This window comes from Engystomops pustulosus, chromosome 4 (genome assembly GCF_040894005.1).
Source record: "Engystomops pustulosus chromosome 4, aEngPut4.maternal, whole genome shotgun sequence".
Taxonomy (NCBI): domain Eukaryota; kingdom Metazoa; phylum Chordata; class Amphibia; order Anura; family Leptodactylidae; genus Engystomops; species Engystomops pustulosus.
Window position 1 is genome coordinate 129,364,035 of NC_092414.1, and position 72,089 is coordinate 129,436,123.

The window sequence follows — 72,089 nt, forward strand, 5'->3', positions numbered from 1 at the left end:
CCCCACCCAGCTGGGCGCAGCCAGCTGTCCCCCCCCCCCCTCCCCTCCAGTCCGGTGCCTTTCCCACCCTCGTCTAGCCGCCAACAAATATTTGGCCAATATCTAGGTCATATATGATGATATTCCGAATATCATTAGATACTTAAGAAGCCCTACTATTCGCTAATATATACGTTAATCCTTGTCTAATAGACAGTAATGCTCCTGACGGTAGGCCCGGATGATCTAACCATTGCCCCCAAATGCTTTCAAATATTTTTATTGCCTTTCGTTTCAGATAAACCCCATACTCCAAGCGGATAATATTGTTCATTCTATTCTTATATTCCCTGAGGGTGGGTGGTGTGCGCCTGATCCAGTGGAACAATATCTCCTTGCGTGCCTGATATAATGCTCTTTGTACCCCTATCGTTGCAGAAGTGTCCTGCAGCTGTTCAGGTAATATGCCCAGGAGACACAGTTTAGGGTCAGGCGCTAATTGAATTTGGAACACCTGATGTAGCAATTCTAAAACCCCTTTCCAATAGTCCTCCAGTTCTCCACATTCCCACAACATATGTAACAGATGCGCCTCAGGCTGTTCACACCTTGGGCATTTAGAGTCAGCTCTTACCCCATATCTATGCAAAATGAACGGAGTTCTGTATACCCTGTAGATCATATATATTTGGGAAATGCGTTGTCCCTCACTGGGAGACAGCAGAGGGACCACTTCCAAAGCGTTTCTCCATTCGTCATCCCCTATGGGGCCCACATCAACCTCCCATTTACCACGCGAGTCATACGGGAATCGGTCCAAATATTTTCCCACCAGCCAGGAATATACAAATGAGATCATACCAGCTGTATCCTCCCTCTCTAGTATATGTGTCATCAGTATGCTAGAACGGATAGGAATTTCTTCATCCCCAAATTGCGCATTCAGCGCATGGCGTAACTGCAAGTATTGGTAGAAATGCCTATTTGCAATGCCAAAATCCTCACTTATTTGCTCAAAGGACTTAAGTTTTCCCTCCTGCAATACTTGTGACAGCAGTACTATCCCTTGTCTTTCCCATGGGGAGAAGCCCTCTAAGCGGAATGTTTCCGGCAGATTAGGATTGCGCCATAACGGACTGTGTTTTGTCGACCCACTAAGTTTGGAAGGATCTTTCTGTGTGGCCGAAGCAACAGATGAGACCACCTTTTCCTCAATAAAGGACGTCTTCTCTTCACACATAAAGTTCTCTATACATGACCTGCATATAGGTTTCTTATACGAGTCCGGCATGGAATGAATTTTCTAGCAGTGGTCCTACTCTTCTCAGATCTGTCAGACTTGCTAGATTTCCCCTTAGACCCTTGATCTTTCTCCTAAGAGTGGGAGGTAAGGAAGATACTAACTTGGAGTTCTAATAAAGTGAAATAAATTAGAACATGCCAAACAGCACCACTTACATGAACAGGCGGGAGGAGTAGGCCCAAGTCTGCCTCATCAGCCATAATATTTCTTGGATAGCAAGGAATGTACTCAGCGTGCACACCTATAGACCTCAGATGAGCAAGACTACCGCTATATGGTATTAAATACCTTATCGGGGAGCCGATCCCCCATGCAGGTGGCCGCCATTAACACTCAGCAGCGCTTCCGTGGGAGTTTGTCATCACTTCTGGAAGTTGTCACAGAGCGCAAAGGACACCTGGGAACGGAACCCAGCGGGAGTCACGCATCCTCGCATAGGCCACAACCCGCTGGAGAGGACGAAGACCGGATGGACGGTGGAACACAGAAGGACAAGCCGACCAAGCACCCGATACGGAGGTGAATTACGACCTGCGGAGGCCGGCATAACCCCAGGTAAGCCTGCAACGTCCACCCCCCACTTCGGAGGAGAGAGACACTCTCTTGACCTGACCCCTGTAGGGACAAGAAGAACACTGGCAGAGGTCAAGGGGCATCCTCCAAGTGGGACATCATGGAAAGCATGTTATTACATAACCATAGGAGCACCAAAGAACACCTTTAAGGGGTGTTATAACCATATTATTTTGGAAGAAAGCTAGGTAGTCTGAGAAAGCTAGTATAGAGCTTGCAATGAGAGGTCATTTTGTCTATATGCCATAAGGTCCAATGTGCACCAACAGTCCCATATTTTCCCACATTTACAAGGGCATTTCCTATTTTTGTATACAATTTTTCCATAGGGAATAATAGCATTAACCAATCTCTTCCACGTCTAAAGAGAAGGGTGTCTGAGGTTTATCAGTCTGAGTACTATGGATTTGCTAGCCATGAAGAGAGTTTCAGTAGGAAACATGTATTGAGGCCAGTCTTCCTCATCTAGGAAATCAAAAAGGCATATTGCAGGAGACAATTTTGAAATTTGTGTAATATACTTCACAATTTAAGGGGGAAATAATAAATCTACTTAGGAAAGCAAGAGCTTTTATTTGGGAAACAAAACATCAATGGTTTTAGAGAAAACCAGAGACATCCATTTAATGTCTATTTTACACGAACATGAGCAACCCCTGTAAATGTGCCGTATGGTGGCACGATCCTACGGGCTGCACACAGAGCAGAGGATGGGAGTCCCTGCATTATATAGAAATGCATTAGCATTATTTATAATGCTAAAATAAATGAATAGATTCTTGTTCTGGGCTTTTAGCATATTCTTGTGCGTGGTTCACCTTACAGTGAAAATAATATATGTATTCAATGGGCAACAACTATTACGACAACTTTTTATCTTGTCCCTAAGATTCACAAGTCCCTGGAATCACCACCAGGTAGGCCCATAGTGGCAGGCATAGGGGGACTGTGTGAGAGAATGTGCATTTATTTGGACTTTTTCTTGCAGCCCATCGTCACCAATCTAGATTCTTACGTCAGAGACTCCATGCACCTCATTGAGCAGTTGGAACATTTGGAAGTCAATCCAGGTCTTCTCCTGGTAACTATGGACGTAGAGTCTCTTTATACTGTCATAGCACATGACATTGGCCTAACAGCGGAGGCATACTTTTTAGACAGACAATCTAATTCAAACCGACTCCATGACTCCTTCATCCTAGAACTCCTGAATTTTGCCTTGGGTCACAACTATTTTCTCTTTGATAAGGTATATTACAGGCAAATATCCGGAACGGCCATGGGCGCGCGTTGTGCCCCCTCCTACGCAAACCTTTTTTTAGGTTAGTGGGAGGAGACACACGTGCGCCTCATGCCCCGTTTTCGCATGCATGTCATCAAATGGTATCGCTATATAGACAATATTGTGTTCCTTTGGCAGGGTACGGAACAGGAATGTATGGAGTTCATTTCAGAACTAAATGACAACAACTTGAATATCAAATTAATTCCACACATTTCTGAAAATACAGTAGAATTTTTGGACATAAGACTCAACATGGATGAAAACAAAATCAAAACATCTCTATACCGAAAACCAACGGCCACAAACAGTGTCCTACATTATGATAGTTTCCATCCCAGACATCTCAAGATGGCAATACCGTATGGTCAATTTTTAAGATTGAAAAGAAATTGTAGCGACAACCGTGATTTTAGGACACATGCAGCTGAACTCACAGCGCGACTTAAGGCACGAGGATACCCCAAAAAAGTCATTTCCAGAGCTTTTATGCGAGCCAAAAGGCAAAATCGAGAAGAAATTTTTGCTCCAAGGAGCAAAACAAAACCCGACAATCAGGTTAGAGTCATAACCACTTACAATAACCAATGGTCTGACCTGTATGGAGTTTTAAACAGAAACTGGAATATACTGTTAAGTGAGCCGAAATTGGAGAGACTTATAAAAAAATCGCCCCACACTGATAGCAAGGAGAGCAAAAAACCTCAAAGACCAACTCACCTCAAGTCACTTTGTACGGCCCAGCCTAGGAACTGGAGGACATTGTATCAAGGGCACATATTCCTGTGGAGAGTGTAATGTATGTCAATTTATGATTAACGAAGACACCTTTACTAATCCCTTGAACAATAAGCAGCACAAACTTAAAGAATACACTAATTGCAAAACTCAAAATGTGGTGTATGCCATCCGATGCCCCTGTTCTAAAGTATATGTTGGGCAAACTATTCAACAGTTAAAGAAGCACATTCAACAACATATATCTACAATCAGGACAGCACACCAACATTTCAAGCAAGATAAAACTTTATCGTCAGTGGCAATGCACTTTCTTCAACACCACGCTGGCAATCATAGAGGTCTTCGAGTAGCAGCTTTGGAAAAAGAGGGGGTGATATAGTACCCAAATTATTACAAAAAGAATCAAAATGGATTTTCGAATTACAGTCCATGTCTCCACAAGGGATTAACGAAGAATTACTATTTACCGGTTTCTATAGGAAGTTTTCAACCATAACTTAGTATAGTTCATTTTCCGTTAATTCCTTTTCTCCTATACCTATTTTACCTTCTATTTTCATTTAGTATACCAAAGGCATATTCTATACATATGATTCACCTTTTTGGGATTATTCACTTTTTTTTTTCCACAGGATTTCACGTCATTTGGACGTAATATCACGTATCACTTACCGTCTTAAGCAACACTTCAGGACAGACCATAGGAGTCCCAGCACTTATGTATCACAAGACACTCCGAAAGCACGGCCACTAAAGATAGATATTAAAAGTCCAAGCACGTCTTCACCCATTAGACAGGCAATTCCTGTCAGTCTCCAACACTCATGTCACAAGGAATATCAATGTCTAAACAAGAAGAATTATGCCCGGTTTATTTATTTGAACAAGCAATATGGTCATTGCGAAATTGGACCTGTAATTTTTTCAAACAAAGAATTCCCATTTGGCAGGTGCATGTAGTGATCTAAATATTTTTGACCATCATAAGTACCTTGAATATCCCCTGCTATAATGTTTATCATGTATCTTTTGTAACCTGTAGCATTTTTAGCAATCCATTCAATATTTTGCCTAATATTAAGCTTTGCACGAAAATGTATTTGCCATAGTTTCTCTGTCCCGTCTCTGATGCACGGCGCTAGTGTGGGGGCTGGGCGTGAGCCTGGCCGTGACGTTGCATGGCCGGCCCAAGTTGGAGGCAGGAGGATTTGGCCAGTCATGTGACTTCGCGGCGGGCGCCGACCTAATCTTGACTAGTTCCACACAGGTGAGCAAGCAGCACCTTTTTTGCATATAATAAGACCACATTTGGTCTAGAGCCACATACCCCTGAGGAAGCCACCAGGCTCGGTGGCGGAACGCTTGGGGAGCCAGCTCCCATCTACCCCACACTCGGTGATATTTTTTCATTGTCTTTGCCTTGCATATGCTTTATGTACTCATTTTGTGCCATATTTATATTGTTATATTATAGCTTTATCTTCATCTGCTAGGCATTGGTCACTTTGATTAGATATAAGGGTGGTTGGGACAGCAACCTTTCTGCTTAATTCTTGCATACGATTATATGGTTGCCTATAGCAACAAGTGCCTATCTTTTTGCACATTATATGTCTGCTGCTATATAGAGACCTATCACTGGATAGTGCTTTTTAACCCTTTCACGACCCGTGACGTAATAGCACGTCACGGGTCGGCCGCGGGTGCATGGAGAGGGCTCACGCGCTGAGCCCTCTCCATAGCCGGTAAGTCTTTGCTGCATATTGCAGCAAAGGCTTACCGGTAACACCCGCGATCGGTGCTAGCACCGATCGCGGGTGTTTTCACCTCGATCGCCGTGGGCGCCGCCATCTTTTCGAGGATCGCCGCTCCCCGTGACGTCATCGGGGAGCGGCGATCCGTCGCCATGGTAACCTCGGGTCTCGCGAAGACCCGAGGCTACTTCTGGTTAACCCATGCATTACAATGTGCTATCAGCACATTGTAATGTATGAGGAGTAAAATCCCCATATATGGCATATATCCCCCAGTATGGCAGTATATGATAGGATCGTGCAGACCCCCTAGGGTTAAAGTACCCTAGGGAGTCTGAAAAGTACTAAAAATAAAAAAAAGTAAAAAAAAAAAAAATTATAATAAAAAACCCTAAAAACTCAAATCACCCCCCTTTCCCTAGAACTGATATAAATATAAATAAACAGTAAAAATCATAAACACATTAGGTATCGCCGCGTCCGAAAATGCACGATCTATCAAAATATGATAACGGTTTTTCACTGCGTTTAATCCCGTAACGGAAAATCGCGCCCAAATTCGAAAATGGCACTTTTTTTGTCATTTAAAAAAATTAAAAAATTCTATAAAAAGTGATCACAAGGTCGTACAGTCCTAAAATTGATAACATTGTAAACGTCATCAAAATCCGCAAAAAACGACACCACCCACAGCTCAGTACACCAAAGTATAAAAAAGTTATTAGCGCCAGAAGATGGCAAAAGTTATGGATTTTTGATCATGGGGAGTAAAAAATGAAAATGAAAAAACAAAAAAGGGCCAGGTCCTGAAAGGGTTAATTGTTTTTACTGGTTTGGTATACACAACTGTTCTATGTAAATATTAATAAAGATATCTTATTGTCATTCAGTTTGTGTATAGTATTAGTACCTATAACACGTTTCTTTATCTCGGTATACACTCACCGGCCACTTTATTAGGTACACCTGTCCAACTGCTCGTTAACACTTCATTTCTAATCAGCCAATCACATGGCGGCAACTCAATGCATTTAGGCATGTAGACATGGTCTAGACAATCTCCTGCGGTTCAAACCGAGCATCAGTATGGGGAAGAAAGGTAATTTGAGTGCCTTTGAACGTGGCATGGTTGTTGGTGCCAGAAGGGCTGGTCTGAGTATTTCAGAAACTGCTGATCTACTGGGATTTTCACGCACAACCATCTCTAGGGTTTACAGAGAATGGTCCGAAAAAGAAAAAACATCCAGTGAGCGGCAGTTCTGTGGGCGGAAATGCCTTGTTGATGCCAGAGGTCAGAGGAGAATGGGCAGACTGGTTTGCGCTGATAGAAAGGCAACAGTGACTCAAATCGCCACCCGTTACAACCAAGGTAGGCAGAAGAGCATCTCTGAACGCACAGTACGTCGAACTTTGAGGCAGATGGGCTACAGCAGCAGAAGACCACACCGGGTGCCACTCCTTTCAGCTAAGATCAGGAAACTGAGGCTACAATTTGCACAAGCTCATCGAAATTGGACAGTAAATTGGAAAACCGTTGCCTGGTCTGATGAGTCTCGATTTCTTTTGCGACATTTGGATGGTAGGGTCAGAATTTGGCGTCAACAACATGAAAGCATGGATCCATCCTGCCTTGTATCAACGGTTCAGGCTGGTGGTGGCGATGTCATGGTGTGGGGAATATTTTCTTGGCACTCTTTGGGCCCCTTGGTACCAATTGAGCATTGTTGCAATGCCACAGCCTACCTGAGTATTGTTGCTGACCATGTCCATCCCTTTATGACCACAATGTACCCAACATCTGATGGCTACTTTCAGCAGGATAATGCGCCATGTCATAAAGCTGGAATCATCTCAGACTGGTTTCTTGAACATGACAATAAGTTCACTGTACTCAAATGGCCTCCACAGTCACCAGATCTCAATCCAATAGAGCATCTTTGGGATGTGGTGGAACGGGAGATTCGCATCATGGATGTGCAGCCGACAAATCTGCGGCAACTGTGTGATGCCATCATGTCAATATGGACCAAAATCTCTGAGGAATGCTTCCAGCACTTTGTTGAATCTATGCCACGAAGGCATTGAGGCAGTTCTGAAGGCAAAAGGGGGTCCAACCCGTTACTACCCCGTTTCCCCGAAAATAAGACCGTGTCTTATATTAATTTTTGCTCCTAAAGAGGCACTAGGTCTTATTTTCAGGGGATGTTTTCTTTTTCCATGAACAAGAATTTACATTTATTGTTGAACAAAAAATCAACTTCTCTAACATCCTCATAACTCTGCAAAATCTGAATTTCATGCTGTATTTCTTGTGACTCCATTTCTATTACAATCATTGGCCCCGATCTCTCATTATTAGTAAATGCACTTTCAATAAATGAACCCTTCTTATCCTGGTAGTTGCTGGTATCACATTTGCAGCACAGCAGCCAGTGATTTACTTCCATGAATTCTTCCCCATGTCACATCCTTCTAAAATATTTCCTAATACTAATGTATGGCGTGGGGGGAGCTGCTGCAATGACTGCCGCTAGGTCTTATTTTCAGGGGAGGCCTTATATTTCTAAGCCTGAACAAAATTGTACTAGGTCTTATTTTCGGGGGACGTCTTATTTTAGGGGAAACAGGGTAGCATGGTGTACCTAATAAAGTGGCCGGTGAGTGTATATGCTATGCTTTTTTTGAAGTGTGGTACTCCATCTGGCCTTCATCTTTCTTGTTAAAAACTATTACGTCTGACATATGCTCAGTAGGTTACAACCAGTACCTGCCTGGAGGCATCGTGTAAAGGTATCGGGTAGACCCGGGGCTCCCATGGACTGGATCAGATCCCACTGGTAAGCCTTCCGCTTGTAAGCCGATGGCAGAAACATAACATAATAGTACTGCGTGGGTTGGCAACTCGCTGCCGCCCATGCAATACCATGACGTCCAGTGTCGGGACGGGGTAAAAGGGGGTTGTCTAGGCGTTTAAGCGGCACCTGTCATCAGGAATGTAATTTTTAGGTGGTGTCACATACCAATAACCTATGTTATGTGAATTCCTTGGTCATTCTGAAAAATGTCAGTAGTTATATAGGTTAAATTCACATTACCTGGCAGCAGTGCGTGCAGAGCCCCAGGGAAGGGAAGGAGCAGCAGCAGACAGAGTCTCCTCGTGCATTCATCCTCTCATTCACACCATCCCCCTCCCTGGTCAATGCACATCACAGGAAGTGGGGAGGGAGCAGCATGAGTGTGGAGGAAAGGAGCCCAACACAGGAACCCAAAGGCTGCTGCAGCAGCCCCTGGGACTCACCAGCCAGATATTTTAAAATAAACTATTAGACGACTGAAATAATTAAGAATGCTGACAAAGGCATTTTTAAAATTAGCATAGCATAGGCTATTGGAACCCATCACCTGCTAAAAATTATATTCCTAGTGACAGGTTTGCTTTAAGAAATCAGCCTAACATCTACATAAATGTAGAATCCCTGGGCAGCTGTTAATGGATATTAATGTCTGGTTTCTCCAAAAATAAAACTTTGATAATAAATATGTATTGAAGGCAAACATAGGGAACTTTAACCTCTTAACGCTCAGCGTCCGATATATCGGACGCTGAGCTCAATGACTTAGCGCTCAGCGTCCGATATATCGGACGCTGAGCTGATGCCGGTTTGGCTCAAGATCTGAGCCGAACCGGCATCGGGAAACACGGGGTGCCGGCTGTGACTGATAGCCGGCACCCCAGTGTAACACCCGCGATCGGAGTTGACTCCGATCGCGGGTGCTTAACCCGTTAAATGCCGCGGTCAGCGCGACCGCGGCATCTAACATGTATCTGGGGGGTCTTTCCCCCACGATCGGCCCCCCCGAACCGTTTTCGGGGTGCGCCGATCGTTGCTATAGTAACTCTGGGGTCCGATCTGGACCCCAGAGTTACCTGCAAGAATTGCCAGTAAGATGGCGTCTGTGACGTCATCTTACTGGCACAGTGCCAGCCTATGCAAGTGTATAGGCTGACACTGATAATACTCTGCAATACATGAGTATTGCAGAATATTATCATGAAGAAGCAATCAGAAGATTGCTTCTTCATGTCCCATGGTATAAAAGTGAAAAAGTAAAAAAAAAAATGTTATTCAATAAAAAAATAAAGTAATAAATCACTAAAAATGCCCAAAACCCCCAAAACATATAAAGAGCCATATAACTAAAAAAAAAGTCTAAATCATAACACAAACCCCACATATATAGTATCACCGCGTCCGTAACAACCCGTAGAATAAAAGTAAATCATTATTGAACCCCCACGATAAACGCCGTAAAAAAAACTGCTATAAACCTTCCAAAAATTATGATTTTTAGCTATTCAATCCCACAAAAAATGCTATAAAATGCGATCAAAAAACCATGTGTACTCCGACATGATACTGGTGCAAAGTACAACATGTCCCGCAAAAAACAAGCCATCAACCAGCTCCGTAGCCAAAAAAGTAACAATGTTATGCCACTTGGAAGACGGCAATACATAAATGATAGATTTTTCCCCACATTAGGGTTTTGTTTGACAAATTTAGTAAAACGTAAGAAAATATATTCAAGTCTGGTATCCCCGTAATCGTATCAACCCATAGAATAAAGATAACATGATTATTAGTCTATACGGTGAACACCAAAAAAAAAAAAAGAGTAAAAAATCCAGTACAGAATTGATGCTTTTCTACTCCTGCCCTCAAAAAAAGTTCCTAAATTTTCAACAATAGGTGATACCAACCCCAAAATGGTAACAATGGAAAAAGCATCTCATCCCGCAAAAAAAATGGCATCACATGGCCCCAATAACGCAAAAGCGAAAATTTTATAGCCTTCAAAAGGGGCCAATGAGGAAACTAAAATCCTGGCAGCTGCAGGGCGCTCCTTCCCTTCTGCGTCTCGCTGTGCGCCCATAAAACAAGTAACGGCCACATGTGGGGGGTCTTTGTACTCAGGAGAAATTGCAGAACAAATTGTATGGTGGGTTTTCTCTTTTTATATTTTGGAAATGTGTAAATTTTAGTGCTAAATGAACGTATAAGGGAACAATTTGACCATTCTAAATTTCACCTCCATTTTGATTCAATTACTATGAAGATCTCAAGGGGTTAACAATCTTCGTAAAAGCGGTTTCTGATAGCTTGAGGGGTGCAGATTTGAAAATGGGTTGGTTATATAGGGGGTTTTGATGCTAAATATGTAAAATTTCATTCCAAACTGTATTTATCCCCAAAATAGTCAATTCTGAAAATCCGGAAAAGCGATATTCTTTTTGTAAGCCGCGTGACATCAAAATAAATTATCCAGACATATGAAAAATTATGAAAATGTAAAGTAGACAAATGGGAAATGTTATTCAGCAACTTATTTAGGTGGTAAATCTATCTGCCTGGAAACGCAATGATTTTGAATTTCGAAAATGGCAAATTTTTCAAAAAATGTATCATATTTTCTTTTTTTTTGTAAATAAACGCAAAACTTATCAGCCAAAATTTACCACTAAAATGAAGTACAACATGTGGGGAAAAAACAATCTCAGAATCGTTTTGATAAGTAACAGTGTTCAAAAGTTATAACCATATAAAGCGACGCAGGTCAGAATCCAAAAAATCGGGCTGAGCCTTAACCTGCAAAATGGCTGCGTCCTTAAGGGGTTAAAGGGGTTATCCGGGTTTAAAATTTTTTTTATGGCCGGGCTGGGGAGGGCTAGTTAAACATAATAAACATGGACTTACCTCCTCCGGCGCCGCGGTCACTTCGATCCGTGCCCCTGTAAACAAACAGGGGCACGGAAGCCACGCACAGGGAGCTTCCGGTCCACGTTGTGGACGGCTCCTCCCATCAGTCCCTATCTCTCAGCGTTGTAAGAGCTGGGAGATGGTGCGCATGGGAGCATCCGGCCGGCCGGAAGCTCCCTGTGCGCCCTTTTACTGAAACCGGCGCACGGAGAAGACGGGCCGCGGCACCGGAGGAGGTTAGTACATGTTTATTATGTTTAAATGGCCCTCCCCAGTCCGGCCATAAAAAAAATTTTAAACCCGGATAACCCCTTTAAGCATCAATATCCTTAGCAGGTAAACAGATGAAACTGATAAAACCTTCTAAAACACACTTTGGGGCTGGTCCATCAAAAACATCTTTAATTAAAGTCTTGGGGCTCTTTCACACTGCCGGCATTTTTAACGTCAGTAATTCGGTGATTTTCACAGATGCCTTACTGAGCCATTGTTTACAATTAGCGCTTTCACATTTCAGTTGTTTTCCTTTAATCAGCTGTGAAAAAAAAAAAAATTTAAACTTATCCCAATTTTAATTTTTTCTTTCAGTGTGTGCATCATTGAAGGCAACAAACGAGTCAGGTTTTTTCACCTATGAGACTGGGGTGTTAAAGAGTAACTGTAAAGGTTTTTTGTTTTACACAAATCAATAGCTCTTGGGATGTAAAACAACTTTGCCTATTATCTTTATTACCTATATTCAGTAGTTTCTTCCCAATCCCCTCAGATTATCTCAGTGCTGCAATGGCTGCTTCCTCTCCCTCTGCTGACAAGCCCTGGAATTCATGGTATAAACAAATCTACACGTTCTAAGGACTCCTGGGAGGGCAGGAGCTACTGCTCCCTGCTCACCAGAGAGGTCATGTGACATAGTCTAAGAAGCAGAGCTGGATGTGTTCAATACTGTGGATACAGATGTCTCCTGCACAGAATAGTGAGGTACAAGAAATCCCCTGTTCCCCCATCAGTCCCTCCGTCCCAGTCGGCGATTCTACAGAACTTTCTTTTTCTTTCTCTTCCTCATACTGCTCCCTTCCCCCACGTTGTCATTAGCAGTATTAGCTCTGAGCAGATAAGCTATTAACCCTTAGCGCTCCCACAGCACGGTCTTCTAGTCACCATATACAACCTGTATGTGTACTGTGCAGTGTTCAAGTGGATTTACTTGTGGGAAACTAAATGGATTTACTTTGAGAGAGAACACAAGGAATCATGGGATCTGTGGGCAAGCTAACTGGCCTCAGCTTGAGGGAATAGACTGACAGATTAGTCTCCGCACACTTCACCTCTAGTAAGAAAGATTTTTGTCAAACACTTTCAGAACAGAAAACGCCATAACTTTGGGGAAGGGGGGGAAAAAAAAAAAAAAAAGAATGAGCGGCACAATGTAAGCATCGTTATGTTTGTTTTTAAAGGTGGAATCAAATATAATAATTTGGTAAAATCATAACTTAACAGTTACGCTTTACACTGAAAAAAAAGGAAGCAAAACTGACATGCACGCCAATGTGAATGCTCGCTTAGACGACACTACAATTATCAAAGTGCCTGATAATGAATAATAAATGTGGTTTAGATCAAGACTGTGTAGTCCAACTTTCCACCTGAAAAACCAAGCCAACATTTTGGTGCAACTTAGGCAATATCCCTTTTTACAGAGAGTGGGTCCATTATGTTGTACCAGCCCAGAGTGTTTCTTAAATCTATAAAAAAAAAAAAAATATATAAAAAAAATAAAGTGAAATAAAGGCTTTTGGCACAAGCATAATTCAGTTGCATAGGGATAGATGGAAATGCACCATTGTTAGGGTTGATGGGAAATGTCCTGCAAAATTTTGACAAACAAAAAAGAATTGTACAAAGACAAGATTCATAAGGTTTTAAAAGGTTCTTTATACTATAAAAACAAGAGAAAAAAAAACCTCATCACAATAAACGTGATAAATTTACAACACATTTTTATAAAGAGACAATGAAACGTGGTCCATACCACATCAAAATACAGTTATAATTAATCTCCAAGGTCCAGAGTTCTGAATTTGTCTAGGTTGTAGAAGCACGCCTTCACTATTCGACCGCCAAAGTACCTTCCATTGAGGTCGACTACAGCTGCAGAACACAAGAAGTTTATTTGAAATATACATTTAGAATTACAGTAGACTGTATAACACATCTAACGATTATATCTGCCATATTTTGGAAACAGGTTAGATTACTACATCTTCTAGGTAAACCAGCAGTTTTACCCATAACAACACAGCAGCGAGTGATAGGTAGCAGCCATGAAGCTACGACTGACTATACCTCTGTGCATGTTTGCAAGAGCAGCAGGACTGTGAAAAATTGATTTATATTCCATGATTGTAGTTGGATTTTGTTCACTGCAATGCACTTATGTGCAAGATCTATTCACTGTACACAGCACAGGGCAGTGGTGCAGTGTAGTGCAAAGCAATCTCACAGCAGTTTGAGGAGACTCTTCCAGTGCTCAAAGGTCCAGCTACATTTCTTGGATACAAATCTTTTTCATAGTCTTTCTTTCCCTAACACACAGAAATGTAGTTACAAAGCTTTCAATGATCCAAAAACTGATGTGTTCTCTTCAAATAAAATAATATCCCCTTATAAATTTCTGAATTGGTTTTCTGTACACAACCATTTGCTTTTCCTTTCTTTACCAAGACCATCTGCCGGAAAATGGCATCTATAAGCTAGCGACAAGAAAACTCCAGCCAACTCACAGTCGCCATAGAAGTGCATTATGCAGTGTCCTAGCCATGCAGCCGTGCAGCAATAAATAGGGCAGGTCTTATTCCAGCCCAGATTTGGAGTGCATCTGCTCAATTCTCTATAAAGTACCGTATATGCCAGCGTATAAGACGACCCCCAACTTCTGCCCTAAAAATATAGAATTTGGTATATACTCACTGTATAAGACTACCCCTCTCCCAAATGAAAAAAAGTCTGCTTAAAACTTTGCAAAACAAACAAGAGAGCAAGTGCCTGGTGATCATAACTGTAAGCTGCGATATTAATGAAGATCCGACATGCTTCTGTAAGTGCCGCCTGTGACCCCCAGCTCTGTGACGCCGACCGCTGTGACAGGGCGGCTGCATTAGCATACAGCGCGCCGCCCCGTCAGCGCGTACTAAGCCTCTTCTAATGACTGTGAAAGGCGGACTGCCGCGCATGCACGGCGGTCCCAGGAAGCGACTCTCTGCGTGCTGACGGGGAAAAAAAAACACCTCACACAGTGCGGCCCCCGTATATCCGGCGTATAAGACGACCCCCCACTGTAGCCATTATTTTAAGGGGTTAAAAAGTAGTCTTATACGCCAGTATATAAAGTATGTGTTGGAGGGAGACATGTGAATGGATCTTTAGAACCAAATAAACAAACCACACACCATTTTGCAGACGCATCTTTGTAGACAGAAAGCTTCTTAGGTAAGCATTTAAACTGCTCCTGAGATGCCTTTTAATATTACAGTAATATAATATTTCTGTGACTCATAATGAATATAAACTCAGGACATTTGATATTAAAGTTTGGGAACCCACAAACTCATCTGTTGGAAAGATGATTTTCTGAGCCTGCAAACCTCAATAGCAATCTTCATTACAGGCAGAACATACTGGTATGAGGAGATAAATATAAAAACAATACGGGCACTTTACCTTTAATTGCTGACTCCACTCGCTCAAATTCTAAAAATATCCTTACTGCCTCATCATCTGGAGCACCCGGAATCTAAAAAAATTAAAAAAAGTGAAACATTACTAGCCAGTGCTATTAAATACATTTTCTATCTATAGGAGTGTTTTTTTATGAACAGAACTAAAAAAGTTCAACAGTTAAGAAGTAATGTAGAACTACCACAATCTGATATGATGCACAATATGATTTGGAGAGGCACTCTGTATCCACTTATCCTACAGTGGATAGAGTGGCCTCTGTAAAGGGACTGTCGTCGTTTAAAAGGGACTTGGTCTAAGTTGTTACAAAGACTGTTAGTTTTACCTCCTTTTAGTGCAGAAAAATCTATGTCTAATTAGTCTTAAAACTGATTTACTTGATACTTACCTCAAAAATTACACATTTTGCAACCTTTCCATATTTTTCACATTCTTCTTTTGTTTCACCTTCCAGGTCTTCATCAACTTCTCCAGCACCCACCATATTCTGTAAAAGAAATAAAATACAATACTTATCTGATGTGTATATCTGCTGAATCATGGTGGCAGAGTTAACAATCCTGTCTTCCAGTTACCATAGGATAGAGAGTAGTCAGTAATCTATTGCTCTCTCTCATAGGCTGTTTATCCTTCAGCTCTAGTCTAACTTTATACACCTACTATTTGACTTATTATCCAGTTCCCATAGATCTACAGTCATCAGGTTTTTTTTTTTAATCAAATCGGCATCTTTATGTGAGTTTCAGTAAGTAAAGGCAAATTTCTTACCCGTAATAACACTACTTTGGTAGGACACTTTAGTATTTCTGTCAGAGGGTTTGGATCATTTTTTTTAGATGCATCAACTGGAAAATAGAATAAAGCAAAAAGATTAGAAAACAACACATTCTGCTGAAGACTGGATTTTAACCCATATATACTTCCAATAATTTATCGTATGCGCGTAGAGTCAAAAGATTTTCACATTTTCGTTTACAGTAGTTGGTTACAGAGGCTTTACCTAAATGTGGCGGCATACCCCAGTATTAGCCGAGGCACCCAATTTTACCACAAAAACGTGGGAAAATGTATTGACTCGAGTATAAGCCTAGGGTGGGAAATGCACCCACTACTCTCTAATAAAATGTCCAGTAGTCTTCCCTCGTGAATGAAATGTCCACAGTAGCACCTCCAAAAAATAAAATGCCCAGCAGAGTTCCCCCATTAATGTAACGTCTAGCAGGCATTAAAAAAATTAAAAAGTTAATACAGGCAGTCCCCGGGTTACATACAAGATAGGTTCCATAGGTTTGATCTTAAGTTGAAATAGTATGTAGGTCGAAACTGTCCATTTTATAATTGTAGTTCCAGTGAAAAAGAATTTTTTGCCCCAGTGACAAATGTAGTTTCAAAAATTTTTCTGCTTTAATTAGACCAAGGATTATCAATAAAGCTTGATTACAGACACCTTACATCTGATCATTGCAGCCTGGGACTAAAGTAAAGCATCCAGAGAGCTTCACCAGAGGTTACAGTGGGTAGAGAGGTCTGTCTGTAACTAGGGGTCGTCTGCAAGTTGGGAGCCCTTAAGGAGGGGACCACCTGCGCTCGCCCTAAGGCGCCGTCTCTCAGCGACCACTTCTCCCTGAAGCATGTGTTCGGGTTCCCGGACGATCTGCAGACACACAGCAGGTGGCGACACTGACGCATCATAGTTTGTGTGCCGGCAGACATGCTGCAGGAAGAAGAGGACGCCAGAGGTCAGCGCCGGAGGGAGAGTACCATTTTATTTATATATCCAAGTATAAGCCGAGCAAGGCTTTTTCAGCAAAGAAATTGTGCTGAAAATCTCTGCTTAAACTTGAGTATATATGGTACATTTAAATTTCTACTAATGTGGCTGCTACAAAGCAGTCAGTAAGCTATTCCCATTACAATAATGGTCTCTTCACAGGCTCAAAATCTATGAGTATTGTCATTCACATAAAAATAAATATTATTTTGGCAGCATAGAAAATGATCATACATAAACATAGAGAAAGATGACGGCACTCACCGGTTCCAAAAGCAGGAAAAGCGTCCTTTATTGGTGGGGAAGCATGCAGGGGGGTAAACAGACAGGTTCCGGCAACGGGGCCGTTTCACGCACTGTGGCGCTTTCTCAAGCCGATGGCCACGCCCCTCCGCATCATCGCTAAAATACACATGATCGCGGGTGGGCGTGGCCAAACCTAGTGGGCGTGGCCATGCCTAGTGGGCGTGGCCATACCTAGTAACAAGCAATGCATTACAACACCTGTGACAATGAGACCGCAACAATAGTTCAGTGATGCACATGAATATCCTTATATAAACACACAAGGAGACAAAGTATATGTGACAACCAGGTGATAATTAAAACTATTCAGGTAAGTGGGAGGATGATAGATCGCCAGGCCCGGCATGGAGGTCCTTCCAAAACCCGGACCGGAGGTTCAATCCCACTGCTGAAGCTAAAAACAAGAAGACACTAAAGCTGCGACGATCTGATCGTCGATCCATGCTAAATGGCACTTATGTACAGCGAACTATTAATACCACCCTACAATTTGAAGAGGGTAAGGGGCGCAGGGCGCTATAAAGGGCGCAGGGTGCTATATGGTAAGGGGCGCAGGTCGCGGAATACTGTATGAGCATATGCTCCAAGTTATAGTAAAATGGTGGCTTGGGATTAGGTGGCCAAGGTAGCCTGACCAGTATGAAAGAAGAAAAAGGAAGAGATAGTAAATATCACAAGAATACATTGAGCTCGTTGCGGTCATTGAGTCCCAAAGGGCCCAAGGCCCCAAATTTACTAATGAGCCTGCTCTCACGCTGAAGGAGGAGTTTTGCACGGTCCCCTCCCACGCCCTTATGCTCAATCCTCTCAATGCCAGAGAACTTGAGAACATCTGGGTTGCCCCCGTGTACTCGTTGTACGTGTTCAATCAGACGGGGGCTTCCATTACCTTTAGTAATGGATCTTCGATGCTCCCTAAATCGGGTAAATAATTTCCTAATGGTTTTCCCAATGTAGAAACGACCACAGGGGCAGTAGACCACATACACCACGAAGTCCGACCGACAAGTTATCAGCGACTTCACTACCTGTCTCACCCCTCCAAACTCTGCCACCTTTAGTTGGCCATTTAGGTTGCAGTAGTTGCAGTGACCGCATCTGTGATTGCCAGTGGGTGAATCCCTAGATAACCATGTCCCTCCCATTGGTGGAAGTTTACTATGGACCAATCTGTCTCTAATAGTGGTGCTTCTCCTGAAAGCGACTAGCGGTCTAGCACCTGAAATACTGGCTAAATCTGGATCCTGAGTGAGGATATGCCAATTCCTTTGAATGGCCGATCGTATGGCCCTCTCACAGGGGGAGTATCTAAAGGAGAAGGAAAACCTGGGGGGATAGAGGGAACAGAGGAGAACAGGTTTTCCTTCTCCTTTAGATACTCCCCCTGTGAGAGGGCCATACGATCGGCCATTCAAAGGAATTGGCATATCCTCACTCAGGATCCAGATTTAGCCAGTATTTCAGGTGCTAGACCGCTAGTCGCTTTCAGGAGAAGCACCACTATTAGAGACAGATTGGTCCATAGTAAACTTCCACCAATGGGAGGGACATGGTTATCTAGGGATTCACCCACTGGCAATCACAGATGCGGTCACTGCAACTACTGCAACCTAAATGGCCAACTAAAGGTGGCAGAGTTTGGAGGGGTGAGACAGGTAGTGAAGTCGCTGATAACTTGTCGGTCGGACTTTGTGGTGTATGTGGTCTACTGCCCCTGTGGTCGTTTCTACATTGGGAAAACCATTAGGAAATTATTTACCCGATTTAGGGAGCATCGAAGATCCATTACTAAAGGTAATGGAAGCCCCCGTCTGATTGAACACGTACAACGAGTACACGGGGGCAACCCAGATGTTCTCAAGTTCTCTGGCATTGAGAGGATTGAGCATAAGGGCGTGGGAGGGGACCGTGCAAAACTCCTCCTTCAGCGTGAGAGCAGGCTCATTAGTAAATTTGGGGCCTTGGGCCCTTTGGGACTCAATGACCGCAACGAGCTCAATGTATTCTTGTGATATTTACTATCTCTTCCTTTTTCTTCTTTCATACTGGTCAGGCTACCTTGGCCACCTAATCCCAAGCCACCATTTTACTATAACTTGGAGCATATGCTCATACAGTATTCCGCGACCTGCGCCCCTTACCATATAGCACCCTGCGCCCTTTATAGCGCCCTGCGCCCCTTACCCTCTTCAAATTGTAGGGTGGTATTAATAGTTCGCTGTACATAAGTGCCATTTAGCATGGATCGACGATCAGATCGTCGCAGCTTTAGTGTCTTCTTGTTTTTAGCTTCAGCAGTGGGATTGAACCTCCGGTCCGGGTTTTGGAAGGACCTCCATGCCGGGCCTGGCGATCTATCATCCTCCCACTTACCTGAATAGTTTTAATTATCACCTGGTTGTCACATATACTTTGTCTCCTTGTGTGTTTATATAAGGATATTCATGTGCATCACTGAACTATTGTTGCGGTCTCATTGTCACAGGTGTTGTAATGCATTGCTTGTTACTAGGCATGGCCACGCCCACTAGGCATGGCCACGCCCACTAGGCATGGCCACGCCCACTAGGCATGGCCACGCCCACTAGGCATGGCCACGCCCACCCGCGATCATGTGTATTTTAGCGATGATGCGGAGGGGCGTGGCCATCGGCTTGAGAAAGCGCCACAGTGCGTGAAACGGCCCCGTTGCCGGAACCTGTCTGTTTACCCCCCTGCATGCTTCCCCACCAATAAAGGACGCTTTTCCTGCTTTTGGAACCGGTGAGTGCCATCATCTTTCTCTATGTTTATGTATGGATATCCTCTTTTATATATTGATTGAGCACCGCTGGAAAGTCCTGCCGTGATCACCCCTGCCCCTGGAGAGTCAGGCACGCGTTGGGCTGTCGGCGGTATCGTTGGGGCTGTGCCCGCCAGAGACTTTCTTCCATTTAATATTGTTAGCATAGAAAATGAGAAACAAAAAAAATAATAAAATAAATTCAATTATCCAAGTAAAGCACCTTTGTAAGCTCATACTATAAAACATAAATATGACCTGTCAGGAGGTTAAGTATTATCAAAAAAGTCATGATAAGAACGAAACAACATACCTTTATCCGCTAGATCACCAACAATGATTTTGCCTCCTCTCTTGCTGGTTTTTTCCACAGATAAGGCAGTACTAAGGCCTTGCTCATGTTTGCCCAAACCCTGTCCTTCCCGGAAACCGTACTTCTGCATGATTTTATGCGCCACAGTTCCCCTAGAAAGCAAGAAGTTAATAGGTGTCTAAATATAAAATGCACTGTAAGACAATTTCAGCAGTTCTAGAAATACACTATAAATATTGTATTTCAAGAGCTTTGCCCAAACGATCACAAACAGCTTGATTATACCATGTGAATGGATGGTGGTGCAGGTTCTCAGCCACAAATCCATTTACTGGCGGACCATGTAGTCGGAACCCAAATCTCAGACACTCATCCTCTATCCTGAGGGAAGGGGATCAGGGTTATTAATAGAAACCTAATAAAACTACCCTTCAAGTATATGAAGTAAACTGCACTCCAGATGGGGGTACAGTGGCGCTCTGCATTGTGTTTAGCCCCACCATACTCATCCTTAGTCTAGCGGTCAGCCTCCAAGGACACTACCAAACAATAGTGGTCCACCAGATAAGGAACAAAGACCACAAAGATTCTCTTACCCCATGTTTGCAAGAAATGAATTGCTAGGTCCCGACGGTGACCGTGGTCTTTCCGGCTCATCATATATAGGTGGTGGAATTGCTGCTTTAGGTATAGGAGGACGAGGCCTAGGTTCATCATCATAAGAAGGCACAATAGCTAAAATAATAATAATAATTTTATAGGCAATTATTTACAGTCTAGCAGATTAGATTTCTTACTTGAGATTGCAGTATAGATACTGTATGATATGGACAAGTTTAAATGACCAGCCTTTAGCCTTTTTATGGTTATAGGAGATGCATACTGAGCTTTTGGAAAAAGGATAACATTTGCTGACAAATGCAAAAATTATGAATCCCAATATGTACAAGTAAAACCACAGTAAAATACATGAGCAGCTTTATGTTCACAATAACATTAGAAATGCTACCAATGACCCCCATCTACTGGTAAAATGTAGTCATTACACAAAGATCATGGCAGAACTTACATTCCCGATCCTTCTCAACAAGTGACGTAGGTGGTGCAATAGCTGCTCCTCCAATTGCTGTCAAGATGAAAAACAAACACACATGACAAAAGACATAAAAAACATGGTATAGTTTTTAATAAAGAAGCAGTTTTTTTTACCATTTCAGTCAAAGCCTGCTTTTTTTCTGTTACAGTTGCTGTACAAGGCCAACGTAAAACTCTATTATTGCCCACCAGTTTATAGCCTGCAGCCCCTAACCCCCCAGAATATAGCCTGCAGCCCCTAACCTCCATCCCCCCCCCCCCCAGTCTGTCGCAGGCATCATGACTTCATCCGCTCACTGACATTCTAATGTTTGTGACAGACTGTGCAACGACACAGAAACAGAAGCCACACATCGCTTAAAAGGACCTGCCAGGAGGGCTTTGGAAGGAGAGTACTCATTTTGTTTTTTATAGACTCCAGTATAAGCCAAGTTAGGGGTTTTCAACACATATTTTGTGCTGAAAAACTCACCTTATACTAGAGTATATACGGTTCATGGATAAGATTTTCAAAAACAATCAATTCTGTAGAGCAATATAGGATTTCGAGGAAATTACAGCTCCTAAATGACCAAGAATCAGGCTTCATCTTATGTTGAATATTCTGGTAACAGATTTGTAAATTCAGTGTCTACTCTACATTCAACACACAAACATCTCTTAGTCCTGAACCTATTACAGTCCTTCAGCAATTGCTCATGACATTGACTCAATCGACTCCATTCTCAAGCATATAGCTGGAAGTATGAGAGTGCATGGCTTGTAAGAAGAATTGAGTCAATGATAGTTCTATGACAGTACAGATTATAAATCTTGTTTAATTATATGTATTTATTAGCACTTCGATTTACCTGTGAATTATGCTTAGCCTATACTCGTTTCTAACTATTTCTAAAAGTTCCCTGAATTACAAATAAGGCGAAACTTGCATTCAGCAGCTTTCATCATTTATAGCGGAAGAAAATTTTGCATCAACCTAGTCTACAAAAGACCTTCCCTTCACCCTGTGTATTTTGTTTCTGTCACACTAGCCGCTATATCAGTGATGGCCAAACTATGACACGCGTGTCAGCACTGACACACGTAGCCATTTTCAGTGACACACGGCTGCTGGAGAAAAATTGCTGTAGTGCAGTTGTCTGTTGTCTGGGGCCGGTCGGGCGGTTGGTTGGCGATGTGGTGTGCAGCGAGCGGCTGCATCTCAGTCAGAGAGATCGCAGCTGCTGCTCCTGTCCTGCTCTGCGGAGGCCGCCCAATGACGTGGAGCGTGGAGACAGAGCAGCCCCAGCTCGCAAAGACGCAACCTATGCTGTGCCTGCGCGGGAACATCTACACAGGAGCTGAAGCGGCCTGAAGAGGAGTAACAGAGGCTCGTGGTGTCGTTGGAGCCTGTGCCAGTTAGGCAAGTTAATTTATTGAGTTGAGCTCTGCCGTGCTGTGATGTACACTCTTTGGGGGGCACTTCTCAGGACACAAATGTCCTTAAAACTAGCTGTTGCTGGACTGCCACAGGTTTGCCATCACTGGAAGAATTCCCCCTCCCCCTCACTTATCTTAGTTCATGGCACCCCACACAAGTTAAATAACAGCAAGACCAACAAAAGAATCCAACTGACAGATTAACAAAGAAGTCACTAAGCAGGTAAGTTAAATAACTATACGCATTTGTTATTTAAACTCTAAATATCACAAAATTAGGTTTTTTTTCTCAAGGTGACACACCACCCAAGTTATGCTCGGTTTTTTGGAAAATTTTGACACACCAAGCTCAAAAGGTTGCCCATCACTGCGCTATATTGTTTCATCGAGTTAAACAACAAAATGGTGTTACTGTTACAGTTTACAGCTGTAACTCTGTGTCCTATACACATGTCTGTAAGTAGATGTATCACTTTGCTTTAGCCGCCTCTCCCAATCACAAGCAGCACCAGTAGGGTTAAGAACATTGACTTGGTATCACTATCGACTAGATACTGAAAGCCACATAAGGATAAATGAGCAGTGTAGTTAGTGATCTGTGCCAACAGCAAGGAAAGCTTGGAGGAGATATCTGTACCAATGCAAAGTACATAGGAATACTGAAGTTGCATTAGTGGAGCCAAGATTGTGTTGTTATTTTCTAATAAAAGGGGGATCAAAATCCCCTAAAAAAAAATACATCCTAAAATCACCATATCCTGTGTATTGTTTTGTGCAGATCATGTGGGGCTTTTCTACAAAGTAGTACCGTATTTTTCGGACTATAAGGCGCACCATCAATAAATGCCTGCAAAAACGTCTAGGTTTATATATAAGGCGCACCTGATTATAAGGATGAATGACCAGCGGGTGGCAGACCTGTGCATAGTTCAAGGCAGCTGTTGTCCAAGTACGGTTCATATATAAGGCGCACTGGACTATAAGGCACACCTTTGATTTCTGAGAAAATCAAAGGTTTTTTGTGCACCTTATATTCCGAAAAATACGGTAATTACATGGTAATACATGCTCGGTATGGTTTTAGTATATCTTTACATTAATATCTTGTATGCAGGTTACGATACATCAGACTTTCTAGAAAGTTCTGCTATCTTACAACTACTCACTTCGTTTACGCCTCTCCCTGTCAAATTCTTCTTCTTCATCAGATTCAGGATCAGGTCTACGGGAAAACCCACTGGCTTCATGACGGTCCTTTCTCCGCCTGAAAAGCAAAACGCAACAAACTTTCAAAAAAATAATCTTTCTATAAAAAAAAGTTATGCTTTCCTCCTCTCTCTCTCCCCCGATGTCCCACGCCACAGCCGGTCAGGGCCGTGCCCCTTTTCGTTTACAGAGGCAGGCGCTCCCATTAGATTCAACCAGATGCATGGAAGTGGACAGATGGGCATGCCTCTAAACAAACAGTGGCACAGCACTGATGAGCAATGGACAACGGAGGAGGCAAAGTTAACTTTTCTTGTTTTTACAGCCCCTGAGGCAGGTTATATCGTTTAAAGCCTGGACAACCCATTTAAACCTTTATTTTCTCTAGGGACATGTCTTTGTGCTGCATGAAAATACAGGTTTACTGCTACCTTTGTGAGCAAGATAAAATTTACATAAACATATAGGGTGGATAAATTAAGATAATGACATACATCAACCAAATATTTTAAGTATTTTTTTTATTAAGCAACAGGTCCACTTTACATGAGAGGTGAAGGGTCCATTACAGATCCTACTATGACAGCCTTATTAAGGCTCGCAACTGTCACAGCAACAGATCACAGGTGGGGGTTGCAGTGTTGTTCAAAGTCTGACAGCCCTCGCCATACATCCTTAAAGGGGTATTCTCATCTGGGCATTCCCATTGAATTAATCTGCTATAATATAATTACATGTTATTAAATAAAGCCATGGTGTCCCTTGCAAACCAGATGGCCATCATTGGAAACTACCACATCTGCACTCTGGCATCTATTTATTTCTTTGTTCAATAATCATTCCAGCAGAGGTGGCTGTATCCAAGTACAGCCGTCCTTCATCTCTAAGAGATCATAGGACTATGTTCATAGGAAATGTGCTTAACACAGGTAAATTATTTTAATAACATGCAAATGAAAATGTAGGTACAGGCGGTCCCCTACTTAAGGACACCCGACTTACAGACAACCCATAGTTACAGACAGACCCCTCTGCCCACTGTGACCTCTGGTGAAGCTCTCTGGATGCTTTACTATAGTCCCAGACTGCAATGATCAGCTGTAAGATGTCTGTAATGAAGCTTTATTGATAATTCTTGGTCCAATTACACCAAAAATTTTGAAACTCCAATTGTCACTGGGGCAAAAGAAAAAAAATTGTCTAGAACTTCCATTATAAAATATACAGTTTCGACTTACATACAAATTCAACTTAAGAACAAACCTCCAGACCCTATTTTGTATGTAACCCGGGGACTGCCTGTATATGGTAGATGTATTACGTTAAATGTCAATGTCTAGATGGGAATACCCCTTGAACATTGCTGCACTGCACCATTCTGAAATGCAATATTAAGAAGCTGAAAGATGAAAGTTACCCTTACTGGTAATTGGATTTTCCGTAACCTCCAACAACGGCACTTGACAGGACAGGAGGCGAGGGATTCCCCGCCTCTCCAGGGACAGGAAACAACTTGGATTCTATTTAAAGGAGCCCTTCACCTTGTTCCTCAGTCATTTTGGAGGAGTTAAGATGCTTGACTTTATTAACACATATGCAAACTAACAATATTCACTAACAAGAATATAGAGGCTGGGAAAAGGCTACAGAAAATCAAATTACCAATAAGAGCAATTTTCATCTTTTACCAACACCTCCACAACAGCACCTGACAGGAGATATAACAAAGGAGTGCTAACTAGTGCGGGACAACTGCCGAGAGCACTTTCCTCCTGAAATAAATTGGATATTAGTTCCGATCTCTACAGACAAGAGAATGTCAAGGCATTCTTCCAAGTGGCTGTCTTGTAGATCTGTTCCACTGATGCAGAGGCTCTTTCTGCACTTGTTGAAAGATCTTGCAGGTTTTTAGGTGGTGATAATCCTTGGACAGTCTGAAATAGTATTTTTTTTTATCCATCTAGCGATAGCAACTTTACAGGCTGGACCCCAGCCATCTTTGCTGGCATCTGTTGTAATGACAACATGTGTCTAGGTTTCCAGGGGACGCCCCTTTGTAGGTTCTTTTTTCACAAAGCACCAATTTAGGGATTTCTTTACCTCCTGTGGTATCCGCATCTTCCAGACCCACGATGTCTTTGTTCCAGGCTGACAGAAGGAACGTGTGAAGGGGTCTTGCATGTGTCTGAGCCCCTAACACCGAAGTATCATGGATGTCAGAAGGCCATTTAGTGTCATCACATCCCTTGATCGAAGGCATATCTTTCTTTTTGAAAGCATAGATCTTCTGTGGGAGAGAGATTACCTTCTCTTGAAGCAGGAGAGACATTTGGCTGCAGGCGTCTAGTAGTACTCAGAGGAAGCACTTTTGTTGAGACAACCACATGTCCAATTTCTCTTGATTCACCAGCCAGTCCAAAGAAAAGGTGGTTTTTAGGGTGAAGTCCAGATTTTGGAGTAGGATCGATGGGGACTGTCAGGAGAAAGTCGTCAAGATAAGCCGTTCAGGTGCAGAAAAGCTGATACTTCCGCCATCACCTTGGTGAACAACCTTGGGGCTGCTGACAGGCAAAAGGGAAATACCCGGAACTGGAAGTGCTGTACTGTCCCCTCTATGAGAATTGCAAATCTTAGAAACTTCTGAGAATTCTCGTAGATTGGAATGTGATATGCCTCTCTGCCAGGAATGCAACTTTGTTTAGCAGACAAGTGACTTTAGAGTTTCTTGTAAAGTAGATATTGGTTCTGTTGCATTAAAATTGATTATAGATCTAAAAGTCCCATTTGGTTGTTTCCCTCAAGAACATTGAAGAGTAAAATCCCATCTTTTCTTGTGGAACTCTGGAAAACATTCTTGTTCAAGAAGGATGAGACTTTTTAACAGAAATTGATGTTCTAGCGAGTAAGAAATTTAAAATTCCACCGTGCTGCAGGAATTTATCGCCCAATACATCCCTGATCTGTAAGCAGTGTGCCTGTGGCAAGCCCCTACAGGAAGACCGTGGTCTGCCCACTCTGCCCTGGGGCAGCCCTCCAGACCTGGAGCCCAGGACTGGGACCAGGAAGGCTACCACGACGGCTTGCTCCTCCACATAGTTTGGGAACAGGTATTCCAAGTATCCCAGGGACAGGAAACAACCAAGTAACAAGGGGGAGGGACCCCTTTAAATAGATTCCAAGTGGTTTCCTGTCCCTCGAGAGGCAGGGTATCCCTCCCGTCCTGTCAAGTGCCATTGTGGAGGTGTTAGGAAAATTGCATTTAGTAAAATCAGAGCTGCAGAATAAATGTACAGTAATGCTATTTACACGTTTTGGCAGTGTAACATACTAGTGCAAATGACAAGTATAAACCAGTGGTGAGGTCCAGATATGAATTAAGATAATGAATAAAATGTATCATCTGCTTCGAGGATATTCAGAAACCAATAAGTCTAGTAGGAGTTTTATGAAACAAGTAAATAGAGACGCAAAAAGTTCATAGGAAAATTAGAAAAATATGGATAATGCTTAAATTGTAATCTCTAGGACACTAACTCTGCAGGTAGTCATCTGCATAGGATGGAAGCAAACCAAGTAAGAGATAAATGACCTGCCAGTGTATCCTGATGGCCACGTGTTCAGACTGCACATGCAGTGGAAAGATTAATAGTATTAAATCAAATCCGTTTCATCATTGAGAAGATTAGATGCTGTTTTATTAATAACTTACCAGTCTGAGCAGAAGCCAAATGCTCCACTGCCTTGATATTCCACATAATTAGAATAAATATTAAATGCAGCTGCATCATTGTTTTATGAGCAATAACTGTAGATTTTTACAGAAGAGGAGTGACACACTGCCATTGGAGTTAACATTGCCAAAAAATGCAGACTTCACTTACTTTTCTCGTTCCTCAATTTCCTTTTGCCTTTCCAGCTCACGCTGACGTTGCCTTTCCTCTCTCTGACGTTTAACCACTTTTTCATATTCATTAGGGTACATAGGATCGTACTCATCAGCTAATGGAACCAAGACATCTCCTGTAGAAAACCCTCCAGGAACAGGGTCCTATAGAAACAAAAGAGGAAAAGGTTGAAAGAATAGATAATAAAGCCAAACTCAAGTTGTAAGTTTTTGTTCAATATATGTCAGAGGAATGACTGTTATATAAACAATTTATTAAATTCATGAAGCTTTCTAGAATGTAAAATATATTTATACAGTTCATTATAAATATGATCTATAGATTAAAAACCTATAGTCATTAAAGGGAGACCGTAACAAGCGACACCCCCCACGAATCTCTGCTTTTAGAGACATGTTTATACATGTTCCACTGATGCCTCTATTCGTGGGACTAGAAAAACAATTCATCTAAAAAAGACTTATTGATGATTTCTGTTCCAGTCTTGGAGCTGCAGTGTACATTAAAGTTACCCTGTCTCCTCACCAAGTGGGCTAAAGAGAATTTGAGGGAGAAGTGTAGAGGAAGGTTGATTTGTCTTCGCACAGCCAGCGTCATTCTCAGCCCCCTCCTACCTGAGCCAGTGGTTAATGATGTAGCAGTGCCGAGTCCTATGGCCACTTTGCCTCTCCCCACCCCATCATCAGGAATTCAGAGAGGTCTCTCTTAATGTTCCAGCAAGGAACTGTGTAGCATTTTATATCCATCATAATAGCCCATGAATGGGGAAAGTAAACAGAGCTATATATGTCTGTATGTGAATATTAGCAGATGGTACCTTTTAGGGATAAGGGCAATACTCTATAATCATAGTTTTCAATGAAGTATTTATTTTAGGTTGCTATTCCAAGCAGTATCGATACATAAGTCCCCTTTCACAATGATGTGATGGATGTTTTTCATCTATATGTGCACGTATGCCACTATATTCATGAAAAATATGGTGGGCTGGCAAATGATGGCCTCCCACTGGTTCTAGTCTTCCTGGACAGTGCACCTATATATGGCAGTATACGATAAACAACTATATGCAGCATGTATTTTAAACATTCCCACAGACTTCTATGGTGCATACGGAACGGAAATACTGGAGAAAATAGGACATGCGCTATACTTTTTTTTATGTTTTGCCTAGGGAAAGATACAATATGGCCATGTAAATGAATGGCCGTAGCACCCATTAAAATGAATGTGACCATACGCCATTATATGTAAATGGTATGACACACATAGCATATGGCCATTTTTATACATTGGTGTAAAAGGTGCCTTAAGAAAATGAAGGTGGAGCAGCACAGCAATATAAGGGATAGTAAACCAAATGGGAGGGTGTAAGCCTCATGAGAAAGCAAATGCAATGAAAACAAATTAGGCAGCACTTCTGTTGAAAAAAAAAAAACAAAGAGGAGTTTATTCACCCAAGGTGCAGGTGCTGCCTCATTCGTTTTCATTTGATGTATATTTGTATATGTTTGTGTTAGGGAAAGATCAGATCAGATTACCCAAACAACGCAAAAATAATGTATTGGAGCAATGTAAGAGTACAGCAGATTCATCTGCATAGGTAAGTGGTAGTGATGAGTAGAAGGCTTTCCTTGATCCTCTCAGCAATGATTGAGAACTTGCTCGGGAACAATCACAGTGAGGATTTCTGTGAAGATGCTAGATTCTTTCATCCCTGCTATAAGACAACAGGTATACTAAAGTGACAGATCAGCTCTAATAGCTTACTTTCATTCCAGTAGCAGCATGAGGTGGGGTATCAATTATCTGTCGGTCATCTGTACTGCCTCGCTTAAGATCAATTACAGGAGCAAGTACTGTACTCTGTTTTGTCCTCTGGGTCTGTAACAAAACAAAATTAGATCAATAACCAATCACTAGACATGATTGACACATACTCTTGGGCACAAACTGCACCAGTTTGTGCTCTGAACTGGCAGTTTTCTGGTAGAGTCTTCTCTGGTTTTCCATTGAAGACTATATTAAAATCGGCAGGCTGGGTTTTCAAGCCCCTGCCCACATGCCAACTCCAAGTGGCATGTGGGGTGGGGGAGATTTTTGTGCCTTCTCTGCCAGAAAACTGCCAGTGTCAGCATTACTTATCACAGGGAAGGCCATCAACAGGTGGCACCCAGCAGAGGTTTTGTACTATTAATGGAGCCAGAACAAGATAACTCTATTCTTCGTGTAGTGATCATCCTGCAGGTGCCACTCAAATTCATCCCTACAAGAATTTGAGGAAAGGTCATTAAAGGGGCTGTACCAACCTTGAATGTTATCTGATATTGAGAGAATATGGGCTACCAATCCAATCAGTAACATTTCGAGAAAGTTGGACAGGTAATTGAAGTGGCAGGACTGGAATGTGTCCCGCCACTTCATATAACGCTATGGAGTCATGGCTATCTCCGACACTTCTATTGGCTGTCTACGAGAGTGCAGGAGATAGCAGCACAACGCATGCTCAACATGCCTTCTTATTCAATCAGTGACAGCGGGACCTTTGGAGACCGGTGGGGGTTTGACAACTGGAATCATGAGAATGGACCCCCACAGTTCACAAGAACAAGAGTTCTGTTGTCACTAACTCAATGAAGAAGCAGGTCAAGCATGTCTCCTGTCACTCCATTCAATACCATACAGGTGTTGGAAATTGCCGAGCACAGCGCTAAGTTATCTCTAGCACTCCCATTAAGAGTGAAGACTACAGCCACTGTGCTCTATTAAATTTGTGATAATGACCAGTGAGAGTCCCGGCAATCGGATAGAGGTAACAATCAAAGCTGGATATTCTTTATTTCCTAGTAACAGAAATTGCTAACAACTGTCCAACCAACAAACCCCATATGGTACCTTTGCTTGTGTTAGAGCTGCCTTTTTAACCTGTAGCTGTGATTGCAGAAGCTTGAAGTTTTTTGACCATCCTTCTGTTTTTGAGTCGCTTGTCTCCACTCCTAAATCATCATATAAAGACATTTTTCCTCACCTGCAAAATTAAAAAAAAAAAAAAAACATATATATTTCACATAAGTCACAGTTCTAGGAGAATATTTTAAAGGGTTATTGTTGGCAGGCTTGATAAAGAAAGGCAAAGTCATCTTAAAAAGTATAGCCGTCACTAGAGAATCACAGCAGAATGTCCTGGCAGAAACCAAGTAGAAAGAACTTTGACTCAATATTGGCCTGTGGCTCTAGTGGACATGGATTCTATAAGCACAGAGTATATAGTTATTTCTATCATGTGGATTAGTTTTGTATGATGTCACCAATTCACTTCACCCAGAAATAACTAACCAATGAATCCATAAAGGACATCTACCGTCAGCTTTATAAGTGGTAGACTGTCAGCAAAGCAATGCTTGTTAACTTGGGGTTAAGGACCAGAGTTTCTCCCATCTTCATGCAGGTCCACTACACCGAATAATGTACTCCTGGCTCCGTCCGATAATAAAACATGCACGCCCCCCGCATCATCATCATCATTATTATTGCACGAAGCCAGGAGGCACTCGGCTGTCGCAGCGCTGCAGGGCTATGTTCACATCAGGCTTTTGCATCCATTGTATATGTTTATAGGATTCCCAACTTAAACTTGCTAAGGAATGCTGCAAAGTATCCCACAGTATTACCATAAAGATACATTTTATAGTTCAGTCCTTCCACCTACGAAAGCAAAAAAAACGAACATGAACGGTCTTCAGCGAGTCTCCTTAGCGATGTAACAGCCGAATGATAGTCTAATGTGCCTTTTCATTATGTTTCCCACTGTATGACCATGTAAACTGATCAGACCAAAAGGAAGAGCTCAAAAAGAGGCCTCCATATGTAAATAGACACTTTCAGTTCCTCTTGACATGTGAAAACAGCCTTAAGACTCATCATAACCTCACAGGGAAGTGCAAAAAAGCAGCTTATAAATATAAGCTTTGCTTTCTATAATGTTTCTAAACATACTGTATGTTCAAAAAAAACCAAAAAAAACATTTAGATTAAGTTAGGATATGTAAGCAACATAAGAAAACTTAAAGGGATATTGTCGTCTGGGCATTCACATTCAGTTTCATTAATCTGTCATACATAAACATTTCTTCAATTAGATGTTATTACATTTTTTTTTTTACCTGTGTGAAGATAATTTCTCATAAAGGTATTCATATGGTCCCTTAGAAACGAGACTGTGTCCTTGGATACAACCACCTCTGCTCTGCTGGAGTGATTGCACAAAGAAACAAAAGGTTTTTGTATATGAAATGCCCGGAAGTTACTGTAGGTCTCACAGCCGTCCTGTAGTTATGAACACTGAAGCCAGGGGATCAGGCAGGGCTTAATAGTGCACGTCTGGCCACCACTGACAAAATGTAAGGTGGTCGTATCTGCGGAAGTTATCTTGTTTCTAAGGGACAACATGACTACATTTATGAGAAATTATCTTCATACAGGAACATTTTTTTCCATAACAGCCACTTGAAGAAATGTTTATATATGGAAAATGAATGAATGCCCAGATGGGAATACCCCTTTAAGGAATAACAGATGTCTAGGCTTTGTGCTCCATGTGACATTTATAAGCTCTCCAAAAATTCAGATTGTGTTGAGGCTTTGGTTGCTGGCATTTCCTCGACGACCACAGTGTGTGGAGCTGGATCTATGATGATAGAAGACGGTATTCCCAGGGGAGGCAGTGTCTGATATGGAAATATGAGTCCAGTACAGGACAGTACTCCTGCTGGGAGGAAGCAATGACAGTAGTATGGAGTGCCCTGCTTCCTTCAGTGTTTGCTCCAGGAAATACAGCTGGGACATAAATCGTTCTCAGACTGAACTAAATGTGTTCAACCTACCACACAAGGGTGTTCTGCAAATGTGTTCAGTATGAATTACCATCAAGAACCCCAAAAGAGAGTAGGGAATTGATTTCCCTGGTGGAATCAGGGGCTGTACACATAGGGCTTGGAGGGTATAAAACAACTAATATCATATAAACGCCAGGCACCTAGAGCAGCAGTTGTAGGCGTGTATCATTGCTGAGCCCAGCCATGGAGAAGCAGAGCACAAGCCTCATAGTGGTGAATGAGAGCTGTGTCCTCATTCCCTAGAAACCTTCCCTATGGAAGTGCTCAGAAATCCCAATGCGCTGTTCTGCTCTCAGTGATCCCCCAGGCAGAGCTGTCACCAGAGCAGAGCATTGTGTCTCCAGGCGCTAACACAGCACAGGCCGCCACATCGCCGGCTCCTCCATAGGGTTACAGAGAAGTGACATTACTAGAGAGGCCAATGCTGTGACAACATAGGGAGCGCAGGCTGCATTCTCTTCACTGCACAGCAAGGCAGACAGCGCGGCTCCATTGTACCGGAATCAGGCTGATGACCGAGAACCCTCTCACCCTCTGCGGGAAATAAACTCACCTACTCACCGCAGAAAACCTCCATAAACACCCGCTGCTGGTGGAAAGGGGCGGGGCATGCGTACGTATATCACATGCGACAATGCAGCGATCGGCCTGCCTTATAGGACTTCCGGTGACGCTACGAACATGTGACCACACTGCCTTGTGGGAGGAGTAAATCTTACCCGGAACTGTTATACCTGTATACATATCATTGTGCTGTGTTGATGGGCTTGCTTAGGGAGTGGGAAGTGTGAGAGCAGAATGGGAGGGAGAAACAGAGAATGAGGAATACATAGAAGTACCAGCTGTGCGAGAAGGAGCTGGATATGGGGTGCAAGCTGTGTGAGGAATAGGGAATGAGGGGTGTAGGCTGTGTGAGGAATAGGGAATGAGGGGTTCGGGCTGTGTGAGGAATAGGGAATGAGGGGTGTAGGCTGTGTGAGGAATAGGGAATGAGGGGTGCGGGCTGTGTGAGGAATAGGGAATGAGGGGTGTAGGCTGTGTGAGGAATAGGGAATGAGGGGTGTAGGCTGTGTGAGGAATAGGGAATGAGGGGTGCGGGCTGTGTGAGGAATAGGGAATGAGGGGTGTAGGCTGTGTGAGGAATAGGGAATGAGGGGTGCGGGCTGTATGAGGAATAGAGAATGAGGGGTACAGGCTGTGTGAGGAATAGGGAATGAGGGGTACAGGCTGTGTGAGGAACAGGGAATGAGGGGTACAGGCTGTATGAGGAATAGGGAATGAGGGGTGCAGGCTGTGTGAGGAATAGGGAATGAGGGGTACAGGCTGTGTGAGGAATAGGGAATGAGGGGTGCAGGCTGTGTGAGGAATAGGGAATGAGGGGTGTAGGCTGTGTGAGGAATAGGGAATGAGGGGTGCGGGCTGTGTGAGGAATAGGGAATGAGGGGTGTAGGCTGTGTGAGGAATAGGGAATGAGGGGTGCGGGCTGTGTGAGGAATAGGGAATGAGGGGTGTAGGCTGTGTGAGGAATAGGGAATGAGGGGTGCGGGCTGTATGAGGAATAGAGAATGAGGGGTGTAGGCTGTGTGAGGAATAGGGAATGAGGGGTACAGGCTGTGTGAGGAATAGGGAATGAGGGGTGCGGGCTGTGTGAGGAATAGGGAATGAGGGGTGTAGGCTGTGTGAGGAATAGGGAATGAGGGGTGCGGGCTGTATGAGGAATAGAGAATGAGGGGTGTGGGCTGTGTGAGGAATAGGGAATGAGGGGTGTAGGCTGTGTGAGGAATAGGGAATGAGGGGTGTAGGCTGTGTGAGGAATAGGGAATGAGGGGTGCGGGCTGTATGAGGAATAGAGAATGAGGGGTGTGGGCTGTGTGAGGAATAGGGAATGAGGGGTGTAGGCTGTGTGAGGAATAGGGAATGAGGGGTGCGGGCTGTGTGAGGAATAGGGAATGAGGGGTGTAGGCTGTGTGAGGAATAGGGAATGAGGGGTGCGGGCTGTATGAGGAATAGAGAATGAGGGGTGTGGGCTGTGTGAGGAATAGGGAATGAGGGGTGTAGGCTGTGTGAGGAATAGGGAATGAGGGGTGTAGGCTGTGTGAGGAATAGGGAATGAGGGGTGCGGGCTGTATGAGGAATAGAGAATGAGGGGTGTGGGCTGTGTGAGGAATAGGGAATGAGGGGTGTAGGCTGTGTGAGGAATAGGGAATGAGGGGTGCGGGCTGTGTGAGGAATAGGGAATGAGGGGTGTAGGCTGTGTGAGGAATAGGGAATGAGGGGTGCGGGCTGTATGAGGAATAGAGAATGAGGGGTGTAGGCTGTGTGAGGAATAGGGAATGAGGGGTACAGGCTGTGTGAGGAATAGGGAATGAGGGGTGCGGGCTGTGTGAGGAATAGGGAATGAGGGGTGCGGGCTGTGTGAGGAATAGGGAATGAGGGGTACAGGCTGTGTGAGGAATAGGGAATGAGGGGTGTAGGCTGTGTGAGGAATAGGGAATGAGGGGTGCGGGCTGTATGAGGAATAGAGAATGAGGGGTGTAAGCTGTGTGAGGAATAGGGAATGAGGGGTGTAGGCTGTGTGAGGAATAGGGAATGAGGGGTGCGGGCTGTGTGAGGAATAGGGAATGAGGGGTGTAGGCTGTGTGAGGAATAGGGAATGAGGGGTGCGGGCTGTGTGAGGAATAGGGAATGAGGGGTGTAGGCTGTGTGAGGAATAGGGAATGAGGGGTGCGGGCTGTATGAGGAATAGAGAATGAGGGGTGTAGGCTGTGTGAGGAATAGGGAATGAGGGGTACAGGCTGTGTGAGGAATAGGGAATGAGGGGTGCGGGCTGTGTGAGGAATAGGGAATGAGGGGTGTAGGCTGTGTGAGGAATAGGGAATGAGGGGTGCGGGCTGTATGAGGAATAGAGAATGAGGGGTGTGGGCTGTGTGAGGAATAGGGAATGAGGGGTGTAGGCTGTGTGAGGAATAGGGAATGAGGGGTGTAGGCTGTGTGAGGAATAGGGAATGAGGGGTGCGGGCTGTATGAGGAATAGAGAATGAGGGGTGTGGGCTGTGTGAGGAATAGGGAATGAGGGGTGTAGGCTGTGTGAGGAATAGGGAATGAGGGGTGCGGGCTGTGTGAGGAATAGGGAATGAGGGGTGTAGGCTGTGTGAGGAATAGGGAATGAGGGGTGCGGGCTGTATGAGGAATAGAGAATGAGGGGTGTGGGCTGTGTGAGGAATAGGGAATGAGGGGTGTAGGCTGTGTGAGGAATAGGGAATGAGGGGTGTAGGCTGTGTGAGGAATAGGGAATGAGGGGTGCGGGCTGTATGAGGAATAGAGAATGAGGGGTGTGGGCTGTGTGAGGAATAGGGAATGAGGGGTGTAGGCTGTGTGAGGAATAGGGAATGAGGGGTGCGGGCTGTGTGAGGAATAGGGAATGAGGGGTGTAGGCTGTGTGAGGAATAGGGAATGAGGGGTGCGGGCTGTATGAGGAATAGAGAATGAGGGGTGTGGGCTGTGTGAGGAATAGGGAATGAGGGGTACAGGCTGTGTGAGGAATAGGGAATGAGGGGTGCGGGCTGTGTGAGGAATAGGGAATGAGGGGTGCGGGCTGTGTGAGGAATAGGGAATGAGGGGTACAGGCTGTGTGAGGAATAGGGAATGAGGGGTGTAGGCTGTGTGAGGAATAGGGAATGAGGGGTGCGGGCTGTATGAGGAATAGAGAATGAGGGGTGTAAGCTGTGTGAGGAATAGGGAATGAGGGGTGTAGGCTGTGTGAGGAATAGGGAATGAGGGGTGTAGGCTGTGTGAGGAATAGGGAATGAGGGGTACAGGCTGTGAGAGGAATAGGGAATGAGGGGTGCGGGCTGTGTGAGGAATAGGGAATGAGGGGTGTAGGCTGTGTGAGGAATAGGGAATGAGGGGTGCGGGCTGTATGAGGAATAGAGAATGAGGGGTGTAGGCTGTGTGAGGAATAGGGAATGAGGAGTACAGGCTGTGTGAGGAATAGGGAATGAGGGGTGCGGGCTGTGTGAGGAATAGGGAATGAGGGGTGTAGGCTGTGTGAGGAATAGGGAATGAGGGGTGCGGGCTGTATGAGGAATAGAGAATGAGGGGTGTAGGCTGTGTGAGGAATAGGGAATGAGGGGTGTAGGCTGTGTGAGGAATAGGGAATGAGGGGTGCGGGCTGTGTGAGGAATAGGGAATGAGGGGTGCGGGCTGTGTGAGGAATAGGGAATGAGGGGTGTAGGCTGTGTGAGGAATAGGGAATGAGGGGTGCGGGCTGTATGAGGAATAGAGAATGAGGGGTACAGGCTGTGTGAGGAATAGGGAATGAGGGGTGTAGGCTGTGTGAGGAATAGGGAATGAGGGGTGTAGGCTGTGTGAGGAATAGGGAATGAGGGTTGCAGGCTGTGTGAGGAATAGAGAATGAGGGGAGCGGGCTGTGTGAGGAATAGGGAATGAGGGGTGCGGGCTGTATGAGGAATAGAGAATGAAGGGAGCGGGCTGTGTGAGGAATAGGGAATTTTTTTTTTTAGTTTTTAGAGACTAAACAAACATTCATAAAAACAAGAAACCTGAACCCAGGTGTCCCATTTTTCAAGTGAAATAGTAGTTCTGTTGGTCAGTAAATGACAGAAAACATGTATATAATGGGTCACTGACCTTACCTGCTATATACAGTAGGTAGGTCAGTGAGAGAATATATGAGTGATTACCTTCATACATAAAAAAATGATGGGTATATTTAGTAAAAACTAAATATATACTGTGAGTAAATGAATAGATGGAGTGATGCAAAAATAAATGAATGAGTACATGATAATTGTATAAGAATAAAAAAGGGGTGAATGAATAAGTCACATAAATGTGTGAAAATGGGGACATATATAAAATAGTTATATAGAAAAAATTTTTTCATACAGATGAAATAAGTGAAAGAAAAGGGTTGTCAATGGTATTGACTTAAACTGAACAGTTGGTGGATACAGAATCATAATAAAGGTCCAATGACAAATATATAAATAATTAAGTAAATACATGGAAAAGGTACATATAGAATAAAATAATTGGTGCTATCATATAGATGATGCCTTACAAACAAAATAGTTAAAAAACACTGTAATGAAATTGATTACATAAATAAGTAAATAGATTCGAAACAGGCAATAGTCAGGAAGTATAAAACCCATGATGATAAATACATGTATGTGCTAGGGTTATTGTGGCTTACCCTGTCCTGGGTTGTCTTGGATATCTGTCCCAGGGTCTGTGCGCATTGAACAGTGCGTGGGTTAAGTGTCCGCGGTGCTCCGAGTTCTGGCACGCGGTTGCGACTAAGTGTTTGACAACTGCAATCTAGCGGAGCTCGTGGTACTGATACCTAAAAGTGGCTGGGATTGTGATTTGTTGTAAATTGTATAAGTATTCAAGAAGGCTCATCTGAATGGAGAAATAGGTTAATGTATATAGCGATTATTACTAAATTAAAACAAGGTATATATAAGAGAGGGGAAGCTAAATTATAAGGTGAGAATATGATGATAAGGAGGGACAATAGCAAGGGAAATAGAGTCAAATTGAGATGATGACTTTAGACTGATGCTGTCCAATGTAGTGGTTGAGGATGATGATATTTATCTGTATTAATCAGGGGTCCCCAAACTTTTTACACAGGGGGCCGTTCACGGTCCCACTCAGACCATTGGAGGGCCGGACTAAAGTTTAAAAATAAAAAAAAATAAATTCCTCTGTACACTGCACATATCTTATTATTTAGTAAAAATACAAAGCAGGAACAGATACAATATTTAAAGTAAAGAGCAAGTACTTACCAGCATATCCAAGGGAAGAATGAGCCTGCTTTTGGTTGATAAGATGGTCAATGTCCGGTTCCATGTTTGTTTCCGCTATTCTTAAAAAGTATGCAAGTGTGCCTCACTTAGTCTGGATCTATTCAGAGATTTTAGATTTTTAATTCGAGAAAAAGTCTGTTTGCTGCCAAATATGGTTGCCATTTTGAGTGCATGTTTCCGAAGCTGAGGACGAGGGGAGAGATTTATAGAAATTATGCAAACTGCTTGACTTGAACACGTCTTTCAGAGTCACAATTCTGCAGTTCAGACAGTTCCATTTGGTAAACTGTATTCACATTTTCAATATCAATAGAAAATGGGTTACGGAAAAGCTGTATGTGGTGTTCATGGAGCTGAAGCTCTTTAAATTCAAATTGGAACAACTTTTTCAACGTTTCTAGTGAATCCACACGTTTCATTGTGAGTTGTGGGGAGATGTCAAACATTTTCCTCCTTCACTTGCTTGATTAGGAGGCCTAATTTTACTTGAAACACTTTTACGTGTGATGCCATATCACAGATGAGCTTCCTTGAAGTTGCACATTGAAACTGTTGAGTATCTCTGTTACATCTGTCAACAAGGCAAGGTGCCATTTCCATTCTTCATCATTGAGTTCTGGTACTTCCTTGTTTTTTGAAAGCAGAAAAGCTGTAATCTGTGGAAGCCAGTCATAGAAACATCTCAAAACTCTCGCACGACTCAGCCAACGGACTGTTGTGTGGTACAGAACATCTCCATAGGCAACATTTAGCTCAGATTGTCTGTGGTTTAGTGCATTAGCTCTGATGAAATTAACACAAGATACCACAATTTTTATAACATAGTCCCACTTCAGTGATTTACTACACAGCGCTTGTTGGTGGATGAGGCAGTGTATTGCTATTGGATGAGAATGGTTATGTTTGTCCATCTCTTGGTTAATGCGAACAATTACTCCTTTCTAGGACCCCACCATGCTAGGAGCACCATCAGTTGTCACACTGGCTAGTTTAGCCCAGTCTAGTTTCAAATAGTTCACAGTTTGGCAAACTTTTTCATAGATATCCTCTTCTGTAGTTGTTCCTTTGATGCTTTGCAGTGCAGCAAGTTCTTCTGTGACTTCGAAACAGTCATTGGTCCCACAAATAAAAATTAGAAGTTGCTTTCATCGAGTGCCAAGGGAAAATAGGAAAGTTTGCTTGCAGAGTTTTGCAAATGCTGATGCAAATTGTCTCCCATTTCTTCAATCCTTCGTGTAATTGTAGATCCTGAAAGACTCACTGTACAGTCATGGCCATAAATTTTGAGAATGATACAAATGTTAAATTTTACAAAGTCTACTGCATCAGGTTTTATAACGGCAATTTGCATATACTCCAGAATGTTATAAAGAGTGATCAGCTTAACACCAATTAATCGCAAAGTCAATATTTGCCTAGAAAATGAACTTTTTCCCTCAAAACACATTTCAACTTCATTGCAGGCCTGCCTTAAAAGGAGCAGCTAACATCGTTTCAGTGATTGCTCCAGTAACACAGGTGTGGGTGTTGATGAGGACAGGGCTGGAGATCAATCTGTCATGATTAAATAAGAATCACACCACTGGACACTTTAAAAGGAGGCTGGTGCTTGGCATAATTGTTTTTCTTCTGTTAACCATGGTTATCTCTAAAGAAAAACGTGCCGTCATCATGGTACTGCACAAATCTGGCCTAATAGGGAAGAGTATCGCAGCTAGAAAGGTTGCACCTCAGTCAATAATCTATCGCATCATCAAGGAATTAAAGGAGAGAGGTTCCATTGTTGCCAACAAGGCTCCAGGGCGCCCAAGAAGGGCCAGCAAACGCCAGGACCGTCTCTTAAAAGTGTTTTGGCTTCGGGATCAGGTTACCAGAAGTGCAGAGCTTACTCCGAAATGGCAGCAGGCAGGTGTGAGTGCATCTGCACGCACTGTGAGGCGGAGACTCTTGGAGCAAGGCCTGGTGTCAAGGAGGGCAGCACGAAGATAGAAAGACGAACAAGGGGAGACTGGGTGGTGCTCATAGAGTAGTATTTTTAGTCGAATATAGCTGATGACACAGATATGCAATTGGACTGAGGCTCACCGGATCGAGTTGTGCTATATTAGGCACAACACTAGTTATCGCTCAGTAGGATGAGTGGAGGTGCTGCCTAAGGACAGTAGAAATCGAGACACGGTTGCCAGGACGGTCAGAATCGAAGTATGAAGAGCTATTTTAAATGCTGTCTGTTACGGCGCACACACGGAGTCAGGATATTACGTCATATAGGATAATGGTTGACATTTATTGGAAATCTCGGAGGGCAGCAAAGAAGCCACTTCTTTCCAGAAAAAAAAACATCAGGGACAGACTGATATGCTGCAAAAGGTACAGTGAGTGGACTGCTGAGCACTGGGGTATAGTCATTTTCTCTGATGAATCCCCTTTCCGATGGTTTGGAACGTCTGGAAAACAGCTTGTTTGGAGAAGACAAGGTGAGCGATACCACCAGTCTTGTCTCATGCCAACTGTAAAGCATCCTGCAACCATTCATGTGTGGGGTTGCTTCTCAGCCAAGGGAATCGGCTCTCTCACAGTCTTGCCTAAAAACACATCCATGTATAAAAAATTAATTATAAGGGACAGCATATTTAAAGCACAGGTGATAACTAAATGGCTCAGGGAACAAAACATAGAGATTTTGTTGTCCTGGAAACTCCCCAGATCTTAATCCCATTGAGAACTTGTAGTCAATCATCAAGAGATGGGTAGACAAATAAAAACCAACAAATTGTGACAAAATGCAAGCATTGATTGTGCAAGAATGGACGGCTATCAGTCAGGATTTGGTCCAGAAGTTGATTGAGAGCTGCCAGGGAGAATTGCAGAGGTCCTGAAGAAGGGTCAACACTGCAAATATTGACTTGCTGCAGTAACTCATTCTAACTGTGAATAAAAGCTTTTGTTACTCATAATATGATTACACTTGTATTTCTGTATGTGATAAAAACATCTGACAAACACACATAAAAACCAGAGGGTAACAGATCATGTGAAAATATAATATTTGTGTCATTCTCAAAACTTTTGGCCACGACTATATTAAATAAATCAACCTTCTCTGGACATATCTCTTTGACAACTGAAAGAAGGCATTCTTTAACAAATTCTCCATCCACAAATGGTTGCCAGTGCACACTATTAGCTTGGCAACTTGAAAACTTGCTCGCAATGATGAAATATTTAGCTGCTTCTGCTTGACAAAAGTATTTTTCTGAGACACTGTATCCTGGCATATCAAACACACAGCTCTTTCCTTGTGTTTAATAAAAAAGTAATCCACTGCGCTTTGAATATCCTACACTCCGAGTCAATTTTTCTCTTTTTGACATCATTGTTTCCTAGGGATTCCAAATCACTATTAGTAAAATACCAATTTATACAGCACAAAAAAGAAAAACCAATGTAATAATTTTTCCCATATAGAAACATACAGACTGCACTGCCCATCAATGCAGCCTTACTAGTGCCCATATTGGTGGAATTCTACATTTACCTCAGGCTCCCTGCACTACCGCTACGCTTGAAAACACAACGCTAGCGGTACATGTCACCGCATCCGTAATACACTGGGCCCCCCCTCAATTAATTATTTAATATACTGTACCCCATTGTGAACTATTTTATATAATGGCCCAATGAATTAATTAATTGGGTCAATTAATTTTTAAATATACCGGGACCCCTCTCCATTAATTATTTCCTATGCTGCTACCCCCATTAATTATTTCCTATGCTGCCCCTCCACCATTAATTATTTCCTATGATGCCCACCATCGTTAACTATTTCCTATGCTGCCCCTCATAATTAATTTTTTCCTATGCTGCCCTCCACCGTTAATTATTTCCTATTCTGCCCCCATAATTAATTTTTTTCTATACTGCCCCTTCACTGTTAATTATTTCATATGCTGCCCCTCCATCATTTATTATTTCATATGCAGCCCCTCCATCATTGATTATTTCATATGCTGCCCTCCACCATTAATTATTTCCTATGCTGCCACCACCATTAATTATTTCATATTCTGCCTCTCCATCATTAATTATTTCATATGCTGCTCCTCCATCAATTATTTCCCATGCTGCTCCTCCATGATTAATTATTTCATATGCTGCCCCTCCATCATTAATTATTTCATATGCTGCCCCTCCACCATTAATTATTTCATATGCTGCCCCCACCATTAATTATTTTCTATACTGCCCCACACCATTAATTATTACATACGCTGCCCCTCCATCATTAATTATTTCATATGCTGCCCCCCACCATTGATTATTTCATATGCTGCCCCACACCATTAATTATTTTCTATGCTGCCCCTCCATCATTAGTTATTTCATATGCTGCCCCTCCATCATTATTTCATATGATGCCCCTCCACCATTAATCATTTTATATAATGCCCGCATAATTAATTATTTTTTAATATCAGGGCCCCCCGGGCCGCCACAATCTATTTGCTGCTGGTGAAGACGTCTTCGCGTCTTCTTTCTTCTGGCTGCTGTCGGACAGGAAGGGGTGGGCGGCCGTGTGATGACGTCATCACGTGCCCGTGCATCCAGGTTCCAGGAGTGATGTGCGCCGGAGTTGACTTCCAGACATATCACTCCACCTGCAATAATAGTGCTCGAGCGGCCGCATCAAGCACTATACTGTGACGGGCAGGAGCTTCCTGTCTGGACGGATGGAGGCCCCTGCGCGACTGCTGCGACATGCCAGGGGCCTCAGCAGGAGCCGCTGGAAGCGGCGTGGTCCAGAGAAAAGCAGTCCGCGGGCCGCAGTTTGGGGACCACTGGGCTAGGCTATTAGAGCCTGACCATACAAACTGTGAAAGACTGAAATTATTAATCCAAATTGTAGTTTCCCATAACCTCCATATCTGTATTGTATCCCTCAAATCGCTGTTGCTTAGTTCTAAACCACTAGCTCCTGTTGTTATCTAGGGAGAATTAGAATTTGAGGTCGAAAACGCAGGGTCCATAAAAAGCTGTTCAATACAGTATGGCCTTGAGGAGCGAACAATGCTCTAGTGACTGGGCTGCTGACTGAATCTACCACAACCATCTCTCTGCAAGCTTTTCCATGACCCAGCAGGAGTTAACATGCATGTGTGCTATCCTCTTTCTGGTTACATTTTCTGGCTAGCTATATTGTCTGCATCTAATTACTATACTTCAGTATTTTTTTTTCTGCTTTTGGCTCTTGTTCTGTGACTATGCATTTGTGTATGTGACTCTGTTCCTTATATGGCGGGACCTAGTAAATGAACTGCAGAAACAACGGCTTTAGTCAGTAACACACTACACCACCAGGGATATCCTGTAGTGCCAGATGTGCCCCCCTGCTTAAAGGACATCTACCATCAGGATCAAGGTTTGTTAGCCAAGCACACTGACATACTAGTGCAGGGCCAGATTAAGGTTGGTGGGGGCCCCTGGGCGCAAAATCTGGTGGAGGCCCCCACTAAGTGCATCGTGCATACACGTCCTGCTGCTCACTATCCACACAGTAACACAGCTACATACAGCCGCCTCACCCCCAGGAACACAGCTACATACAGCCGCCTCACCCCCAGTAACACAGCTACATACAGCCGCCTCACCCCCAGTAACACAGCATACACCCGCCTCACCCCCAGTAACACAGCTACATACAGCCGCCTCGCCCCCAGTAACACAGCTACATACAGCCGCCTCACCCCCAGTAACACAGCTACATACAGCCGCCTCACCCCCAGTAACACAGCTACATACAGCCGCCTCACCCCCAGTAACACAGCTACACACAGCCGTCTCACCCCCAGTAACACAGCTACACACAGCCGCCTCATCCCCAGTAACACAGCTACACACTGCCACCTCATCCCCAGTAACACAGCTACACACTGCCACCTCATCCCCAGTAACACAGCTACATACAGCCGCCGCATCCCCAGTAACACAGCTACACACAGCCGCCTCATCCCCAGTAACACAGCTACACACAGCCGCCTCACCCCCAGTATCACAGCTACATACAGCCGCCTCATCCCCAGTAACACCGCTACATACAGCCGCCTCATCCCCAGTACCACAGCTACATACAGCCGCCTCATCCCCAGTACCACAGCTACATACAGCTGCCTCATCCCCAGTAACACAGCTACATACAGCCGCCTCATCCCTAGTAACACAGCTACATACAGCTGCCTCATCCCCAGTAACACAGCTACATACAGCCGCCTCATCCCCAGTAACACAGCTACATACAGCAGCCTCGCCCCCAGTAACACAGCTACATACAGCTGCCTCATCCCCAGTAACACAGCTACATACAGCCGCCTCATCCCTAGTAACACAGCTACATACAGCTGCCTCATCCCCAGTAACACAGCTACATACAGCTGCCTCATCCCCAGTAACACAGCTACATACAGCAGCCTCGCCCGCAGTAACACAGCTACATACAGCCGCCTCATCCCCAGTAACACAGCTACATATAGCCGCCTCACCCCCAGTAACACAGCTACATACAGCTGCCTCATCCCCAGTAACACAGCTACACACAGCCACCTCATCCCCAGTAACACAGCTACATACAGCCGCCTCATCCCCAGTAACACAGCTACACACAGCCGCCTCATCCCCAGTAACACAGCTACACACAGCCGCCTCACCCCCAGTATCACAGCTACATACAGCCGCCTCATCCCCAGTAACACCGCTACATACAGCCGCCTCATCCCCAGTACCACAGCTACATACAGCCGCCTCATCCCCAGTAACACAGCTACATACAGCTGCCTCATCCCCAGTAACACAGCTACATACAGCCGCCTCATCCCCAGTAACACAGCTACATACAGCTGCCTCATCCCTAGTAACACAGCTACATACAGCCGCCTCATCCCCAGTAACACAGCTACATACAGCAGCCTCGCCCCCAGTAACACAGCTACATACAGCTGCCTCATCCCCAGTAACACAGCTACATACAGCCGCCTCATCCCTAGTAACACAGCTACATACAGCTGCCTCATCCCCAGTAACACAGCTACATACAGCCGCCTCATCCCCAGTAACACAGCTACATACAGCCGCCTCGCCCCCAGTAACACAGCTACACACAGCCGCCTCGCCCCCAGTAACACCTCAGTAACACATACCTTCACCCCTACCAGATATGCAGTCCGATTTAACCCGCAGTTTACACAATTACACTCATTTATACACTGATATATACACACCTTCTACACTCGTATGCTTGCACCCATATATATACAAGTATACACACACATTTATGTACCCATATACATTTATACACTAATACACAAACTCATAAAGTATATACACATATACAGTATATATACATCACACATACGACATACACATTATATACTATATATATATATATATATATACACACACACATACAGTATACACTGACCATATATACACATACATGCAGTATAAAAATACCATATACACACATGCTGCTTATACATAGAATATACACACATACAGCAAATACACACACACACATTCAGTATACAGAGCATATACATACATACCATATACACAGCATATAAACATAAACATACATCATATATACATATATATACGCATATATTTAAATGTGCACATATATATGCTTATACAAATATATGCGTGTATAAATACAGTAAATGCATCTATACACAGTATATACATATATAGACAGGAAATGCATATATACACAGTATATACATATATAGACAGTAAATGTATACACAGTATATACATATATAGACAGGAAATGCATATATACACAGTATATACATATATAGACAGGAAATGCATATATACACAGTATATACACATATAGACAGTAGATGCAGATATATACACATATAGACAGTAGATGCATATATACACATATACACAGTATATACATATATACACAGTATATACACAGTAGATGCATATATACACAGTATATACACAGTAGATGCATATATACACAGTATATAAATAAATAGACAGTAGATGCATATATACACACATACACTGTATATACATCATATATACACACAGATAAATACCCTTACCCTTTTTGGATGATGACCGGCCGTCACGTCATGCGGGTGTTCCGGGTGGTTCTTGTTCGGCATGGGGGGGTCGGTCGGTTGCCGGTTTGGACGGGAGGGGGGAAACGCATGTTAGGCCGGGGAGAGCGGGGGGTGAGGGGGATAAGGCGGAGGACGGCCACTTGTTCCGGGGGGGGGGGGGGAGGTTGTGCTCGGGCCGGTGGACAGACGCTTGTTCCAGCTGCGGGGAGGGGGGGTGCCGTAGTAGTGGAGGACGGACGCCTGTTCCGCCAGGGGAGGGAGGATCGGAGGATGGACGCATGTTCCGCCGGTGGAAGGGGGGGGGGAGCGGAGGACGGCCGCTTGTTTGGGGGAGGGAGCGGAGGACGGGCATTGTTCGGGTGGGGTTGGGGAGCGGAGGACGGACGTTTGTTCAGTCGGGGGGGGGAGCGGAGGACGGCCGTTTGTTCGGGTAATGGGGGGGGGCGGAAGAGGGCAGCTGCTCGGGCAAGGGGGGGGAGCGGAGGACGGCCGCTTGTTCGGACGGGGGAGGAGGGAGCGCGAGGGGGGTTACGAGCGGGCGAGGAGGCCTACTAATGCAGCGGGATGGGCAGGCAGGGAGGCGGGAACCTGTGCCGGGGGGCGGACGGCTCAGCCATGCAGGGGGATATGCGGGGAGGCGGTCACCTGTGCCGGGGTCGGGCGGACAGCTCAGGGAGGTGGCGGCTGAGGAGTCAGTGCCGGGGGGCGCGATCTGGTGGGGGCCCCCTGGGGGGGCAGGATGGTGGGGGCCCCAGGGCTCGAGCCCCGGGAGCCCCGCCTATAATCCGGCCCTGTACTAGTGTGTGCCCCCTCTGGCAGGAACCGCTCTTCTTGTAGCTTCTTATGCCCCTATTTTTACAAGAAAAGGCTATAAAAATTATGTAAATTAGCCTGAGCGGCTCCAGGCTCCCCATAGATGTTAATGGTGCCTGAAGCCACATTTTCATAATTTTTGAAGCCTTTTTTTTTATAAAAACAAGGGCAAAAGAAGCTAATAGAAAAGCAGATCTTGACAAAAGGGGTATAGATCAGGATGCAAGTGTTCTTTATTTACAATCCTTAATCCTGGTGGTAGATTTCCTTTAAACCAGTACATAACCAGGCCAGTCTGAAGTTTGAGCTAGGTGGCTTTTGGATGTTTCAGAAGGGTATTGGGAAAATGCCATATGGTCAAATGAAACCAAATTAGAACTGTTTGGTAGAAACACAGTTCGTCATGTTTGAAGGAGAGTGAATGCTGAGTTCCATCCAAGGAACACCATACCTACTGTGAAGTTCACCCCATGAGCCCTCTTCATACATGCTTAACAACTCCATGCCATTTTAAAATTGCGTGGAGTATTAGGAGGTTAAAAAGCTAAAATAAAGATTCCAAAGTCTTTTAATAGTGATATATCCTGGCCAGAGCTGGAGTTATTTTACTGCACAAAGGAAAAAACAAAAAAAAATTTAGCTCACCTCCCTTCCTTTTGTGGCATAAATTTCCTCTTGTCGATGCAGGGAGAGCTCTGTGGGGGCCAGCAATAAATTACAAGCATAAAAATTTCCAAAAGGGCTCCAGCATCACTTTAATTCATCATATTAGAATGGAATTAAAAATACACCACAATGTCTAGATAGTCTGACACATTGCAGACAGATGTGTCCTTAATCGTAGTCTAAAAGTAAAGACAAGGTGCAGACTATTTTAAGAGTATTAAGAGTCCATGAATCATGGGGAAAAAAAACACATCCGTTAACTGATTACAGCACACATCCATAGGCAAATACAAAAAAGACACAGTTGCCACATCTCACATGTCACACGCACATGCTTTCCAGGAGGTATGAATCTTAAGAATGATTTGATGTATCTATTCAACTTTGATGTATCTGTAAACTATTCAAGACATGTGGCCACTGTGTCTATTTTTGTATTTGCCTATGGATTTGTGCTTTAATTAGGTAGCAGATTTATTTAGTCTCCAGACTAAATAAATCTAGTTGTTTTAATCTCTCCTCATAACTTACACCCTCCATACCCCTTATCATGTTTGTGGCTCTTCGTTGAACCCTCTCCAGCTCCAGGGCATCTAAAAGCTCAACTGCGCTCCTTCCGTTCTGTCTCTGCAGTGGGCCCCTAAAGTAGTTTAGATTGACATGTGGGATATTGCCCTACCTGTAAGAAACTGGGCAACAAAATCTGAGATGTGTTTTTACATTTTATCTTGCATGAATTTGTAAATTTTAGGACTAAATAATCATTTTATTGTCAAAATTCCAGATTTTGTTTAATTCTTGTGAGATGCTTAAATGGTTAACACGCTTACCAAAGGCTGCTTTGAATAGTTTAAGGGGTGCAGTTTTACAAACGGAGCGATTTGTGGGGAGTTTATAATCAATAGAACTTTGAAAAATCTTCTGAAGATGAAATTTCCTCTAAAAAAATTGAAATGTATTTAAAAATTTGGAAAATCGCTGTTTGAACTTAACTTTCTAATAAAATAAAATAACATATAAACATATATTCTGTAAGCATAAAGATGCTAACTGTATGATGAGCATAAAATTTTGAAATCAGAAAATCTCAAACAACATTTTCACCAAATTTAAATTTTTTTGGTTACAAATAAGTGCAAAAAAAAAATAAACTAAAATACAGCATTAATGTGAAAAAAAGAGTCTGAAAATAAATTCGGTAAGCGTTCCAAATTTATAACTGCATATTGTGACATAGGCAGATTTGAAAAATCGGGCTGTGTCCTAAAGGTGAAAATAAGCTTAGTCCTTAAATGGTTCTTCCATCCCCAGTAACACCGCTACACACAGCCGCCTCATCCCCAGTAACACCGCTACATACAGCCGCCTCATCCCCAGTACCACAGCTACATACAGCCGCCTCATCCCCAGTACCACAGCTACATACAGCTGCCTCATCCCCAGTAACACAGCTACATACAGCCGCCTCATCCCTAGTAACACAGCTACATACAGCTGCCTCATCCCCAGTAACACAGCTACATACAGCCGCCTCATCCCCAGTAACACAGCTACATACAGCAGCCTCGCCCCCAGTAACACAGCTACATACAGCTGCCTCATCCCCAGTAACACAGCTACATACAGCCGCCTCATCCCTAGTAACACAGCTACATACAGCTGCCTCATCCCCAGTAACACAGCTACATACAGCCGCCTCATCCCCAGTAACACAGCTACATACAGCAGCCTCGCCCGCAGTAACACAGCTACATACAGCCGCCTCTTCCCCAGTAACACAGCTACATATAGCCGCCTCACCCCCAGTAACACAGCTACATACAGCTGCCTCATCCCCAGTAACACAGCTACACACAGCCACCTCATCCCCAGTAACACAGCTACATACAGCCGCCTCATCCCCAGTAACACAGCTACACACAGCCGCCTCATCCCCAGTAACACAGCTACACACAGCCGCCTCACCCCCAGTATCACAGCTACATACAGCCGCCTCATCCCCAGTAACACCGCTACATACAGCCGCCTCATCCCCAGTACCACAGCTACATACAGCCGCCTCATCCCCAGTAACACAGCTACATACAGCTGCCTCATCCCCAGTAACACAGCTACATACAGCCGCCTCATCCCCAGTAACACAGCTACATACAGCTGCCTCATCCCCAGTAACACAGCTACATACAGCCGCCTCATCCCCAGTAACACAGCTACATACAGCCGCCTCATCCCCAGTAACACAGCTACATACAGCTGCCTCATCCCCAGTAACACAGCTACATACAGCCGCCTCATCCCCAGTAACACAGCTACATACAGCAGCCTCGCCCCCAGTAACACAGCTACATACAGCTGCCTCATCCCCAGTAACACAGCTACATACAGCCGCCTCATCCCTAGTAACACAGCTACATACAGCTGCCTCATCCCCAGTAACACAGCTACATACAGCCGCCTCATCCCCAGTAACACAGCTACATACAGCAGCCTCGCCCGCAGTAACACAGCTACATACAGCCGCCTCATCCCCAGTAACACAGCTACATATAGCCGCCTCACCCCCAGTAACACAGCTACACACAGCCGCCTCACCCCCAGTAACACATCTTTATATATACCTTCACCCCTACCAGATATGCAGTCCCATTTAACCCGCAGTTTATACAATTACACTCATTTATACACTGATATATACACACCTTCTACACTCGTATGCTTGCACCCATATATATACAAGTATACACACACATTTATGTACCCATATACATTTATACACTAATACACAAACTCATAAAGTATATACACATATACAGTATATATACATCACACATACGACATACACATTATATACTATATATATATATATATATATATATATATATATATACACACACACATACAGTATACACTGACCATATATACACATACATGCAGTATAAAAATACCATATACACACATGCTGCTTATACATAGAATATACACACATACAGCAAATACACACACACACATTCAGTATATAGAGCATATACATACATACCATATACACAGCATATAAACATAAACATACATCATATATACATATATATATGCATATATTTAAATGTGCACATATATATGCTTATACAAATATATGCGTGTATAAATACAGTAAATGCATCTATACACAGTATATACATATATAGACAGGAAATGCATATATACACAGTATATACATATATAGACAGTAAATGTATACACAGTATATACATATATAGACAGGAAATGCATATATACACAGTATATACATATATAGACAGGAAATGCATATATACACAGTATATACACATATAGACAGTAGATGCATATATACACATATAGACAGTAGATGCATATATACACATATACACAGTATATACATATATACACAGTATATACACAGTAGATGCATATATACACAGTATATACACAGTAGATGCATATATACACAGTATATAAAAAAATAGACAGTAGATGCATATATACACACATACACTGTATATACATCATATATACACACAGACACAGATAAATACATATGTATTGTATACTTACCCTTTTTGGATGATGACCGGCCGTCACGTCATGCGGGTGTTCCGGGTGGTTCTTGTTCGGCATTGGGGGGGTCGGTCGGTTGCCGGTTTGGACGGGAGGGGGGAAACGCATGTTAGGCCGGGGAGAGCGGGGGGGGTGAGGGGGATCAAGCGGAGGAAGGACGCCTGTTCCGGGGGGGGGGGTTGTGCTCGGGCCGGTGGACAGACGCTTGTTCCAGCTGGGGGGGGGGAGGGGTGAGGTAGAAGTGGAGGACGGACGCTTGTTCCGCCAGGGGAGGGAGGATCGGAGAATGGACGCTTGTTTGGGGGAGGGAGCGGAGGACAGGAGTTGTTCGGGTGGGGTTGGGGAGCGGAGGACGGCCGTTTGTTCGGGCAAGGGGGGGGGGCGGAGGAGAGCAGCTTCTTGGGCAAGGGGGGGGGAGCGGAGGACGGCCGCTTGTTCGGACGGGGGAGGAGGGAGCGCGAGGGGGGTTACGAGCGGGCGAGGAGGCCTACTAATGCAGCGGGATGGGCAGGCAGGGAGGCGGGAACCTGTGCCGGGGGGCGGACGGCTCAGCCATGCAGGGGGATATGCGGGGAGGCGGTCACCTGTGCCGGGGTCGGGCGGACAGCTCAGGGAGGTGGCGGCTGAGGAGTCAGTGCATGGGGGCGCGATCTGGTGGGGGCCCCCTGGGGGGGCAAGATGGTGGGGGCCCCGGGGCTCGAGCCCAGGGAGCCCCGCCTGTAATCCGGCCCTGTTCTAGTGTGTGCCCCCTCTGGCAGGAACCGCTCTTCTTGTAGCTTCTTATGCCCCTATTTTTACAAGAAAAGGCTATAAAAATTATGTAAATTAGTCTGAGCGGCTCCAGGCTCCCCATAGATGTTAATGGTGCCTGAAGCCACATTTTCATAATTTTTAAAGCCTTTTTTTTTATAAAAACAAGGGCAAAAGAAGCTAATAGAAAAGCAGATCTTGACAAAAGGGGTATAGATCAGGATGCAAGTGTTCTTTATTTACAATCCTTAATCCTGGTGGTAGATTTCCTTTAAACCAGTACATAACCAGGCCAGTCTGAAGTTTGAGCTAGGTGGCTTTTGGATGTTTCAGAAGGGTATTGGGAAAATGCCATGAAAATGAAACCAAATTAGAACTGTTTGGTAGAAACACAGCTCGTCATGTTTGAAGGAGAGTGAATGCTGAGTTCCATCCAAGGAACACCATACCTACTGTGACGTTCACCCCATGAGCCCTCTTCATACATGCTTAACAACTCCATGCCATTTTAAAATTGCGTGGAGTATTAGGAGGTTAAAAAGCTAAAATAAAGATTCCAAAGTCTTTTAATAGTGATATATCCTGGCCAGAGCTGGAGTTATTTTACTGAACAAAGGAAAAAACAAAAAAAAATTTAGCTCACCTCCCTTCCTTTTGTGGCATAAATTTCCTCTGGTCGATGCAGGGAGAGCTCTGTGGGGGCCAGCAATAAATTACAAGCATAAAAATTTCCAAAAGGGCTCCAGCATCCAGACTTCAGGAAGGAAAAAAAAATTCTTAATTAAAAAATCACTTTAATTCATCATATTAGAATGGAATTAAAAATACACCACAATGTCTAGATAGTCTGACACATTGCAGACAGATGTGTCCTTAATCGTAGTCTAAAAGTAAAGACAAGGTGCAGACTATTTTAAGAGTATTAAGAGTCCATGAATCATGGGAAAAAAAAACACATCCGTTAACTGATTACAGCACACATCCATAGGCAAATACAAAAAAGACACAGTTGCCACATGTCACACGCACATGCTTTCCAGGAGGTATGAATCTTAAGAATGATTTGATGTATCTATTCAACTTTGATGTATCTGTAAACTATTCAAGACATGTGGCCACTGTGTCTATTTTTGTATTTGCCTATGGATTTGTGCTTTAATTAGGTAGCAGATTTATTTAGTCTCCAGACTAAATAAATCTAGTTGTTTTAATCTCTCCTCATAACTTACACCCTCCATACCCCTTATCATGTTTGTGGCTCTTCGTTGAACCCTCTCCAGCTCCAGGGCATCCTTTTTATGGACCGGTGCCCAGAACTGGATGGCATATTTCAGGTAAGGCTGAACCAATGCCTTGTACCGTGGTAATATTACATCCCTATCCCGAGAGTCCATACCACTTTTGATCTGTAGTGGTAAAAAGCTTAATATAAACCTTGATAAATTCTCTGGGTGGTGTCGTTTCTAAAACGGGGGTTCACTGTTCTTGTAGCTCAGGAACTTTTCAAATGTGTAATGGCACCTGAAAACAAAGTTATCAAAATCTGCTATCTAAAAGCTCAACTGCGCTCCTTCCGTTCTGTCTCTGCAGTGGGCCCCTAAAGTAGTTTAGATTGACATGTGGGATATTGCCCTACCTGTAAGAAACTGGGCAACAAAATCTGAGATGTGTTTTTACATTTTATCTTGCATGAATTTGTAAATTTTAGGACTAAATAATCATTTTATTGTCAAAATTCCAGATTTTGTTTAATTCTTGTGAGATGCTTAAATGGTTAACACGCTTACCAAAGGCTGCTTTGAATAGTTTAAGGGGTGCAGTTTTAGAAACGGAGCGATTTGTGGGGAGTTTATAATCAATAGAACTTTGAAAAATCTTCTGAAGATGAAATTTCCTCTAAAAAAATTGAAATGTATTAAAAAATTTGGAAAATCGCTGTTTGAACTTAACTTTCTAATAAAATAAAATAACATATAAACATACACTCACCGGCCACTTTATTAGGTACACCTGTCCAACTGCTCGTTAAAACTTAATTTCTAATCAGCCAATCACATGGCGGCAACTCAGTGCATTTAGGCATGTAGACATGGTCAAGACAATCTCCTGCAGTTCAAACCGAGCATCAGTATGGGGAAGAAAGGTGATTTGAGTGCCTTTGAATGTGGCATGGTTGTTGGTGCCAGAAGGGCTGGTCTGAGTATTTCAGAAACTGCTGATCTACTGGGATTTTCACGCACACAACCCACTCTAGGGTTTACAGAGAATGTTCCGAAAAAGAAAAAACATCCAGTGAGCGGCAGTTCTGTGGGCGGAAATGCCTTGTTGATGCCAGAGGTCAGAGGAGAATGGGCAGACTGGTTCGAGCTGATAGAAAGGCAACAGTGACTCAAATCGACACCCTTTACAACCAAGGTAGGCAGAAGAGCATCTCTGAATGCACAGTACGTCGAACTTTGAGGCAGATGGGCTACAGCAGCAGAAGACCACACCGGGTGCCACTCCTTTCAGCTAAGAACAGGAAACTGAGGCTACAATTTGCACAAGCTCATCGAAATTGGACAGTAGAAGATTGGAAAAACGTTGCCTGGTCTGATGAGTCTCGATTTCTGCTGCGACATTCGGATGGTAGGGTTAGAATTTGGCGTCAACAACATGAAAGCATGGATCCATCCTGCCTTGTATCAACAGTTCAGGCTGGTGGTGGTGGTGTCATGGTGTGGGGAATATTTTCTTGGCACTCTTTGGGCCCCTTGGTACCAACTGAGCATCGTTGCAACGCCACAGCCTACCTGAGTATTGTTGCTGACCATGTCCATCCCTTTATGACCACAATGTACCAACATCTGATGGCTACTTTCAGCAGGATAATGCGCCATGTCATAAAGCTGGAATCATCTCAGACTGGTTTCTTGAACATGACAATGAGTTCACTGTACTCAAATGGCCTCCACAGTCACCAGATCTCAATCCAATAGAGCATCTTTGGGATGTGGTGGAACGGGAGATTCGCATCATGGATGTGCAGCCGACAAATCTGCGGCAATTGTGTGATGCCATCATGTCAATATGGACCAAAATCTTTGAGGAATGCTTCCAGCACTTGTTGAATCTATGCCACGAAGAATTGAGGCAGTTCTGAAGGCAAAAGGGGGTCCAACCCGTTACTAGCATGGTGTACCTAATAAAGTGGCCGGTGAGTGTATATTCTGTAAGCATAAAGATGCTAACCGCCCAAATTGGTTGCTAACTGTATGATGAGCATAAAATTTTGAAATCAGAAAATCTCAAACAACATTTTCACCAAATTTCAATTTTTTTGATTACAAATAAGTGCAAAAAAAAATAAACTAAAATACAGCATTAATGTGAAAAAAAGAGTCTGAAAATAAATTCGGTAAGCGTTCCAAATTTATAACTGCATATTGTGACATAGGCAGATTTGAAAAATCGGGCTGTGTCCTAAAGGTGAAAATGAGCTTAGTCCTTAAATGGTTAAAAGGGGACACTAAAAAGTACAATTTGTCCCACAGATAACAAGCCCTCAAGAAAAAATAAAAAAGTTATGGCTTAATAAGGTATACTTTTTATTTAGCAATCAGTGTTTAGATGCAAAAGCCAAAACTTTCTCTTTTTAATTCTGAGGTTCAAGAAAAACTAACTTTGGTTAGAAACCTACTTGACCTAATTGACCTACTTGTTTCTTTCCTGTTTTGACCTTGTGTTTGTAGCCATCACCATCTGTAGTGGTGATAAACATTTCTGAGTGCCCATATATGGTGTGGAGTGTGTGGTGTTCTGTGGTATTATCAGGTGCTATAGTCCTTCCTGTGTTTCGTCTTTGGGATACAGTTGGGCTTTATTCCCTTTTTAATTGTTTTTAATTGTTGTTTGTTCGATTAGTGTATTTTTGTAAATGTATGATCTATTAATAAAGATTTGTTTCTATGCTACGTGACAAATGGTTTTTGTGTATTTTTAAGCACCAGGAGTGTCACATCAATATAAAGACTGTCAGTAATGTGTATAGGAGTATCTCACAGTAATTCAATCTTGGACTATAAGAGTATCTTTACACACAAGCTGCAGGGGCGTGACCTCCAGCACCGGGAAGCACATAGAGGAGCCAGCACCAGGAGTGTCATATCATTATACAGGCTGTCAGTCATTTGTATCGGAGGATCTCATACACACACAGGCTGCTGGGTGCGCCAGAACCAGAAATCACATAGAGGAGCCAGCACCAGGGGTGTCACATCATTATACAGGATGCAGCCATGTGTATAGGAGTATCTCATACACACACACAGGCTGCAGGGAGCGCCAGCACCAGGAAGCACATAGAGGAGCCAGTACCAGGAGTGTTACATCATTATACAGGATGCAGCCATGTGTATAGGAGTATCTCATACACACACCCAGGCTGCAGGGGGCGCTAGCACCAGGAGTGTCATCATTGCATATTTTTGCATACATGCTGTAAGTCTCGCACTGAGGGGTGTAGCTGTGCCTCACACTCATGAATAAGCTGGGCTGCTGAATATGATAATGACTCATTGGACCCATCTCAGGTCATTTGCATTCAGCTTAAGGACCTGATTTTGTAAGTTTACAGGCATGTAGAGGGACAATGTAGAGATTGGGGCAATGCTATATAAATATATATATATATATATATATATATATATATATATATATATATATATATATATATACATTTAGTTTTGAGTGGTTAATTTGCCTGACAGGTTGTCTTAAAGTGTACCCATGTTAATATTTTTTTATCCAACAAATAAATTACTCTTGTCATGTTGGACAACTTTGCTTATTACTGTCAATATCAATAATAAGCCATTTCTGTATCATTTCTAAACTGTTCTAGTTCTTCGCTTGCTGTCATTCTATAGAAAGCTTCTATGGTTACTACCAGTGGAGAGAAATCTGAATATGGTCACACAGGTGCACAGCTCATTAGTATCATGAAGTATCAGAGCTGTGGGTAATAATGAGCCATGCACCTGTGTGACTATGGTCAGATTTCTGGAAATAAACACTGAAGCTTGCTATTGAAGGACAGCAAGCAGAGATCTAGAAATCTTTGCGGAATTGATACAGAAAGTATATGGGAAAATTGTATAACTTTTCATTATGCAAACAGTAACATTTACGGGTTACACGAATTTTACCGTTTTGCGACGATTTTCCCTGAATTGCTCACGCAATCGGATTATGGCGCAACGGCGACGGAAATCGGGGGGTGTGGCCGCGGGAAAACCCGTTGTATTCAGAGAAACCGCTGTATTTTTGGAAAAAAAATGTGTCACTTATCACGCACTTACCTGCACCCGGTCTGGCTTAGTGAACTTCAGTGCATTCCGATGGAATTCATCAGCAGCGACACCTAGTGGACATCGGGGGAACTACCTTAGTGAATCGCCGGAAGACCTGAATCCTCCACACAGAACTGGATCGCGAATAGACCGGGTAAGTAAATCTGCCCCATTATGTATAACTCTGAATAAAAAAAATTAAAGAAATGCCCCTAACCATAGCTGCAGATATCTGTCACAAGCATGTATTATTATTTTGTGTTTGGTTTTAATAGCACAATTTAGTTTTCTTTCTTACTATTAATGACTTAAATGGGTTTTCCCACAAAAGAAAATTCTCACATCTCAATCCCCTAGTGATGCTTACACAATAAAGATCATTTTAAACCCTTACTTTACAATGTTACTAAGTGTCATTGCTGTTTTCGCTCCTATCACTCCCTAGGCTGCTCAGTGCAAAATCCCAGGGTGTGGGCGGGGATTCTCTAAGCTGACACATTATAATCCATCTAGTTCTGTGGGGGGACAATGTGTTTAGATTATCAGGGTACAGGTGTATATACACTTTCATCTGGCTTCTGATATTGTACTTACACACTGACAGATAGAAAGAGTCATGAGACAGATCAGAGATGCATGAGATTACACAGAGGCTGACAGACACAGGCTGACATAAAAAATCTGCCTGTGGGAGAATTCATTCGGGCAAAAAGGAGCTGCAGTACAACGGACACATACAATAAAGAGCTATGCACCATGAAAGCGAGACTTGCTAACAGGCTATTCACCTCATATTTTGAACACAGCAAAACAAAAAGTGGACACTATAGATAGACAATCACTATTACAAGACAACAAAAATAAAAATAAACAACAATAATCAAATAAATTAACCTTTTCTACTCAATACAGCAAAGATTATTATGAAATTGTGAAAATCGTAAATAAATACCTCCCAGTACTATCGGGAGATGGTTGCCAATTTGATGCTAGAAAACCTATAACTATATGGGATATGGTTTCACCATCAGTATATGATTCCAGCAGCAAAAAACAATTACAGACATGGCTCTCATGTAAAGTTTCTTACCCTTGCGGAGGAAATAGGTGCAACATGTGCCAATACATGCTTCCTACTAAAACTTTCTCTTCCTTTGATGACTATAATGTATACAATATATCTACCATCATGAATTGCAACAGCACATATGTTGTGTATCTGGTGACTTGCACCAAATGCCAAATTCAATACATAGGCAGTACTATCAGACCCATAAAAACCAGACTTTCGGAACATATCCAAGATGCCAGAAAAAAAACAGAGTTTTTCCGATCCCGGGTGTTAGTGCCGGGTCTGGGCTGTGATATCACAGCCCGACACCGGCACCAGCGAGACCCGGTGTCCCGAAATCTTCTTCTGACGCACCGCCGTAGAAAGACGTACACGTCAGAAGAAGTACCCTTAATGACCGCCGTAAAAAGCCGATACGGCGGTCATTAAGGGGTTAACCAGATTTTCAGCCAAAAAATAAAAAAGTTATGCATCTGAAAAGATGGCAGTGCTAAAATGAACAAGATTTTCACCAAATTAGTTTTATTGAGTAAAATTTGGAAAAAAAGAAAAAATCTATAAAAATTAGGTATCTCCGTAATCATGGTGACCCATAGAATAAAAATAATATATTATTTTTATGGAATGGTGAGCGGCCAAAAAAAAAATCTCACCAAAAATTGATGATTTTCATTTTCTCCACCAACAAAGAGTTAACAAAATCTTATCAATTAGCTATAGATGCCCCAATATTATGTACCAGAAAAGTGCACCTCATGTGGCAAAAAATAAGCCCCTATAAGTCCACATTAAAAAAGAAAAAAAATTATTGCCTGTACATTTTGACAATGCAAATCTCCTTCCATTATACGCCTGGCCTTGTGCCCATACAGAAAGTTACCAACACATATGGGGTATCGACACACTCTTGTGGAGCCTTTTTTTTAATTAAATACATGCAAATTTTTAATTTTCCACACAAAATGAATGTATTGTTCAAAAAAATTACAGTTTGTAGAATACACCTCCATTTTGTTTTAACCCCTATAAAACATCTAAAGGGTTAAAAACTTCTTAAAAGTGCTTTTAGTTGTAGTTGTAATTTATAAGTCTAGCTATTATTTAGGCCTCTAACAGCCAATTAAAAGTTGAGCAGGCCCATCTAAATACTGGGTTTGGAAATTTTCCAAAAATTTAAAAAAATGCCATCCAAATTCTGAGCCTCATAATATTCTAGTAAAATACGTGGAATCTTAAAAAACCAAACCAACATAAAGCAGACATTTGGGAAATGTAAGTTATGAATTAGTTTGAGTGCTATGACTGCTTCAAAAGTAGAGAATTTAGATCTTTGAAAAAAAAGAAGTTTTCAAAATTTTTGCCAAATTTCCTTTTTTTAATAACTAAACACAAACGATATCATCCAAATTTTTAAACTAATTTGAAGTGCAATATGTCACGAAAAAAAAATCTCAAAATCCCCTGGACATGTTAAAGCATTCCAAAGCTATAACCACTTATAGTGACAGAGGGCAGATTTTAAAAATGGGGCCGCATTCTAGAGGCCAAGATAGACCTGAAGGGGTTAAAGAAGAAGATCGCTTCCTATGCCCTTTAGGCTTCCTATACACGGTTGTTTTTCTATGTCTGCAGTGTGGCTGTAATGTACATATTTATGGACTGTGTAAACCGTATTTTACCCGTGTTGAGGCTGTATGTCCGCAAAGTTGGTCCGTGTATAATCTGTGTTTTCCAGGAAGTCAGTGATTGAGCTAGGCCAGCCCATTAAGGTCATGTTTCCCAGCAATCAACCACAAAAACGGCCATAGAGCCTAGTACAATCCATGACTTCTATGGGACTGTTTCAGCCATAAACAGGCATTAGAATAGGACATGCTCTGAGTTATTCTTCACTGCCACTAGACCAGGTGCTGAGAAATCATGTCTGATGTCTGGCTATTTGGATGCAATTTTGGATATATTTGATGATAGGACCTGTTTTACCTATTTTATTTTTTTATAATGAATGCTCTGCAGTGAGCATGAGCCCATAGCAATACATGGAGCTGCGTGACAGCGACAGAAAAAATGGCCGTATCACCTGATAGAAGAACGATTATGTGCAGGAGGGCTTACTGCTAAGAATATATAGCCTCCTGTCATAGGATTATAATAATAAAGAGTTATAGTAAGCGTATTCATAAGGAAATACAAGAGTATGTTTACAGGCCTTGGTTATAGTAAGACATAACTGGTGGCTGTAAAAAGGGGTAGTGAGGCAGCAATCCAACCCTGCTATATAAATATATATACAGGCAGTCCCCGGGTTACATACACGATAGGGTCTGTAGGTTTGTTCTTAAGTTGAAATTGTATGTAAGTCGGAACTGTATATTTTATCATTGTAATCCCAGACAGAACTTTTTTGGTCTCTGTGACAATTGGATTTTAAAAGTGTTGGGTTGTCATAAGAATCAATATTAACAATAAAGCTTCATTACAGACACCTGTGATAACTGTTACAGCTGTTCATTGTAGCCTAGGACTAAAGCACAATAAATTACCAATATCCAGAGGTTCGTTTGTAACTAGGGGTCGTATGTAAGTCGAGTGTTCTTAAGTAGGGGACCGCAGAAGTGCAGAGTGACATAATTTCCCCTCGTGACGTAATTTACAAGTTCACATTTATTACCATTACAAAAACTCATGTTTGGAAGAGTACATAATAATCTAATAATAGAAACATAAGTCTAGTGTACATATCAATATTTTATGAGCAGTAGTTACAATAGTCAAAACACCCCTCTTCATGTGTTCATTATTATGATGTGTATTTTTTATGCCTGATGAAGATCTCAGTCCGAGTTTGAAACGCGTAGCAACAGATAAATAATAAAATACATTGTTTTTAAAACTCACCTGAAGTGTTTGCAGCACCTTTACTCCAGCATCCTAACATCTTCATTTGTGCTTGCACAAAGACGGAGCCAACGGGTAGCAGCATACCATACAAAATCAAAGCCTATACTACCTCATAATAAGGTGAGCAGATTATATAGAACATTTTTTATCCAATTTATAGTAAGATACTCTTTGAATCCGGAGCGCTTGTCCCCCTTCTTGTTTCCATTCTATCTGGACTCGTCTCCAGATTGTGCGAAGACGCCTCCCCAGTAGTTCCCAGCTTTCTCTGCATGTGTTCATTATTAGTAATTAAACAAGCCTGTGTCCTCTTACGCAGAGCGTCTATCCCACATGCGCATGTGTAGTTATTTTAGTTGTCGTAGCAACCCGGTTAGTCACATGATTACTCAGGACTCTATGACTTCATCATCTGTTCCGATCATATCATGGCTCTGTTGCCTACCTGGATATATAATTCAGAAGAACATCCTGAGCATACTCGGTAAGTAAACTAATCATTATGTCTCAATCAAAAGAAGAAGTTAGGATGCAAAAAGCTATACAGCGCATTAGGACTACTCCCTATCTCTTTAGGGCTGCGGACAAAAGTACAACCAAAGATTATTACTTGTTTAATTACTAATAATGAACACAAGAAGAGGGGTGTTTTGACTATTGTAACTACCTTAAACTATTTATATGTACACTAGACTTATGTTTCTATTTATTAGATTATTATGTACTGTTCCAAACATGAATTTTTGTAATGGGTAATAAATGTGAACGTGTAAATTATGTCACGAGGGGAAATGATGTCACTCTGCACTTTTGTATATATATATATATATATGTATATCCATCCATAGTACATAACTGGTTGCTGTTACCATGAGACAAGCTCTTAAGGTGCCCATACATGCTTTTTAACAGAAAAGGATTTCTAAATGATAAATTATGAAATAAACGATAATTGGGGTTGGATTACAATTATTGGTACCAGAGGTGGTACCACCAGTTATAATAGCTAAGGGACATTTACCTGCTTTTTTATGAAGCTATCCACCATTATATTGGTTATTAGGGTGAAATCAAGAAACAATTGGGAACTTATGAAAGTGGGCAACTTTCTATGTTGGGGACTTTTCTATGTCAGTATATAGAGTTCTGATTTCTAATTTGATAAGCTGGAACAACCATTTTACTATTGCAGTACAAAAACAGGAAATGTACTTGTTGGTTTGGAAGTACATGAATAGCATTAGATAGATTTTATGTGACAGAATTAAAAGAGGCAAATAATATGTTACATGGCTATGATATTCAGCACGATATTGTAGCAAAATTTGCAGGATCCAAGAGCGTGATTAGATGATGAGTGGTAGTAGAATTAGTAAGCAGAGGGGAGCTGGTAGATTTTATATACTCATCTGGGCGCAGCTCAGGTAAAGATGTTATTTTTTTACAGGCATTTCTGCCAAAGTCTCCCAATCTTCCTATGGTGCTGGTGCCAATGATGTGAAGGTCACATTTGTGTGGGATGATGGTGATTGTAGTTCCCCTGGAGAATAACCGGTAACTGATGTAAAGATCTACATAACACATAAGCGCAGAGCTTTAGGCTAGCATACCATTGACCTAAGGGGGGGAGGGATGATGGTCCTATGATGAATTTCCTCAACCTGTCTGTATAGAGTCACTTTCCTTTACATTTTTATTCATGGCAGCACAATACAGAGATCCTTTACCTACAATTCCCAGCTGAGAGGTGTAGGTCTTTTAAAAGCAGCTACCAGGAAGTTACTAACTTCTATAATATCTAGTGGGACTGAAGCCTTGAACATTTGGAATCTTCACAGCAATACCCTCATGTATCTATGCCACTTTTACAATATTCCTTAGTTAAAGATAAGAAGTAATGTCCATAGTTCATTGGTTAGTAAATTATAATATGATCATCGCTGGAACAAAAGATATCTCTTTCCCTGGAATAACTACCATCGTAAATCAGTCCAGGGAGCCTCACATTCTTTCGCTGCACAGCAGAGTGTTATCGATCTGGCATCATCTGTAGCAGCATTTAGCAAGTATATAAAATAAAAATCATTTTTATTAAACATATAACAATACATATAACAATATTTCAGTCAAAATAATATTTCTTACATACATGTATTGGAGTAATCAAATGGAGTTTTGAGCACTGTTACCTGATATTTTGTGTTAAACTTGTGTTGACTTGCTCCATTTGGTCAATACCATACTTTGCAATTATTGTGGGAGCTGGTTTAGTCTGCTGGATGTAGATCTTCAAAGGATATCACTTAGACCATATATAGCAGCAATTATTCTTTATATACTATACTTAAAGCATTGACATAAGGCATAAGTACATCGCCATTTTTCGGCTAGGTTTCCACTTAGACTCTACTCCCGTGTTTGCGGCTAGCATTGTTATCTCCCGCAGTGGTCCAGGGAGTCCACCGACTTTAGCCCCAGAGACTCTCCCCGTAACCCAGTGCGTGACAGTAAGATCCAGTGATGGACTCCGCTAAGGTCATGAACTCTACAAAAGCCATGGACAGTCTCAAGGATCCGTACCTGCTACTGGGTGACCTTTCCAGCACTATCACCTAGCAGTCCCAAGAGATTGCTGCCCAAAAAGAACTCTTGGACAAACTCGCTGCTACCCTTCAAAGGATGATTGTCTCCAGCAGGCTCCCGCGACTCCTCCTCCTGTTGCTCTAGTCACCCCACCATGTTTTTGGCAGTAGACAAATTTGATGGCAACCCCAATTTTTGCAGGAGCTTTGTTGCCCAGTGCTCGTTGCACATCAAACTGATCTCCTCCCAGTCCACCACCGAACGCACGCAGTTGGCATTTATTTTTTCTCTGGAGAGGCGCTGGACTGGGCTCCTCCTCTATGGGATAGTGGTGACCTAGACATGGTTACCCACGATCCTTGGTACGGATCGCGGGTGCACCTGTGCCTGCTGCCACTTTCCCCGCTCCCCCTGGTCCATATTCACCTCACCTGCCTCCGGAGTCCAAGACGATCCTGTCCTGGTCCCACGCCGGCTTCCTCCGAGGCCGCACTCTGTGGTGTTCTCGTAATCCTGTGGCGGTCCTGTAATCCTGTGGTGGTCCTGTAATCCTGTGGCGGTCCTGTAATCCTGTGGTGGTCCGGTAATCCTGTGGTGGTCCTGTAATCCTGTGGTGGTCCGGTTATCCTGTGGCGGTCCGGTTATCCTGTGGTCTTCCAAGGTCCTGCCAGCCGTCCTTCCGATGTCCTGCCAGCCGTCCTTCCGATGTCCTGCCAGCTGTCCTTCCGAGGTCCTGCCAGCCGTCCTTCCGAGGTCCTGCCAGCCGTCCTTCCGAGGTCCTGCCAGCCGTCCTTCCGAGGTCCTGCCAGCCTTCTCCCCGTGGTCCTGCCTTCCCTTGGTCCTGCCTGCCCTGTGTCCCTACCTTGGCTGCCAACGCGGGCCTAGTTGCACCCGTGGAGCGACCTGGTGGCTCCCCGCCACAGCATGACCTCTGGCGAAGACCAGGAGTCCACTTAGACTCCGCTCCCTGGTTGCGGCTAGCATCGTTATCCCCTGCGGTGGTCGGGGGAGTCCACAGACTTTAGCCCCAGAGACTCTCCCCGCACCCCAGTGCGTGACAACAGTTATATATACACATAGTCTCTAATATGTGAAAGTGTCGCTGTTAAAGCCATTCTTTTTGCAAACAAATAGGCATTAGACAGTGAATTAAAATACAAATATCAAAAGCATGCTAATAAAGTAATAGAACTGCTGAATAATTGCCACAAAGTATAAATTTTAATATTTAAAATAAAGTATTTTGAAGTACAACCAAAATATTAGTAGCTTTATTTAGGGGAAAATAATATTAAGTCTGAACTTTTTATGAGTCATAATATGTGGGTGGATATGTGTACCATTAGTTGAACAATGAGAGGAGAATTGGAACATTTGAATAGGGCTGTGTGGAAAAACCAAATGGAAAGAAAATTTATTATGATCAATACCTCAAGTACTTGAGTTATAATCAAGTCACTTTAAAGCAATAGGTCAGGGGTATATATACAGCATATATGCACATATAGCATAAACATGTCACAAATAGAGCATGTACACATCACCATATAAACACATAGAGCTTATACATACGTAGGGCTGTGGGCCCCATAGCAACTGCTACCACTGTATTTACGCCCCTGCAATAGGTGCTAACTCAGGCAACTCATTTTTTACAATTCTGTTTTATCATCTTTTAATATGCATGTTTATCATCTTTTAATATGTTCGAAGATAATACACGTCACTCTTGGAGATTCGTTTCTTGGGTGCTCGAGTAGGCTACTAAACCACTGGCAATTTTAAAAAAATACTTGGCACTCCTTGTTCGTTTCATTTGAACATTCCAATTCAACATGCAACGTTTTGGTCTACACACAGACCTTCATCAGGCACTGTTCAAGAAAATACTAAATATATACTACATTTAACAAGATACATAAATACTGTGGTACAGAGAAAGGTGAATAACAATGCATATGTATAATACATAACAGGAGACGAGGGTGTCATATAATTGCCATCAGTTGTATCCCTGAGGTTGAACTGTGGCGGCATTTTGAGAACTGCACAGCCTTTTGATCACAGAATTTTTTTCAAAATGGCAAAAAAGTGTCACTTTCGACTTTGGGCACTATTTTCCGTTACAGGGCAATTGCCAGGAAAAATCGTTATTATATTTTGATAGATCAGACATATTGGGACGCAATGGGACCAAACATGTTTATGATTCTTTCTGTTTATTTGCTTTTATATGTGATCAATGGAAAAGGGGGTAATATAAGCTTTTACGTTTTTTACTATTCATATTTTTACAAAAAATTTTTACCATTATTTCAGACCCTCCAGGGTACTTTAATACTCTATACAGCAATACTAATGTATTGCAGTATATAGCAATATTACTGATGATTTCTAATAGCCTGCCATCTGCTGGGTATTAGAGATCATTGCACATGGCAAGCCTACGAGTCTCAATGAGACCGTAAGCTGCCATGCCAACCAACTGCCACCCTCGGATGACAATGGGGTGGCGATCGGCCATCCAAGAAGACTTTATCTGGGACTGTTGAAACTTTAGACTGCCAAACATGCATATTAAAAGATGATATACTTGGCACTCCTTGTTCGTTTCATTAGAACATAGTAAATTTTATTATAAATGAAAATTAGAATGGCAATTCAATTCAACATGCAACGTTTCGGTCTACACACAGACCTTCATCAGGCACTGTTCAAGAAAATACAAAATATATACTACATTTAACAAGATATAAAGCAGCACATGTGAACCTAATAAAACATAACCTTTAATAAGTTAAAAATAAAAGTGGATAGTTTATCCTGTATTCCAATATATATTTAAAAAAGCTGAATGACGCCGCACAGCCATAGAAATGTATAATCACTTGAGAGAAATATTAAGACCTATGGGCAAGTTTAGCAATTGGCAACTGGTGCAAGTGGTCCTCATGGGATATACAACAATATATGCAAATTAGTTATATAAGAAGCATATGTTAATGATCAGCATAACCACAAAAATTGCAGGAAAAAGTTGGAACACTCTCACCAAGTCCTGAAGTGGGCTCGATCACCGATGAAACCGACAGGATAACAGGAGATGTCCAAGTCCCTTGTATAGCTGTTCCTATGCCCCAGTCAAAGTTGCTCCCGCCCTGACAAGGACGGTCCCATGCTTGCCCTGGTCCCTATGCTGTCCCTAGATGTACATAAGGTACAGAGATGTATCCTGTCCCGACGCGTCTCCCCCCAGTTATTATGGGGTTCATCAGGGGATAGACGGTATCTGTTGCTATTCAAGGTTTTTCTCCTCGTATTCTAAGTAGAAGTAAACAGTGGGGGGCAGTGGCCGATCCCACAGCTGACCTGGCCGTGACAGGGCTACGAGTCAAAATGCTGGCGTGCGCGCCTAACCAGTGCGCATGCGCCATTCAAATAGCAAGGTTGCCGGGGAAATAGACTCTCATGAGGCGGGTTTCCGAGGCGGTCCTGTTCACAGCAGACACAGGCATATGGTAACCCCTTGCTGCCCGCAAACTATAAGTGATCGTAGTCACATTAAAGTTAACCATGGAGTCCCTAGTACTGAACAGGGTTTCTAATAAACGGGGAACAGTATTATTATGGGCATATAAAAAGGCTGAAGAAGGAAGCAATAATCAAAAATAGGAGATATAACAGTATATTGCTAATGTAGAGATGGAATATTTTGCACTTAGGGCGAGAGTTTACAGAAAGCATGTGAAACTCAGGGTCTCATTGAGACCTTTTGGCGCTACAGTGTCCAGGCGGAATATCCACCTGGTCTCACACTGCAGCAATTTCTTATCCCAATTCCCACCACGTATAGGTCTGTTAACACTTGTGATGCCATGAAACTTAAGCACCTTCATCTCTCCACCATGTTGACAGTTGACGTGTCTAGCAATTGGGGTGTCATGGTGGTTTCTGATGTCTGAAAGGTGCGCTCCAATTCTACGCCGGAATTGCATGATAGTCTTCCCCACATATTCGATACCACACTCACAGATGATTCTGTAAATGACCCCTTCTGATCTACAGTTAATGAATGTTCTGATATCAAAATTCTCCCCTGTAACATTAGATGTAAAAATTTTACAGGTTTGTATGAAGGGACATGCAATAAAACCACTACATCGGTAAGTACCACTGATGGAACAACGATCCAGCCAGGTATTCTGTGTATTCGATACAAAATGACTATGGACAAGACGGTCTTTAAGGGCTTGGCCTTTTCTGTATGTTATGGACGGAGATGTTCCTATTACTTCCCTGATGTCAGGGTCCATACATAAGGTACTCCAATGTTTTGTTATAATTTCTCGTGCTGCTGATGCACCATTATCAAATGTTGTAATAAGTCTAATACAACCGTCACCCTCTGGTGGCTTCTTGGTATTAAGAAGTTCAGTGCGATTTTGTGCTAGTGCAAACCTAAATGCATCTCTTAGGACCCCATCTGGATAACCCTGATGCAGGAATCTCTGGTGTAAATCATTGGCCTGTTTCCTAAACACAGGGTCACTCGAACAATTGTGTCTAAGACGCAGGTATTGGCCTCGTGGAATACCACGTTTCAGAGGGAGTGGATGGCTGCTCTCCCATCTGAGTAATGAATTGGTGGCCGTTTTCTTTCGATAAACCTCTGTGTCCAGAGATCCAGCCAGATTCTTCGAGATCCTCACATCTAGGAAGGCCAGGCTTTCACTATGGGTCTCAAATGTGTAAGTCAGGCCTATGGGGTTCTGGTTCAGGTTTTGCACAAAGTTTTGAAACACGTCCTCTGTATCATTCCACACAATGAATATATCATCTATATAACGCAGCCAGATGTCAATAGCTGCACCATAAACATTCAGCGTGTCAGAGAAGACCATGGTCTCCTCCCACCAGCCCAGGAGCAAGTTGGCATAGGTTGGCGCACAGGGCCAACCCATCGCCGTGCCCCTGAGCTGGTGGTAGTAGCGACCATTAAAGAGAAAGACATTTCTTTTAAGACAGAATTCCAAAGTTTTTAATATGAACTCATTATGTCGTTGGTATTGTGTCCCTCTTGAACCTAGAAAGTGACTGATGGCAGTCAGGCCAGCAGAGTGTGGAATTGAGGAATATAATGTCTCCACATCAATGCTCCCTAAGATGGTGCCTTCTGATAGATAGATACCCTCCAGTCTTCGTAGGAGGTCAGGTGTATCCCTAGTGTATGAGGGAAGAGCAGTCACAAAAGAGCGTAAAACTTTATCAAGATAAATCCCCAAGTTCTGTGTTAAACTGTCAACTCCAGAAACTATAGGGCGTCCCTTAAGGGGGTTTAGCCCCTTATGGACCTTGGGGAGTGCGTAGAATGTGGCCATTACTGGGTTAGGTGGTAGCAAAAATTTGTACTCATTATCGTCAATGATACCATCATGTTTTGCTTGTGATAGGATTTCATCCAATTCTTTCATAAAGGTCAGAGTGGGGTCAGTCGATAGGATCTCATACATGGAACTGTCTTTTAACAGGTCAAGGCATAGTTTACAGTAATCTGTACTCTCCATCACCACTATGTTACCCCCTTTATCAGATGACTTAATAGTCAAATTTTTATTTCTCTCCAAATTAACCAACGCAGTCATCTCTTCCTTTGTACAATTAAATGGCACATGGATAGTTTCCATGACCCTAATGTCATCTGTCACTTTTCTGAGGAAGACGTCTATTGGTGAGATGTCCATGAGAGGGGGTGGCTTATTACTTTTAGGCTTAAGATCCGTGAAGGGGCCTCTACCGTTAGTTCCAAATTGTTCTTCTGAGAGACCAAATAGGAGTCTTATATCTGGTAACAGGTCTGTCGGTACCCCTAGCTCTCTACTCTCTCTCTGTGCCTGCTTTGCGAAATATTTTTTCCATTTAATTTTTCTCACGAACAAATGAAATTGAATTTGTCAAAATTTGAACTCGGTACAAATGAGAGACCTTTTGATAATAGCGTGGAACGATGTTGCCTGGATAAAATGAAGTATCTATCATAGCTGAAGTAACCACCTGGACATGCTGGTATGATAATCGCGAGTAAGACATCAAGTGTAGGGAGGAATGCGGCTACAATAGGTATCATAGCGTGTAGGGTCTCAAATGAAAATCAATAAGTCAAGCAGGGGGTCCACATATGTGACAGTAACACTACTAATCCAAGCTGTATGGTGTAGAAAATCAATTATGTAAGCAGGGGTTCCACACATGTGACAGTAACATTACTAATCCAAGCTGTAGGGTGTAGCTGGTAATAAAACTATGTACTCACCGGATTGCATGGTATATGAGGAGAAACAGGTAGATGTGCGGTACTGTGACCGCTAGAGCGCTGGGGAGAGCAGTGGCGGATACTTCCGCTCAGGAGAAAAGCGCTGGCGTTCTGGGGCGATCGCTGGATTTTGTATGTGAGCGGGCCAGAAGCCGGAAGTGACATTCCGGCTTCAGCTGTCGGCCGCTTGCGTTCAATAGTGGAACGCGGAAGTCTTACCAAGTGTCCCTAGCGGGGACAGAGAGTCCCCGCTAGGGACAGAGAGTAGTTATGCTGTATTAAGGTATTTCAAGAAAGACCAGCGCTTCAGGAAACAGTTATGGTGTAAAAATACGAATATTTTCTTTATTCGATCCTCTTTAAAAACATAAGTCACGTCAGTGTGCACAGACAAAGGATACACGGGACTTACCCCGTGTATCCTTTGTTTGTGCACACTGCCGTGATTTATGTTTTTAAAGAGGATCGAATAAAGAAAATTTTCGTAGTTTTACACCATAACTGTTTCCTGAAGCGCTGGTCTTTCTTCAAATTTGCCGTTGCCCTGAGTCTGTGGGGGATTTCCTTGTGTCCGTGCGCTGGAAGCAGACCATACGACTGGTGAGCTGGATTTCGTTTCTGTATTAAGGTATTGTATGATGGTATGTCTAATGATAGTGTCTCAGATAGTGTTATGTGACGGGAAGCTTTGTGTGTATGGCGGCATGATGCAAAATGGTGCATCTAAAGGAATATATAGATATAAGGAGTGTTTGAGATATTAGAGTGTGTATCCATGTAGGGTAAGGATGTTGTGGAATTATGTAATGGGGATGAATAGGAATGTGTGTGAGAATGTGATTGTAGTGTGAGTCAATGGGAGAACAAATGGATGTGGATATAGGTAATGGGCTGTGGGTGTTATGTTTTATGGATTGTGTTATGTATATGGAATGTTGAATATGTAGATTTGTGTAGTCGTGTTGTGGATGTTGTAAGTGATGTCATGGGAGATAGGGAAAGAAAGAAAAAGAGGGTATACCTATTGCAATGTGGTCTTCATCTTTTCATGTATCTGTGAAGGAATCAAAACGTAATTAGTGAACCAAGAATTTCAAATCACATTAGTACATATTCTGTAATTCATATTCCCTATTGAGGCCATTGGGAGACATAGCGTTGAGTCGATGGATCCAAAATGCTTCCCGCCGTAGAAGTTGCTTGATTCTGTTGCCGTCCCGTCTAGGTGTCGGGATGTGTTCCACTACATGGAACTTGAGTTGTGAAATCTTATGTTTCGCTGTCTTTTATATGTTGGA

General features: G+C 42.9%; 1 protein-coding gene across 3 annotated transcripts; it reads right to left on the reverse strand.

Moving 5' to 3' along the window:
- Window positions 1-13,303: 13,303 nt before the first annotated feature.
- Window positions 13,304-33,530, reverse strand: RBM17 (RNA binding motif protein 17). Of its 3 annotated transcripts, none has more exons than XM_072147437.1 (12): window positions 33,380-33,530; window positions 30,819-30,951; window positions 29,694-29,807; window positions 27,900-28,066; window positions 23,979-24,076; window positions 21,368-21,424; window positions 20,895-21,033; window positions 20,299-20,450; window positions 15,895-15,971; window positions 15,515-15,613; window positions 15,109-15,181; window positions 13,304-13,539 (listed from the first exon to the last, which is right to left on the reverse strand). In XM_072147437.1, the coding sequence occupies exons 2-12, from the start codon at window positions 30,939-30,941 to the stop codon at window positions 13,442-13,444; spliced, it is 1,197 nt and encodes a 398-aa protein (XP_072003538.1). In that variant the 5' UTR covers window positions 30,942-30,951; window positions 33,380-33,530; the 3' UTR covers window positions 13,304-13,441. The 3 variants fall into 3 exon arrangements, with proteins under 3 accessions (XP_072003538.1, XP_072003537.1, XP_072003539.1); XM_072147436.1 differs by having other exon boundaries at window positions 33,372-33,524; XM_072147438.1 differs by lacking the exon at window positions 33,380-33,530 and adding an exon at window positions 33,229-33,354.
- Window positions 33,531-72,089: the final 38,559 nt, after the last annotated feature.

Bases quoted from the DNA above. Each gene is read 5' to 3' on its own strand.
- RBM17 (XM_072147437.1), bottom strand. From the start codon at position 30,941: ATGTCTTTATATGATGATTTAGGAGTGGAGACAAGCGACTCAAAAACA. The intron at 24,077-27,899 runs GTAAGTGAAGTC...TTTGCTTTTCAG, and splicing joins GAAATTGAGGAACGAGAAAA to GCGGAGAAAGGACCGTCATG. The intron at 15,182-15,514 runs GTAAGTATCAAG...TAATTTTTTTAG, and splicing joins CAAAATGTGTAATTTTTGAG to ATTCCGGGTGCTCCAGATGA.